The sequence below is a fragment of the Diadema setosum genome, chromosome 13, assembly GCF_964275005.1.
Source record: "Diadema setosum chromosome 13, eeDiaSeto1, whole genome shotgun sequence".
NCBI lineage: Eukaryota > Metazoa > Echinodermata > Echinoidea > Diadematoida > Diadematidae > Diadema > Diadema setosum.
In genome coordinates this window covers 25,405,586-25,477,674 of record NC_092697.1, presented here as the reverse complement: position 1 = coordinate 25,477,674, position 72,089 = coordinate 25,405,586, and the positions used below count along the sequence as shown (strand labels likewise).

At 39.9% G+C, this 72,089-nt stretch overlaps 4 protein-coding genes and 1 pseudogene across 4 annotated transcripts; all 5 read right to left on the bottom strand.

Annotated features, from left to right (window-relative positions):
• Positions 1-106: 106 nt before the first annotated feature.
• Positions 107-4,318, bottom strand: LOC140236809 (uncharacterized; annotated as a pseudogene).
• Positions 3,707-19,819, bottom strand: LOC140236516 (uncharacterized). Its single transcript, XM_072316439.1, has 2 exons — positions 19,206-19,819; positions 3,707-3,842 (listed from the first exon to the last, which is right to left on the bottom strand). Exons 1-2 carry the CDS (start codon positions 19,817-19,819, stop codon positions 3,707-3,709), a joined length of 750 nt encoding a protein of 249 aa, XP_072172540.1.
• Positions 19,820-43,116: 23,297 nt separating this feature from the next.
• Positions 43,117-46,464, bottom strand: LOC140236515 (uncharacterized). Its single transcript, XM_072316438.1, has 2 exons — positions 45,720-46,464; positions 43,117-43,202 (listed from the first exon to the last, which is right to left on the bottom strand). Exons 1-2 carry the CDS (start codon positions 46,462-46,464, stop codon positions 43,117-43,119), a joined length of 831 nt encoding a protein of 276 aa, XP_072172539.1.
• A 9,471-nt stretch (positions 46,465-55,935) lies between these two features.
• Positions 55,936-56,937, bottom strand: LOC140236514 (uncharacterized). The gene has a single exon (XM_072316437.1). The coding sequence runs from the start codon at positions 56,935-56,937 to the stop codon at positions 55,936-55,938; it is 1,002 nt and encodes a 333-aa protein (XP_072172538.1).
• A 3,140-nt stretch (positions 56,938-60,077) lies between these two features.
• LOC140236513 (uncharacterized) lies at positions 60,078-65,666 on the bottom strand. The gene is made up of 3 exons (XM_072316436.1): positions 65,096-65,666; positions 63,311-64,336; positions 60,078-60,886 (listed from the first exon to the last, which is right to left on the bottom strand). The coding sequence occupies exons 1-3, from the start codon at positions 65,664-65,666 to the stop codon at positions 60,078-60,080; spliced, it is 2,406 nt and encodes an 801-aa protein (XP_072172537.1).
• Between the last annotated feature and the right edge of the window lie 6,423 nt (positions 65,667-72,089).

Here is a 72,089-nt window from a genome sequence, read left to right as displayed (position 1 = left end):
AAATGAATTTACAGTAAAATTTGAGTGACAATTTGTATTTCCACTTTTGTGGAGTGACCTCAGAGATAACTCCGATTTGACTCTAATTTCACTCAGAATTCACTCTTTTCTCATATTCATTCCTTCAAAAGTGAACATTTTCACTTGTTATTTTTAGAAACTATGTTCTATTATGGTGCTATGGATTATTTTTTTTTTCAACACAGAAACATATATAAAAATCAAACAGAGGGCTTCAGTTGGGGATAGGATTGTGTGCTTGGGGTAATCACACATTTTATTTATCTTGATTGATTGATTGATGTTTATGCCTCTGCCACGAAGTAGTGCGGAAGCATTGTGTGTTTTCAAGTTGTCCGTTCGTCAGTTCACGTGTCCGTCCGTCTGTAATGAATTTTGTGGACAGCGTAACTAACAGTTTAAGGTACAAATCCTAATGAAACTTGGAATGTATAACTGAGTGCATGGGCAAAGTTTTGCCTATCAACATTCAGGTGCACATGCTCAAGGTCAAACGGTCAAGGTCAAATGTTCAAAATTTCTCTATCCCCCCCCCCCCCCATATCTATGCAATGCCTGGAGGTATTTTCTTGAAACTTAGTGTATGCATGTACTACCAAATAAAGATTCTCAACAGACAACATGGGTCATGAGATTAAAAGTCAAAGGTCAAGTTGAAATGTAGAAATTTCTAGTTTTTCTCTATTTCTTGCAAATGCTTCAATTAAGGTATCTTCATTGAAGTTAGTATATGTGAATGTATACTGACTGGCAGTGATTATAGCAACTTTGGGGGTCAGTGGTCAAAAGTCAGCAGTCAAAGGTCAAGGTCAAAATCTGTAAATGTCAGTCTCTTTATGGGTTTTACAGCTGGAATCCCTTGTACTCCTTAGATGGAAATGTTTTGCTGATCATGTTAACCGCAGATGAAGGCAGTGGTAACCGCACAGATCTTCCAAGGAATTCTCCAACGCCATCTCGCTAGCTGTCGGTAGGCAACATGGCGGTTTCTCCTGTACAGAAAGGAAAGAAAGAGTACATGTACTTAATTTGAAATTTAGAATGGAGAGAATTTAAAAATCAAAGAAGTTAAATTTTCTTTGATAAATGGCTTCCTTTTCTTTCCCAATGTTTCCTTAATGTGCATCAGATATTGATTAGCAATAGTGTGAAATATGCCTTTATGTGATTCTTGATGACTGTAGAGATATATAGTGCATGAACATATTACATGTACATCACGCTTTCATATTGCCACTGTGGTGAATTTTCAACTGGGGTGGAGGGTGGGGGGGGGGGGGGTTGGTGGCCAAGGCGACCGAGTGGGAGAGGGTGTGAGAGGGGATACACCCCCTACGGTAGGGAGAGTTTTGAATATCAGTTCATGAAATGGCACGCACTGAAAGTCCATATTAGAGTTTTTTTGTTTTTTTTCTCCCCGATCAAGGGGGGAGGGGGGCACGGTCCTGTGACCCCACCTATGCCAGTGCAAATTACTCATATGTGTACTCGTGCATACATTTAATCCACACATGTATACTCAGTAGTGAACGTACGCTAGATAATGGCCTAACAACTTCCCCTTAATTCAATAATTTTTTAATTGTTCACATGTTAAGCAAGACACCAATCCTAGATCTGTGTACAGTGTATCCATGAAAATATCAGTCAAAGGCTGCATATGTAACATAGGGCCTATACACTATTTCTTGTGAATGGGTTTTCACTTTTTTGGCCTAAAAGTTTGGCACAAAAAAAAACACACACACACAAACAAACTTGGGTATATTCAAGCATATTTCAAATCTAAACTACAGTATAACTAAAATTCTTATAAAACACTCAAAAAATAATAACAAAAACATAAAAACACTTACTTGTTGTCTGTGGCATCACCTCTGGCATCTTCATCATATTGTTGTTTGTATTCTGATAGTATGCAGTCTCTAAGTGTAATACATATTCATCCAGGCAAAAATGGTCTTGAACCCTAGGTGCATGGTGATGCAATCCAAGTCGTCGCCAGCAAAAGAGTCCATTTTTGCCACCACTCGTGCGATTTCTTTGCAGCACTCAGACTCCTTGACCATCGGCATGGCAACACATCCTCCACTGCATGAGCACCTGAGCAAAAGACAGAAATGGGGGATCAAGGAAATGAGGATTATTGCTTGCTTTCTGAAATAAAAAATGTGTGACAAAAATAACTTTTTTGATTCAAAATAAGTATTTTTAGGAACACTTCCAGTATCATATTACATATGACCTCTTTCCCAAGTTCCCATCTGCTATTATGCAAGGTTGAAAAAAAGTGTGTATAGCTACTAAGTATCCCTCTTGTGTGAAATGTACACGAGGTATTATGTCATTGAGGCATGGTTTGCAATATATTACAAGTTTGCCAAAATTCATTATCATGCACCACGGGCCAATATTTGCAATCCTTCCCCCCTCCCCCATGTATAAATACACTAGTATCAAATACTCGTAGAAGAAAAAGATGTATGTAAATCAATGAATTTAAATGAAGTAAAAACAAAATCATAATACTAGATGAAACAAAAAATTAACACTTTGCTCTGAAATTGGAATGATCAGAGTTTGTCTCTTTAGTTGACGTAAACATACCGATTAAAAATATTACAATTGTTGAAGAAAAAGAAAAGAATTTCCACATAGGGGGGCCTAGCCCTATGTGAGGTCTAAACTCTAATAACGTTATAGATAGATCTAACAATGTTAGAACCTAGGTAGCCTACATGCAGCTACATGTAGGGCCTATTCTGCTGTAAGATTTTCAGGACAAGCAATAAAATGCAGGGTTGCCAACACTGGAAACTTATCTAGTTGAGAGTGAGACTCCCATAGGCCAATGCTATAATTCAGGAGTCAAAATGAGTGAGATCAATAGAAATGCATGCAAATGAAATAAGAGTGAGAAAGGACCAAAATGAGTGAGTCTATCAAACGGCTCAACGCTCAATGCATGAGAGTTGGCAGCCCTAAAAATGCCTGATTAAAATTCTGTTCATTGTAAGAATGCACATAAATTTCAGATTTAGGTTTTATGATCAGATAAAGAGCAGGGATAATTAATGAAATGAAACATCATCATTCATCAGCATGTCGATCCCAGTGCAGTCACTGTGCAGTCACTGCAGTCACGTCTTGCACGTTGCAAGATTAGGCGCAGCTGTTGTTTGTACATGCATCAGCATCGGGAAACCGCCGGGGCTGAGCTGGTGGGAGCCCGATAAATACATAATTCCCTATTGGCTATAGTCCACAATAAAAAATGTGTTGTTGTTGTTGTTTACTTTTTATACAGAGTCCAGCCCATTACCATAAATCAACATCATAGCTTATGCAAATGTGATTGCTGAGCGAAACAAATCTAAATTCTGCTCATTCAGTTACGAGTTCCTAGGCCAGCTCATGAAAAAAAAAAAACAACGATAAATCTACGCCAACGCTAAATACCCCGAATACATCGATAGAACGGCCATGCATGGCGCGGCCAGCTTGCCGAGCGGCCAGGCTCGGCTGACAGTGATTGTGCACGGCTATGGCAAGCGCGCACAGCTCCCCAGGCCGATTGGGTAATGCACGTCGAAGCCGCAAAAGTACGGGTAAGGGGCAAATTGGTAACTAGGGAACTACAGAAAAAACAGTAGAATTTCAATTAAATGAAAATCAACAGTTTAACTTACCAATCTCTGTTGCCCAGCCTCCTCTCAATGTCTTCTGGCTCATTCTCGTCTTCACCTCCGACTGCACCTTCATCTTCCACTTCATTTTCGAGCTCTGGCTCAAACTGTAGCCGTAACGTTAGGGCCTTATTTCTGCACGTTGAGTAGGCAGAATAACTGGAATTTGGTCATAAAATTCAGCAAGACTGTCGATGTTCGGAATCTGAACTGGAAGAGTGACTTGCGCTCTCTTCCATACTACTGTCGATTTAAAGCCTCAAGGGTTATTCATAAGAAGAATAGCTAAACAAGTTAGAGGTCTCACTAGTTGTGTTGCTATCCGCTAACAGAACTACGTGCTATAATACAGCTGAGTAGCGTCTGCTCGGCTAGCGCTCGAACTCGCATCGTTCTTGAGATGACGTATGAGGACTTACGCGCGCCGTGGGCGTGTTTTTGACATTTTTTCAGGGGGCGTTCCCAGAGCTGTATATTCTCTCAAAATAACTCTTTTATTCATCAGAATCATCAAAAAGTAGTTGTAAATGCGAAATCAGCACAAAACATTACATAAAGTTGGCCTAAACCTGAAAAATAGGTTGATTTGGGCTTCACGGCCCCTTTAAAGTCTATTGTGCTCCGATATAGAGATTGATGTCTTGACGGTAGCTTTATTGAAGTTAAGCAAATATCATGCAAAGTTTAATACAAAATATGTGGTAACTCAAGATTAAAAATAACAAAGGGGAGTGTGTGATATTAAATACATTTCCGAAACGTACAATTAAAGTAAATATCAAGTAGACTTTACTCCAGTAATTGAAGGTTTGCATTCGGCAGTAATTTAGGCGTAGTTTCCACGTGCAAAACCCTCATAGATTTACAATTGAAGTCAGTTGCACTGATTACCATCATTCTTTTCTATTTGAAGTAAGGTAAGATGTAGTACACCTCAAAAAGAATGGAGAAGAGTGAAAAAATACTGTAGTAAGCTGGAAGAGACAGGCAAACTGTGTTTTTATTGAACGATTATCTGTAGTATACCTAGGAGAATAGACTAGCATTTCTTCGGTCTCTGCGACGTGTTTTGATTGACATCCGATGCTCAGCCAATAAAACTTCGAGAGTTGACGACTGACAACTGTCTTGCCACACCCGGTTCCACGCCTCTATTCGGAGGTTTCTTACTAGACGTATTTTTAGTCAACTTGACTTCCACATCGTCGCGCCCTCTATTGACTGCCAGTCACTGATTTAGGCTAAAAATACGTCGCCCGCTAGACTAGAGCTGATAGTGCCTAAGGGGTTATCTACCGGGCTTGAAACTAGTTCGCGACTCCAGATTTTGCTAGTAGCAGAGACGTCTCCGCGACGTCTCCGAGACGTCTCCATCAGTTGCGGAGACGTCGCGGAGACTAATCATATCCGCGACTGCTGAGACGTCTCCGAGACCAGAAAAACTGGTGAGAGGTCGCGGAGACGTCTCCGCGACCAAAGAGTATAGAAGCGCACGCAATGCAGGTAAACAGCGGTATAGCATTGTTTAAGACCTCAAAATTCCATTTTGAATCATCACTTATGCCTAAAAATAAAAGAAATGAAGAAATGCCCCTTATTTTCGAATTTGTAGTCCCTGAAAGTTCGAGCTATAGACACTACTGAAGCGGCCTCCTCTCTCCATCCCTCCCTCTCAGTCTTTTTCTCTTTTTTGCTCCTGTTCTTTTCGCCTTAAATCACATCTTTTTTCTTTTTTTTTTTGGGGGGGGGGGGGGGAGGTGTTCCCCTAGAATTTTTTCTGGGATCATCCCCCTTGGTGTTCAAATTATGCATTCCTCTTTTTCTTTTCTTTTTTTTTTTACACTTTATTGATAGTGCTTGTATCTGCAATGCCAATATGTTCAAAAGTATACACATTTTTTATTGAAAATTCTCAAATATTGCACTAGAGGTGTGCATCACATCGTTGAATTTTAGTTCTGAAAAATCGTAGGCTCCCTCCCCGGCCCCTTCGGTCCACCTCTCATAAACTTACACATTGAAGACGAGCATATACAGGCCTATTATCAATTAGCCATTTTCCCTACTTTTCATCTTTTTTTTTAAACAAAAAAATTCAAATATTCCACCAAAGTGTGCACCAAATTGTGAAGTCTCAGAATACAAAAGCTCCCTTATTTGGGAGCGAGACATCGTCTAATAAGTCCTCCCCCTCCCGGCCCCATGCAGCCCCATGACTGTCGACCTCCAAAACAGAGTGCACCCTTAAGACCGACAACGTGCGGATTAAGAGGTGACAGACCACGATTCAGCCCATCACGCACTGCCCCAGACATGGGCGTAAATCCGGGGGGGGGGGGGATATATCCCCCCACCCCTGAAATGGAGGAGGGGGGATGGCCTGTACAATCATCCCCCTTGAAATTTGAGAAAAAAATGGAGGAAGCAGACATGTGATTGTATCATTTTTGTCATATTGCATGACGTTCGTACGCCCGCCTTCAGACAGGTAACAGAGCTGAACAGTATTCTATCTTGTGGAATAATGTATACATAATTTCTCAAGCGCTTGCTCGCTTCGCTCGCTCGCGAAGAAAGTAATATCGACAGAAGGTATGGTCCAGACGTTGACAGCGTCAAATAGCATAGGCTTACATGTAAACATGCTATGAAGCGAGCAACTCGGGACCATCTGCAAATTATGTACGAAACCAACCAACAATAACAAAAACTATACCGCCACAATATTATTGAACACCCCCCTCCATTTCCTGCATCATTCCTGATGAAACGATGATGACTCTGATATACATCTATATGGGCATACCCAGGGATGATCAGGGGCGTCGAATCTATCTCGGGGGGGGGGGGGGGGGGGGCACAAGATCATTTGTCCTCCAAGCAATTCCCGAGATGAGGACAAATCTCGAACTTTCTTTATGGAAAATTGGACAAGTATCCCGCCAGAATTATGCACCGGATCGCTGAATTGCAATCATGAATATGCAAAAGATCCGCTACTGGGTCCCTTTCGATAGACTTTGTACACTTTTGAGATTGACGTTTCATTTCCTTATATTTATCAATGAGTGTGCAGCGGATCTTTCACTTACAAAAGCTCCCTCATGTGGAAATGTTCTTACTTTTTTGATAGAAAACTGTCTAAATTTCACCCAAAGATGGCTGAATTTCAATTCTGAAAATACAAAATCTCCCTCGCGTAAGAGGGGGATAGGCCTAACCACTCCCATACCCTCCCCGTTCAGTCATTTCTACTTAATACACTTTAGATCGACAGATTTCAAAATGTTTCATCTAAAGTGTGCGCCAGGTCTGTTACTTCAGTTTAAAGAAATGCAAATGTTCCTTGGGTGGGAGGAGATATCTAGATACTTTCAATTAACGGAGGGTTCCACCCCCCCCCCCTAAAAAATAGTATACATTTCTGGGATTGAAAATTCCCCAGATTACATCATAAATGTGTTTACGAGATATTTGTTACTGCCAGCAATTGCCAGCAGTTGCGCCCGGTGCGCCCCCACCCCCTTAATTTCCTAAGCGAAAAAAGTACAGCTACAAACGGCAGTTTTGGGAATGTAAAATATCAAAATTTGCAAGCTCGCTCGCGTTGCTGTCAGCAATTGCCAGCAGTTGCGCCCGGTGCGCCCCCACCCCCCCCCCCCCCCTTAATTTCCTAAGCGGAAAAAAAGTACAGCTAAAAACGGTAGTTTTTGGACCGTACAATGTCAAAATTTTCAAGCTCGCTTGCTTCGCTCGCTCGCATCTAATCGTCATGCCATTCTCCTGATGTTGCTGCCGGGTAATTGCCAGCAGTTGCGCCCAGTGCGCCCCCCTTAATTTTCAAAGCGAAAAAATATAGCTACAAGCGGCCTTTTTTGGTCTGTATTATCAAAATTTTCAAGCTCGCTTGGAATTGCTTCGCTCGCTCACATTTAATCGCTATGCCATTCTCCTGAGTTGCTGCCAGTAATTGCCAGCAGTTGCGCCCGGTGTATTACTTGCATCTCATGCACACTAGCATGAGTCACCCGCTCAGGAATGTACTCCCCACTCTGATTATGTAGCATACCGCACTTCCTCTCCTTTTTTGCTCAGCTCGGTTGCAGTTTCGTATAGCTCATACGATGGTAACCAGTCCTTCCAATTCGTTGCAACATTTCCTTGGAAACTAAGGGGACCTGGAGGCTTTAATCCTGCCATTTTTCTTTAATAGCAGAACTTAACTTTTGACTCCTGACACCAAAAGCCCAACGTGGCAAGCTTAATAAATGCTCACTCCTATCCCAGGCATAGCTCGAGTCACCCGTCTTCCTTACTTGCTCTCCACGTGAATGTGTCTGCGCCTGATTGAATGTATGAGTACATCACATGGTGTCAGGAGTGGGATAATGTTCCCTTCTAATGGCGGCATTCAGACCGCGGGGGTCAAGACATATGCGGACTCGGCCGTCAGGTTTGTGAACTACTGTCATTGCGCTAATCCAATCTGTTGGGCAATTCACTCGCTCAATTACCCCTAATCCTTCCATGCGCTCGAGTTCGGCTCTAACTTGATCACGCAATTTGTGCGGGGTCGTTCGCGGCGGGCATTTCACTGGGGCAATTTAAATCAGGGTATTAAAGTACCATTCAGTGACCGGTCGAAAACTGGTGTCGAAAAATCGAATATTGCGTGGAAATCCCGTCGCCCGTCGCCTATTCCAACGGGAAAATGAATAAAATATCAATATCCTATTTTCAACTGAAAATGGAACACAGGATAATGGATTTGCTCTTAAATTCTGTTTTTCGCGTTTCATTATACTGAAATGTCAACAAATGACTCAAAATCCTATTTTCTGAACATCTCAAAAAATAGGAAATGGAAAACAGGATATCGGTTCGATATTCGTTTTTCCATTTTCCATTTGCAACGAGCGACGGGATATTGAAGACCGCCCCCAACGGTCACTTTATTTCGACACATAAATCAGTGGTAGCGGTTCGGTATTATTCAGCGTCTAGAAGAAGAAGACTAGGTCCTTGGCTACGATATGCTACGCACCTCATCAAACTATCCAGCAGGCACATGGCGTGTAGCTCCTTAAAGCGACGTGCTCTGCTGCGAAACGACAAGTTTGTAGAGACTTCCGACGTAATTATGCGATATTTCCATCTACTGAAAACCTTTTTTCTTCTCCGACTGAAACTGAAATGAACTAAGAAAATAGTTTTAGATGAAATCCTCGAATTTCAACAACTTCACCAATCATGATGTCGGTGAAAACCGTGAGAAAGGAGTTCCGTTTCCTTTGTCACTGTACCAGGACAACAGGGAGAATAGTACCAATCATAGCTTTTCTTGGGGGGGGGGGGTGGATGGAACTGGTAAATTATTCAATGTAGGCCCTTCTCATTTCCAAACCTATTCAGCAATTCTATATAATTATAGAGACTCTGTTTTCAATTTGTTTATTACTTATGACCAGACCATTGCGCTACATACTTCCTTCTAAGTTTTTTTTTCTTATTATGCAAACATCTAAGATTAGTCTGACAACTTTATAATCATATTCTACACAAAGGATACACCAAGTGAAATCCTCTGTTGGTTATGATTCACCTCTTTTCTCACCGCATGTTTCTTTAGCTGCCCCTACTTTTCATGCTTCTCTTTGAAAATCAGCCCTAACTTTAGCTGAAAGGGCAATTTCTTCCCATGAGTGGAAAACGAATGAATAAAATAAGAGATAAAAAAGAGGAAAACTGTCTTTCTTTGATTATGTATCCGAGCTTGTGAGTTGTCTCGAATTCATTGTTGGACATGTATCTTTCATTTAATCACTTAATATTGTTCTACAAAAGGTGCCTTATTAACGGTATGTTACATTGAATTTTCTGTCATGACCAGTCAGTCAGGTGGACAGTCCATAAAACAAAATAGAGTGTAGTCTTATGGTCCACCTGGTGGTTACTTCTGGACATGCACCGTCACATGAAATTGAAATGAAATGATCACATGAAAAAGCAAGAAAAGAAGGGGCACCTAAAGAACTTAATGGTGAGAAAAGGGATGAATCACAACCAACAGAGGGTTTCATTTGGTGTATGTTTTGTGTATAAATTTGTGAATCTAATCTTAGATGTTTGCACATAATAAGATAAAATACAGGTGAACATAAAACGAAGTTATTATTGTTATCATTATTACCATTATTTATTCGACATTTGCAATACAATACAAGTGATAACAGATAAACAAACAAAGCAAACAAATTACTTCAAGGATACAAGATGTCAGGTTTTCCCTGATGGTGAGCTTCCCTATGTTGCCGGGTTGGAAAAAAGCAATCAAACTCAACTGAAGGAAGCACGTCAGTAAGTATTTGAAGACACAAACATAAAAAATAATAATAGTAGATAATAATACAAATAATTTCAAATTGAGCATGTACACCAGGTGAATTATTTTACATAAAAACTAGAAATATCATTGTGGGGAATGGTATCCGTCCCTCCCCCCCCCCCCCTCAAAATGAGTCACTCCAGTATACCCAAAAAAAAGTGTTATCAGAGTACATCTCTGAAAAAACCCCACAAAAACAAATATAACTGCACTGCTAATTAATAATATATTCTTAGCACCGAAATCCTATCCGATGACCCAAAACCTCTGCCCCCACCCCTACCCCCCCCCCCCCCCAAAAAAAAAAAAATCACCGTCAGACAACAAATTCACGATACCAGGTATCATCAACATACCCAAACCATCTTAGGTACACAATAAAAATAAAAATTAAAAATGATTTAAAAACCTTAGCTTCGTGTATCGTTAACCTGAGGCTCCATGACCCAACGTTTTCTCTATGAAAATCCTTATGTGGTAATACATACACCACTGTGCAAGTAACAATGTACATGTATATGCACCGAAATTCATAAATACTATTGGGTTTTGTGAAGAATGACTAAAAAACAACAACCAAAAACAAAAACAAAACCAGTGAAATACTGGATCAATTATATGTATGTCCTACACATAAAGTCTGAAACCCAGGGACAATAAGGTTGGATCGGAAACAAAACTAAATATAAATAAATCAATCATAAATCAAAATGTATAAAAAATAATCTTAAATTCAATTCAATTGTACTTACGAACTTAAATATATCACTGTGGAGAATGGTGTTCGCCCCCCCCCAAGAAAAGTATATATATATATATATATATATATATATATATATATATATATATATATATATTCTGTGTGTCATAGCAACCAATAGCAGTCACCTAAAGAGTAACACTACTAACAGCAAAAACAAAATCACAATCCTGGTTCTAGCACATTGAAAAGGGAAACGCAGCTCCTTTCTCCGTTTTCACCGACATTGTGATTGGTGAAGTTGTTGAAATTCGAGGATTTCATCAGAAATTATTTTCTTAGTTCATCTCAGTTTCAGTCGGAGAAGAAACAGGTTTTCCGTAGATGGAAATATCGCATAATTACGGTCGGAAGTCTCTAAAAACTTGTCGTTTCGCAGCAGAGCACGTCGCTACAAAGAACTACGCCAAGGGAGGTGGGAAGAGACCCCAGTGCCGGCTGGATAGTTTGATGAGGTGCGTCGCATAAAAAGTATCGTAGCCAAGGTATAGTCTTCTTCTTCTAGACGCTGAATAATACCGAACCGCTACCACTGATTTATGTGTCGAAATAAAGTGGCCGTTGGGGGCGGTCTTCAATATCCCGTCGCTCGTTGCAAATGGAAAATGGAAAAACGAATATCGAACCGATATCCTGTTTTCTATTTCCTATTTTATGAACTATTGAGAAAATAGGATTTTGAGTCATTTTCCGCCATTTCATCATGACGAAACACGGAAAACAGGAATTCAGAGCAAATCCATTATGTCGTCTTCCACTGTCAGTTGAAAATAGGATATTGATATTTTATTCATTTTCCCGTTGAAATAGCAGACGGGCGACGGGATTTCCACGCAGTATTCGATTTTCCGTCACCAGTTGTCGACCGATCACTGAATGGTACTCTAATACCCTGATTGCAATATCCTGGTCTAGCGAGATGTTGTATTCGTGATTGTGCAACCTACCCAAACCAGAGAACAAATCAGAATAGCGTTCTAGCGGGTCGCTTACTCCTTGGCTGCGGCTGGAGTCGGGGTTGGCTGTTCTGTCTGCGCTTGCGCGAGAAGCTGCTGCTTGGGGCTTCGGCGGGAGGGGTGGGGCAAGAGGGGACTTTGCGTGCGCCTTCTTGGAATCGCTCGTGCGAGCATCTTGTGGATGTGCTCTGCTTGCCACGTCATCAACACAACATCTCTTTATCAGCTTCATGCTCTCACAAGCTCTCATGCCTAATATTGGTTTCACACCACCTCCAACCACTTGAAAAGTGAGGGAATATACAGACTTACCAACCATCACGTCGCGAAAAAATATAGCTACAAACGGCCGTTTTTGGACTGTACAATGTCAAAATTCATGATCGCGTTCATGATCTTCAGTGTAAGAATTAATACAAGTATACATTACATACAAGTATAAATTATACCATTTTATAAGCAAAATTGTTCAATAATAATCTACATAGAATGTACTGTTACCTTAAACAAGTTGGACTGGTTCAAGTCGATAAAGCACGCAAAAAAATGCATCAAATTGCACCATTTACAACATCAATATGCAAAAAGATCTCACTGTGGGAGGGGGAAACCCTCCCTCCCACACCCTCCCCCCTCGATCGCATCGCTCCCTCGCATCTAACCGCTCCCCCAAGATCAAATTCTGGCTACGCCGGTGATAGGCCCCACTATTTAGTTGGCCTTCACAGTGATGTCGCACAGGCGGAGCAAGAGCTGAATACCACGATGTAGTCGTTCAATTTTCTATGAATATTTTTTTCTTACTTTCTTTATAGGAAAAAAATCCCAAATTTCACCAAAAGTGTGCACCAGATCGCTGAATTTCAGGTCTGATAATGCCAAATTTTCCTTATGTGGGAGGCACCCTCCCCCCGCTAGGCCGCTCCGCTCTCTCGCACGGATATTCAAACTCCAAGTCCCTCCCCTACACGTACCCCATCATTAAAACGGAACGATGCCCCTGGGATGATTGCTTTTCTGACTTGAATCAAGAAAATTGAAGAATACAATTAATAGCTACAGGAAAATACCTACTACGTTATTACATACAAAAAAAAAATGGATATCCATATTAGCATTTTATTAAATTTATTTGGGCATTATTCAGGGCTGCGCTACGTTTTTGAAAGGGGGGGGGGTGTCTAAATTGCCTTTCAGTCAAGAAGAATGAACATCAAAAAGACAAGAGAAACAACAACAAAAAAGTCTTCATACTTTTAAGGTCTGATTTTCCGCCGAAAGTCGGCTGACAAGCAAAGAACAAACAAACAAACAAACAAACAAACAAGTAAAAACAAGAACAAAAAGTCTTCATATTTTTGCTGCCACTTCCCTCCCACTTTTCCTGGAAAAGAATGGGACGTTTGATCCCTTTAAAGTGTGTGTGTGTGTGTGGGGGGGGGGGGGGCAAGCTTCTTCCCCCCCCCCCCCCCCCCCCAAGGGCTGCGCCGGTCCGGTTATGGGCTTGTAATCGTGGTGATGGTGGCTATGGCCGATCATCCCCCCCCCCCCACTCTTCAGTACGGATTTACGCCGTTGGCCCCAGAATATTTTCTGTTTCATTATAGACATTTTAAATATCATCTAATACCACCTACAAAGTGGGCGCTGAGATTGTTGAATTCCTACATGAAAAATCCACTGAAGAGATCCGACGGGATGGAGAGGGCTGTGGGTAGACAAGTCCTCAGATCAAACTTGGTAGGTATAAATTTGCGGCCAAGAGAGACGATCTGACATGTGCATTGCGGCCAAGAAAGGAGATTAATGCGCGTTCACATCCCCCCATCTACACACACACACACACACACACACACACACACACACACACACACACACACACACACACATACACACACATACACACACACACACTATATGGACACTTTACTCAGGAATATTAGGGCAAGAATAAATAATCAACATTAGCGATAATCAACAAGAAACGTTTTTTTTTTTAAAGGCGGGAATCAGTAATGTGAAAATGTAAGGTGACGGCGACAAAATCACAATTGAATAGATAATGATGATACTAAGGAGAAGAATGTTGATAATTATACACTTTTATTTTATTTACTTCAGGACGGCATAAATGACTCAACCAAAAGAGCTGTTCTGCCTAAATTCGCACATCATGTATACCCTTCATCCGTTTGGTCCATGTTCAAATTCAAATTCAAATTTTACTTTCATTGTTTCAACAGAATGTACAAAAAAGATATTATGTGAAATTTGACTTGCGTGTCGTTGAAAATATAGGGCCTATAGACACAGCGACCCAAGAATAAAAACATGTTTATGATTTTAATATATGATCAGTACAAAAAAGAGACACATAATTCGTAAATTCTAAAAGTGCCAACCCAGTGAAAAACTCACAAAGCGTATTTAGAGGTCTGCATTACCCGTTCCACGGTGCCCCCACCAAAAAAAGAATAATAAAAAATGATAATAAGAAATGAATAAAAAATAAAGATAACCTCAAAAGGAGAAATAAGTGTTCGGCAGCTTTTCTGTAAATGACTGCGTAAATGATAATTTCATTGACCGCCTACAATGATTTCTATTACTTGTTCTGGGGAAAATCATTGCATATTAGTCTACATTGTTAACCAGGAGAAGGGTTGAGAGAGAGAGAGAGAAAGAAAGAAAGAAAGAGAAGGGGGGCCTTTGAAGCTGTGTGCAGTCTCACGCAAATCTAACACCATATTTACAAACTCCCTGTATCATTAAGTCATTAGTTTAGTACATGTAGCTCGAATTTTGAGGGACTACAAATTGGATATAAAGGGAATTTCTTCATTATATTTCGTTTTTGAAGGGAATTATTCTTCTAAATGTCATAATGAGGTCCGAAGTACTTCTTTTACCCTGTATATGTAAAAAAAAAAAAGAGGAGAAAATGAAAGGAAAGCAGATACCTCTCCGTAGAGGGTCATGTAAAAATACGCCCGCTATCGCTCGCTTTGCTTCCTGAAATGGCGCCGGAACTGCCCATATCATCTCGCTATTCAGGATATTGACACCCTCAATGTCGAAAACTAGTATCGCGGGGCGGCGACTTCGTCGCCGTGGAGTCCAGTTAGCAAAGGGTTTGGAAATCAGACACCCCATGAGCGTACTACGCAAAATCGCGAGAGTATGTAGACCCCCTTGGCGCACTGCGTGCGCCTCTATACTCTTTGTCCGCGACTACTTTAGAAACCACGTGACCCATCTGCGTGCTGATATCCGGCCTAGATCAAGTCAGGTGATCTACAACGGCTCCCTCAAATTTGAAATGTTTGACACCTGCCATAACTCGTCTCAGAGACGTCTCCTTGGTGAGACCGCAAGACATTTTTATGTCGGAGACATCTCCGCGACTGCTGCGACTGATAAGTTGGAGACGTCTCCGTTGGTGAGATACTAGCTTAAATGCGCAACCTCATTGTGACCCGAGACAAAAGGATGCCAACACACTTTTCGATTGCAAATAGGCCTAATTATATTCTACTTTAACTCTTGAGCATATTCCATATAAATCTCCAGTTATTTGATTTTATCAGATTTGCAGATTGTTAACAATGAACACAATCGAACCAGATATTGTATTACATGTATGTTGATAATTCCATGGGAATTTCAATGTGATACACCTGTATTTCAAAACATGGCAGAGACATGGAAAATGCATTGAAAATGCATTAGATGCAAATGGATGCCATGGTGAAATGTATGTTCATTCATTTATTCTTCCATCCCTCACAGAATCATACAAATACGTGTTTCAAATATTACATTGAATTAAAAAAGTGCATATTATAACATTAGATTGAACAATAAGCGGAATATTGATTGGACTTAGAGAATTTTTCGATAATGACAAATTAGGTGACCCAGTATTGGTGATTGGGGGCGATTGGCCATGCAATTTTCGAGATGTTCATTAAAGGGCGGTAATTTGGCTCAGTCGCTATAGTGCGTCTTCTCCACATCAAAAGGACCCAGGTTCGATTTCTATCTGAGCAATCTAACTGACCGATGTTGTGTGTAATCACACCGGTTCCACTATATTTAAGTGCATATTTTTTGCACATTTTTCTGTACATCGCCATTGACTCACGGGCGGAATTTCTACTCTTGTGGGCTTGTATGACGTCATGTTATATTAGATAGACTTGAAAACTGTTGAATATATTCTCCATGAGTTTAGAAACCGATTCCATGTAAAAATTAATATTTTTACTTGACGTACGCACAAATGGTGCAATTGACGTGCGCAAAGACGCGCGCGCGAACATTTTAAAACGCTATAATGTATGAAACATGTGCAATATTGAAACTAATTTTGAAATTTTGACTCGCGCGTCAGCGCACATTGTAATATAGATTTATCAATATTGGGCACATATATCATTTCATGAAATATGTTTCCGCCAAGTTTCATAGCAAAATTATGCTTTATAATGAAGCTAGAGACGAAAAGGTGATTTTGGATAATGACATTCTCTTGACATCCCCTGCTGAGTGATCACCAGTCAGTGATCACTCCCTGAGATCACATCCTGAGATAATGAGAAATAATTGGCGTATAAGGTTCAAGTACAGTACTCTCCGCGTAATCGGGTATCGCTTAAACGGGTACTCCGTTTGATTGGGTAGTAATGTCAAAATCAGTTCCAATGCACATTAAAATTACCTGATAATCGGGTTGCCTCTCCGCATAAATGGGTAAATAATTTTCTTCTTATCTAACTTCTACCCACATTTTATTGCAGATAAAAACTTTAAGAAATCATGAATGTCAAATTTTCCACGGCTAATCGCATTCTCTGCTTGATTTGCAAAGATGACCGATCATTTGGGGAGTGATTAAACATGAAAACACGTGTACCAGACTGAGTACCGACTTGCCACACGTAAACGAACATTACACATGTAGCTAGCACTCACAACTGCATAGACAGACAGGAGTTTAACCCACTTGCGCTCCTCCCTTGCTCTGCAACAACATTAACAATACGAGAAGTTTGCAACGAAAATCAGGCTATTCACCAGCTCCATAATTTTGCTTTTCCCTAGTCACTTCTCGAAAAGTAACCCGAGGTTCTGCCTGACTAGTGCACGCAAAGAGACGTGTTCATTTCGGAAAACGCCTGCGTGTTAGCGAGGAGTCTATAGTCAAACGACAAAGTTTTCTGAAGACATATTTGTCCATAATATTGCTCGTGACTGAGCAAGTGTAAGGTATGTAAATGTGCATTGCAAGCACGCGTGTTAAAGGCATAATTTACCATTTGCAAATGAAACAAAAACCCAGCATCAGTGCTTTAAAATAGTTCGAAAATGTGAGATAGGGATAGAAATAACCACTGTAAGAATTTAAATCAGTAAAGTCGATGTTAAGTATTCTTGAATATAAAAAATGTGAACAATAGTTATAATAAAAATGTTTACAGATTAAACCGTCTACAGTTACGGTTTATTAAGAAAAATACTTATATCTCCTTATATTTTAGGCTTTATTGAGAAAATTTTATATGGCAGGGTGTTTTGTGGTACAACAGACCTACTCATATGCATCAAATGTGATATCTTGAACATTAGATCACTGCTCCCAAAGGTAAACTGGACCTTTAAGCATGCAATGCATGTACGTACATACACATTGTGTGTGTCAATTGTGAATGAGACGTGTTCTTCTGTTAATCGGGTACTCCGCTTAATCGGGTAAGAAACGCTCTGCCCGAGCCTACCCGATTGTGCGGAGAGTACTGTACTTAGAAATTGGACATTTCGAGGTGATTGATCCACGAGATTTGTAGAGAATAAAATAAATACTAAAATGATGACAAACAATTTATACAGAAACAGGTGGTGAATGCAATTAAAAGGGAAGGTAAAAAAAAAGAATTATTATGTTAAAATGGCGGAAATTGGGAGGAATGCTAAAAAAAGAGTGTGTTTGCGTGTATATGCCTTGCTATACGGGATGAATATTGTAGAAAGAGCGCTAATTTATATGGATTCTACCTTTGCTTTATTGAACAAATTGCAATTCATCGACGTCAAAAACAAATTTATATCAATGATCATTAAATGTTTTACTGTAATAACCAAGCTTTAAATCGTGTTTGTTTTCAAAATCACATCATTTCTTATCTGACAATGACATTGATGTACATGTACAACACTGTAAAAAAGTTTCTGCAGTAGAGCCTATACAATGCAACAACAGTTATTATATATTACCCATATCAGACATTTAAGCTGTGGTTGTAAGAAATTGCATTCTCCTCGTCTTAAGCCAGTAGGGAAAATAGGATAGGTAAAATTCCTTTATTCCCCTCTTTCACAAGTGCCTATGGGATTTACGTTAAAATAAAAAAGAGGGGAATATATATCCGGGCACTTGAGCACTCGATGATGGAAATTTACATTGTAATAATTTCTGCTACTGCTCAAGACGCCTGAAATGGGCAATAATGATGACATGGACGGGCTACTTTCGGGGGATAAAATATCAAATGCCCTCAGAAGAATCGTATTGCCCTCGTCTTCCACTCACGTCATACAATTTTAGTTCCGGCAATAAATGTGATATAAGGCCAGTCCATTTTATATTGATATTGTATCAATTCCTGCTGAAAACGACCGCTCTAACTGATCAGGTTCACACCTAGAATACTTTCCAATAGAGGGGCGTGTGAACTATTGTTCCTTTTTTCTGTGATTTGAGCTGGTCTCCAAGAGTGACGACACGTAAATTTGATATGTGCAGTGTGATACGGGAATCAAAAACAAAGATTTGTTTCTGAAATGAAATGAAATGAAATGATATTCTGAATTGCTAAATCCATACTAAAAAGAAGAAAGTATGTATACTGAAAGATCTCTGAAGGCGGACCAATCCATAAGATTTATATAATACCTGCCGAATCAGTCCTTCCGATGAGTCTTCTCTTCCTACTGTCCTAAGAATCAAAAGTCTGAAATCGCACCAGTGAAATGGTTCCCCGAGCGTTTCGGCGGCGGACCAAATCGGCTATGACAGACTGATCCCACCTATACCGAATAAAAACAGAGTCGAGGAAGAAATGTTCTTTTCCAAAGATTTCTGTCTGGTTATGCCCTCTATGAGTGTAACCAAGTCCTTTGTCACTGCCGAAACTTGTTCTCCTTGTCGAGACCTGTCTGGATGCAGCGAAAGAATAGATATCGGAAGTTCTCCTCTCCAAATTGTATTTCGAAGCAAGTGATCCCTTACGAATTGCGAAGACACCTTATCCAAAACACGAAGAGAATTCGAGTACATGACGAAATGTTCTTGTCTGACAAATATTGCCACTTGAATTTTTTCATGAATGCTAAAATACGGCTTTTCGAGCGATTTGATGACCTGGATGTGCGCAAGACAAACCTTAAGCTTCAGGAGCCTTGCTTCGACCTCTAGCGACGTCAAATCGAAATCACGATCAGGAAACGAGAGAAACCCGACCCAGAGATATTTCAAGATGTACCTGGAGAGTTCCCCGTCGCCTGGTATAAAGTACTGGCCGTTCACTGACATGCCCTGGTCATCGAGAATCTGTCGAAAAAGTGAGTCAGGCTCCTGCGAAAAAACTTCCCTTTTTGTCGTGTAGTTCGTTCCACAAACGTTTAGAGAAACGACGCCACCTTGCACTGCCACTCTCAAGGCTTGGATGTCAGCTTTGAGCGATTCGAGTTGGTAGAAATCTGCTTCACGTTCGAGTAAGGCGAGTTCGTTGAAACCTTCTGGTAGAATGAGCTCATTGTCCCGGAGGTAATTGAGAACGTATCTGAATATTTTGCCATCACGATCAATTCTGTAGTTTCCTCGGTCATCTCTCGCACTGGGAATGTAGCCACTCAGCAGAGAGGTAAAGAAACTTCCAGGTTGACTGGTGAGAGTCGTTTCAGATGTCTCGTAAATTTTGCCACCAACATTCAAGCCTATGTAAGACGCCATTGCTTGTGTTTTCTTATAGTTACATTAGATAAGCATAATTAAAACATGGCGACTGCATGGATGATATCCGCGGAAGTGATTTGCTCTGTATAACAGCCTGTCAGGTACTTCATCCCATCAAGCATTATCATATAGCAACCACAATGTTCGATCAGACCCATATAATTATGTTCCTCTGCATAAAAGTGGACTTTGCTCTCTTGGCAAATACAAGCATGTTGGTTGACTCAGAATTATCAAACACAGGTGTGATATTTGAACCTGCAAGGACTGGAAAGATAGATGGATAGATAAATAGATAGATACATACATGCATAGATAAATGGTATTCTAATGTGATATTCATACCTCCCTGTCAAAAGACTGCATTGCACCAAGAAATACATCTCAAAAGAAGACAATGATTACGAAACAAGTATTGATGTCAAAGAAAGAGTAGAGCACACACACTTAAATAAGATATGAGCTAGTCTTAATTATAACAGAGGATACTGACGGGACAAGCTGTAAACTGTTCCCCCACAGGTTACATAGCAAAGACAGTGCAGGTGATAAAGGTTCGGTAGTCACTCTCACCCTTCCACCATCTCACACTCACACACACCCTTCAGCTATTCGTCACTTTCACCTCTCTGCTTTCATTCACTCTTTAGCACAGGCCCATGCATACACACATACGGTCACACAAAATAGGCGCTATCAGCTCCTGCTTATACACACTATCGCTACGCGCCAGTGATCATAATACGAATACGAAAGGAGTCTATATTTAGAATACAATAATTATACAAATCATTTAGCACCAACAAGCCCACTTTTCAAAAGAAATAACTTATTAAAGATTTTTTTATATTATAAACTCTTACTCTCTTGGGATATTCATGAATCAGTTAACCAAAGATGAATAAGCCTACATCATGCTTTCACTTCTATCCCTGATAGCAGAGACACGTCAGAATGACGTCAACTTCACGTCAGCGCTGTCGTCAGAAAAACGTCGTCAACTGTCGACAATGAGACGTATTTTTGCTCAAATGGAAGACGCAAAAGACGTCATGTTTAGACGTCAGAAATGTACGTCACGCATAGTAATATATCTTTTTGACGTAAATAAAGATAATGGACGTCATTAAAAAGTACGTCTTAGGACTGACTTCATAATATTTGTTACGTCTGTCTGACGTCTAAGTGATCGTACTTAGATATCATTTCTGTAAAGACAAAATGTCACGCAGAACAACGTCATAAACATGTCATTTACATTTCAATTTACACTTTTTTACGTATATTGGTACAGAAAAAAAAAGACGCATACTATTGACCAAAAAAAAAAAACCAAAGAAAATGGATGTCATTTTGACGTCGTTTGCAAGTCGAGACAGATTAATCAGCATTTCATTACAAGATCTTATGAAGCTGCATCTTCAGCTACCACCTTATAACTCTAACCTAACCTACTCCCAAAGTCGTAAATCCTATACCTACTATGTCTATGCCTAGGCCTAGTAGCAGGTAGTAGGCCTAGGCCTAGGTCTCCTACCTATTCTACAGTTATTCGACTGTTGTATTACGGTTAGAACTGTACATACGGGCAAAAAAAAAAAAAATTAATTCTTCATGTCATGGTTACTAAACTAGGTCACAATTTTGTAATTAGCCCAAGTTTCGAAATGACGTCATCAAATTCAAATTCTTTCGAGTGTGTCTCACTTCTCACTGACCGATTTTCACTCAAATTTCAGTGCGTTGTAGCCAAATTGATTATCTATCAATAATGTAATACATTTTTTAATATTATGACGTCATTAGTGAGAAAACTGGTTAAAATAAACTTTGCAAAATTTATCGTGTTATCTCTATGGCGCTTCATTTTTTTTACTGAAATGCCAATTGACATGACGTCATTCACTAAGCAGTATAGCTCACTTATCCTTTAACGGTTTTCTACCAGATTTTAATATGTTCTAGTTGACACTGGATATGGGCTATCAAAATGTGCCTTTTTTCGTTTAAAAATGTGGTTGAAATTGATACTACACACTAAGAAAAAAAGGTTCAATAAGGGAGCTAGAAGGGTTCGAAGTCGCGGAAATGGGTGCAAATTACACGATTTGTGAAAATGGTGGAACTTTGCTTCTTATATGGTTCATTTGGGGTTCGATCTTGCCACGGTCATTGACGGTGCAATATTGCGCCCCAAATTAGTCTCAAAACAAAGACCTCCTATGGTGTTGCTCGACACTAAAATGCAATATTACATATCCTTGTGCTGATATTATTGAACGTATATTTTTTGATATCAGGAAACTTAATTTTCTTTCATATTCTGTAATCATTCATCGAGAGTATATTTTCAAATTAAGTTGAGTCCATGATGAAAGGGGTCTACTACAAAAAAACTAACGTAGAATACCTGATTGCTTGTCTGGTATTGACCAATCACATTGTACACATAACCTAGGAGGTTTAACAGATGAAGTTCCAACTGGCTGTAATTATTCAAATAGTCGTCAGATTTCTATTGCTGTACAAAACAATTCCACAGGTGCATTTGTGCCTTCGCTGATCGGGATTCGATGCCGCCGTCTCGCTGAGCAATCTGAAGATTCATTTTGGACGTTAACATAATTTTGACTATATTTTGCTTGTTTATCTATTAAATGAAATGAAATCCTATACTTTAAGATAAAAACAAATCAAGCAAAAGTCAATTCTGAACAGAAATATTATTGTGCAAAAGTGTTAATCTTAATCAGAGCTGTTTCTTGTGAAAGTGCTTAAACTGTACCCTGGATAGCCGGCTTATTTTATCACTTTTCCTCATGATTCTGACAAAGCAAACTGATATGATTCTTCAAATAGAATTCTTTATCAATAGATACATCAGATTACTGCCCAGGCATGCCTATTAGAATAATGTTCGTTTTATTTCATTTTTTTTTTTTTTGGCGCAATTTCTATTCGTGTATCCCCGTGTCTTTAACATTCACCTAACCTATCTCTTATTGGTTGGGATGTCGAAACGTAATTACCATTACAAAGACATATCTTCCTGTTTGTGGTTCATTCTTGCTAAGGTGCAATATTGAGCCCATAACTAGTCTCAAAGAAAGACCTATGTGGTGTTGATCGACACTTGAATACAATATTGCATACCGTCGTGGTGCTACTATGTACATGTTTTTTAAGACATCATAAAACTTGCTGCTCTCCCATAATTTCATAATCATTCATCGGAGCATTTTTAAATGAAGTTGAGATGAAAGGGTCTGCGAACAAACTAACGAAGAATACCTGACTGCTCGTCTGGTATTGACCAATCAAAATGGAATATGTCACAGCATTCCCTGCATGCTTACTGTGCGATGATGGAGTCAAACCCTACTACACGCTAAAGATTTTCGTTGCGACTCGATCTCGGGACAGCAAAAAAAAAAAAAAAAAAAAAAAAAGTCAATATTTTTTCAAAGCCCTCAAATCTGGAATTCCATCCACTCTGATGTGAAATGTAAGAAAACGGTACAAAGTTCTAAGAAAGCTTTCAAGCGTATTTTACTTGAAAGGTTTTCTGGAAGTTACCAATATCATTTTACGAATTTATAAGAGACTAGCAAGATAGGGTGTGTTTGTGAAAATGACATCTTGCGTATTGTTAATGTGCGCTGGTCCATGTTTTTGTCTGTGTATGCATGTGTGTGTATGTGTGAGTGTGTGTGCCAATGTTTTTCTCTGTATATACAATATATTTACTTTTCCGGGATTAGTTTTGAATAAGGCCAATTGCCTTCTCACTCACCCCTTCACTTGATATCTTTTGCTGTTTGTTTGCTTTGTTTGTTTGTTTGTCACATTGTCATTTTATACTTGTCATACCATTGTCACATTTTATGTATGCATATTTTATTAAGTGAAAATAAATGAAATGATTAAAAAAGAATCATTTAGAGAGCAAAATCGCGGATATATAAGGATGCAAACTACACGATTTATTTTTAAGGGTTGATTTTTTTCCTTTTTTTCATGGATTCATGCACGGTAAAGCCTAAGGGTAAAATGCATGCACATGAAAAATGTAAGCACATGTTTCCATGTGCTTGCAAACACCACATTTTAGAATGAATAAAGACTAGCTGTGATAGTGGAATTTCTCATGAATAAATAATAAAGCATTCAAACCCTGGCCATTGTTCAACACATTGTCAGGGTGTTAACCACATACTCCCATACACACCCATTGACCCCTGTGCAAAGTGAAAGTTTTGTACAGAGGGTTGGAAATAGAGCAAAATCTGTAACCTAACTGTGAAATTGATCATGGATTTCATGAAACTGATTTATGTTTTAAACCACCTCCAACAAAATTGTACACTATACAACTATCACCCATATCAATGACAGTGTTATCTGATATATAATTACTGAATTATTAAGAATCAAAAGTGGAAAATGTTTTTTTTTTTTTAAACGCCTATTAATCCATAGAATACATTCGATGCAAAATAATGACATGGATGTTTCCTTAAGTGTAAATTCACGGACCCAGTCGTTTGGTCACCTGGCGTGGGCATGTTCATTCTTTTCTTAAACATGATTTAGGATTCAATGAATTGTTGAGTCGTGCGAACTTATGTGCACATAAGTTGACTCCCAGATGGCTCATTGTACAGCTCGTGCATGGGTGTTTGAGCTGAGCATCCAGCGCAAATTCCATTTCCACAGCAGATCAGCTCTTCTGAGGCTTTTCGTAGCGGCTTACTGCAACTCTGACTTCAACATTATTTTGTCCACTTCAAAATATCAAGACCCCGCAGATTCTTACTACGTGGAAAATGGTGAGTTAAAATATCATCGTAAAGCATGATTTGAAATATCCACAATGTTCTCGACCAAGGCCTTACTCTCGATATTACCCTTCATCAAATTTCTTGTATGTATTATGTTTTTGGTTGTATAGCCTTGTCTTATAATGTAGGCTTGTAGGCAGTAATATTGAAACGTTCATTTTAGAGTTCTGTTAAAATTGGCTAGTTTTATGCGTGCTTTTTCTGTTTTATTTTGCTTTGTTTCGTAACCATTCTGTGGAATTAGATCAGCTTTAACGATAAAAAGTCTTGCTAAAGACGTCATGGCATTCCAATTTCCGATTTCCGATTTCCGATTCATTTATTGTTCATTTAGGAAATTCTTTTTGTTGGTATATGGGCGTGCACATAGGAATATCTACATACATGCATAAACTTACATATTATATTCATGTACATGTACACATTATAAATGATACAATTTTCACTACATACACAATTATATACAAGCATAATTTATACTCACAATATAGTGAACACATACATCATCACAAATTTCAAATAATTCTTTATATTTACCGATCAACAACAAAACAAAATAGTTCAGAAAACGTGGAATCGGATGTTCCTATAAGAAGTGTATCCTTTGTCATAACCTTTACGCCCCCTCCCCCCCCCCACACACACACACACACACACATCCCCAAGGATAATACATCGCATCGTGCCATACCACACTTGATTAATAACGAATAAAAGGAACGAAAGTTGATGAATAATTGTTGATAAACTTATGGATAAAAAGAAGACCAGTGTACTAACTAAACTTATAATGGCAAACATTGCACGCTCATTTTTATGCTGGGATAATTCTCTGTAGTCAGGTAGTGTTAGTGGTGGACTTAAGTACACCCTGTATGCAGCAAGGCAGTGCATAAGAATTGAAGTATACATTAAGCTGCCATGGAGAGAGTTATGTAGTCACATTTACATAAGTCATTTCTTCTGCAAAATTACTACACACGCATGAGCAGTGGCCTTGAACTCATGACACTTGATTTTCCTTTTCAGGTATTCAAGCAAGATACAATATGATGAAGTTGCGCGCATTCTCCTGATCACGTAAACTTATATGCAATTCTGAAGGACAGAGTGATTCCTCAACAGAATATGTAAGTTTCATTAATGGATTAATCCGTAATATTCTATGTATTTTCAGGTTATTGATTCATCTAGATTTTCAGCATGTGATATCCGTGAAGTACATGTATATTATATTAAAGCTTATCATTACACATGAACGCAGTTTTATCAGTTACTATAACGTAGCCACCGTTTAGTGGGTTGCGGAAAATTTGATAAGACTATATAGTGAAATTTTTGATACGACTATATAGTGTAATTTTTGATACCATCTATAATCGAGAGATATGTTACTCAAGTGGACCATTGCGATCATTCATTCTTGCCTTTTGCGTTCTAAATCTTCTCAGTTTTTTATTTTTGTTATTTTTTTCTTGAAAACTCCATGATGGATTGTCTCTCATATACAGGCAGCATCTCTACCCCGCAAGAATCTTCAAATGCCTGAATAGCCATTTTTTTTTTTACTGTAACCAGTATTATTAAAGTAAATCAAATCAATGTTGTGAATAAGTAGAGGGGGCTATATTTTCACTTTTTTTGTGTGTGGTAACAGGATTAGAGGTGTCAACCATAATGGGCATCATTACACCCATTGCCATGGCCATCAGCACCCGGACCATCATATGTGGCAAGCTCAGCAACGGGTGAATGGCTGAGGTCTATAAGTCTTACTCCTTTCCTAACTGTGGAAAATATACAGCAAACTGATGTTAAATTGGCATGTAATATGATGTTGTCTTACTTTGTTATTTTATGTTATGAAGACTTTGAGTTGGTTCGGAAAATGTGAGAATATTTGAATATGCCCTATATCATAAATGTATGCAGGTGTGTAAAAGGTGTGTATTTTCATCTCAGTCCAAATTCGCCCACATTTTTTTTTCAACATGACTTTACTCAGGCTATTCCACATCTATTCTTTTTTTTTCCAGCTCTAACCTAGTGATGTCTGCATGCTGTCTCCTAATTTCCCGCCTGCTTGGAGAGGACATGCTGTATGTCTGTGACAAAGTAAGTGCTGCATTTTTTTTTTATGGGAGACGGGAATTCCATCTGCTTTGTGACTAGAAATATAAGAGGAATATTTCTTTGCAACATTATTATGTTTTACTTATATGACAAAGAGCTGAAATAAATCTATCCGACCGGATTTGTTTAGAAACCAATATCAAAGCTTAAAGGGATGGTATAGTATTGGTGGAGGTGAGGATTTGGGCTTTTAACTTTTTGTGATATACCAAGAACCTACTTATGAAATAATAGAGAGTATGCCATTTTAAGAGGAATTCTAAAGATTATTTGATGAAAATTGGTTTTGAAATGGATGAGGCATCCAAAAACAAAGTAAAACGCAGCGATCGTGATAAAATGTGGGTCCTACATTATATTATTATTGCTCTGTTTTGGATATCGTACCTATTTCAAAACCATTTCTCATTATCTCAGCAAAAGATGTTAGAAACCTGAAGTAGATCTCAACAAAAACTATACAATCAATTTCATTTTCCATTTTCTGGTCAATGGTCATATTTGCAATCTGTTAGTTTATGTAAGCAACAAAATAGTGTAAACGACCTATTCCCTTCGAAATTTTATTCAGTCATTATTTATTCATGCCAAAATCTCTTTCAGAACCTGGCAGGACTAAATCCCACAATCTTCACTGTGAATGCTGCGCACTAGTGACATCACTATTTGGCTGGATGGTTGTGAAATCTGCCCGAATTCCTGTATACAATCGTGTCTTCCTTCGCTACAATGTTTGCGGCCTTCTGTGCCCTGTGGCTTTGAGTATCCCAAACAAGGCAGAAACACTCGATGCATTCTTCAGCAGTACATTGCAATGCTTGATCTGAACAGGCAACTGTCACGAAAAAAACCTACGGCATTTCATTAACAATATTGTTCAATAAAGGGCTTTTTACACTTGTGTTTCTTAACCCCGGACTTTCTCTGACCCAGGACTATCGTTAGTCCCGTACCAATTTTTTCAGCTTTTTACACTCGCCAATTAGTCCCGTACTATCTCTTGTCCGGGGCTAAGGAGAAAACTGACCTTTTTACACTCGTCTTTCTTAGCCCCGGACTTTCCAAACCACATGAATATTCATAATTACGCTGTGTACTGTACACGTACACGCACGCACCGGTAGCACTTGATTACCTCGTTTCTGATTGGTCAGTGAGGGTCGCACTTCGTCTCCGTCGCTTAGCCCAGGATTATTTTTTCGTTCTGTTTACACTCACTTGCTTGGCACCGCAATTGCGGTGCTAGCACCGCAATTGCGGTGCTAACCCCTGCTATTTTGCAGGGCCAGATAGTACCGTACTATCGGTGGGGCTAGCCCACTTTGGCAAAAACGAGTGTAAACAGAAAGTGGGCTAAGGATAGTCCCGTACTATCAGTGGGGCTAAGGCCCCCCCTTAGCCCCACCGATAGTCCGGGGCTAAGCAAAAATTTACAAGTGTAAAAAGCCCTTTAATTGTCTTGATATAGTTTATCAGCCTAAAGTTTTCATGGTGTATACTTTTACAAGGAATTGTCACCAGAGAAATGATGTTGTTCAGGTTGTCCCTCCGTTCGTACATCTGTCTGTAATCGATTATGGCAACGTTGAATCACGAAGGGAAATGAAACGAAAAGTACAAGTAGAAAAGTTAATGCAGGGAGATTACTTTAGCAGTTGAACACATCGTGACAAATTGAGGAATATCGGAAAATCCGTTGAAGAGCTATATATACATATATATTTAGAGTTTCAGTGCCGCCATTACGAGATGAGAAAGCTACATCTTTGACGTCAACCATGGAAAATGATATAAAGAAATGTAAAGAAAATAGGCATAGTTTCACCTTTCCAGCATTACAAAAGGAGCACTTGATTTACTTCTTCCAGAAGGGGGGGGGGGGGGCCTAATATTACCCTTAACATTATGGCAACGACAAATAAGTGGAGGCAATTTGTACTTTTCATTTAGAATCAGATTTTATGGAATTCCCTTTATATTTTCTTCATATACGTTTCCATACATGAAAGTGACGCTGAAACGTTAAAAAATGCATAACTTCCACTGGATCATACGATTTCCCACGTTCACTTATGTGTTCTTATGATATTGCTCCAATCCACGGGTACATTTGGGTTTCATTCCCCTTTTATACTGTTTGAGGTATCCAAATGAAACTTTGCATATGTATGTACGATATGTGGGCAAGACATCACTTCGCTTTTACCTTGTTAGATGGTGAATATTTGTGAAGCTTTAGTTTCTAATTCATACAGCATCAGCATACCTCATGTCTGAGAATAGTGGTAAAGAAGATTAGAGACTTTGGCAACAGCGTGTAAAATTCGCAAAATTTTATTTTGTGCCTTATAATTTGCTGAACAAACGTCGTAGGAGTACTACAACCTGTTAGGCAATATAGCGGAACAATAACTCTATTATTAGCGTTATAGAATAAATGACAATGATGTAGTTCTGAAGCATACTTTTCATTAGATACTTTTGCAATGACCCCATGTGTACCTTTAATCGAACTATGACTTGTACGTGAATAACGACAGAATGATTCGGTGAGGAAAGTTTTCTGTCGCGTCATTAGGAAGAAGGGAACGTGTCAATATTATGCTATTTGTTCCATATTTATTTCTGAAGTGGTTAAATGTATTTTCCTAAAACGTTTTTCATTTTATATATACCCACGTTGCATCCAGATGCCTATTCGTTGAAAAATGTGGGCAATGTATTCAAAGGTCAAAGATCATACGTTAATGGACCTAGGGTATACAACATTTCAGTAGTTGTTGTTGTTGTTGTTGTTGTTGTTTTGTTTTGTTTTGTTTTTGTTTTTGTTTTTGTTTTTGTGTTTTGTTTTTTTTTTGGGGGGGGGGACACGGTTGAAAGTGTCCTGAAACCTTGTTTAATACATGTATTTAGTTATGTATGATGCCAAACTGTTCCCGCTCATACAAATGCAGCCGTTTCAAGGAAATAATATCATAAGATTATTTTTATACTCCATGATTTGGTAATGCTTAAGTGGTTCATAAGAGTCCAGTGAAACTGTGTATAGAACAAAAAGTGGATTTGACAATGGTATACGATATCCGCAATTTAATCTTTGACGGGGTCTATTCATTTTGCACGCGACCATGGCGTTATAGCCAAAGGTGATCTGCAAATCACTGTGTGCCTACACAGGATTGGAAAACGTAACAACTTTCTCTGTATAGAACAACGAAACAGAAACTGGTGCATGTACATGTATTATTCTCAGTCACTTTGTTAGTCATTATGATGATTTGCTCATTGCAGTTCCGGAATCTCAGCTCGAGGGACTCGAATTGATCCCAAATCAGTCGGAATGCGTGTATCACCCAAAACAAAATCTGAATACATAACTGCGATTCTGCCTATTCTCCATTGGTAGCCCATAAGGGCTGGTATCAAGTTCGATTTTCATATTATAATCATACCTTGTATTTAGATGTTTTCATCGAAATGCCCGTATACCTGTATACGGTATGCGTATGTCAATTAAGTATCTAAACCATAATAAATTGTAGTCGTAATCTAAGTGCCAAGAATCTCATGATTTAAATAAGTGTGAACTCCAAGACATGTCGTGATAAGGACTTTAAGACAATTGGCATCGTCATTATAAAACAAACTCCCAATTGTAAGACATGTTTTAGATTTTAGATAAATTCATGTCTATGCTGGAAACATATCTTTTTGATGATTCATGATGACGTCATTGTAATACATAAATATTGTACGCATGGAAATATGTAGGCCTATTCGTTTAAATGCATACAAACAACTTGTTAAATCCTCTTACATTTTTTTTTAAAGAAATGTACGTAGCATGCTCTTGTTTTTGAGGCTTTGTGTACTGGTAAGAAGCATATCTTATTCTTATAGATTATGTGAATAAGTACGTATTCAAGTACGTTTTGAATAAAACGTATCCAGACAAATGTATATCATATTTTTACCTCTTCCTTCATGCAGATGTATACTCTTACCTAGAGGGTTTGATGATAGATAGTGATAGTGCTCACCTTATTGGAAAGGTAATTGGGTAAACATTTGGTTTTAGTGTGTCATTCAAACACAACTATAAGTTAACTTTCAAAACTCACAAATTCCACACACACACATTTCATGATTCACAGGATCCAAATTACACTAATCCTATTTACTTTGCAGAGTGCAACCACAGCATAAGTTTGATATACTGAGCAAACAGGCTTGCATTAGTTCGCACTATTCAAGGTTTAAAGTAGTTAAGTAACCAAATTGTACCCGGTTATGTGTGATGCTAAGTATATACCTTATAGGTATAATGTTGCAAATATGTGGTGCTTATTCTATCCATAACTGCTGCAAAATTGCTTCTTTAAAGGAACCAACCAGTGTCACTGCTTGTTCCTCTAGAGACGCAATATTGCCCAGTAATCTCAAGGTGCACTTGAGGTTACTGGGCAACATTGCGCCTCTAAAGGCGTAGATAGTGACACTGACTGGCTCCTTTAAAGAAGCAATTTTGCAGCAGTCATGGATTAAATAAGCACCACATACTTTTAGGTGCAACATTATACCTATATAATATAGGGCACAAAATCGCACCCTTAAGAGAGGCTACAATCTTGGAACTTTGGGTGCTTCTTTGCACCCTCACGAAAGGGTGTAAAGTTGCACCAAAAGTAGAGGCAAGAAAGGGTGCAAAGTTGCGCCGAAGATTAAAGGGAGAAAGATCACACCCTCAAGAAAGGTGCAACTCAGCACCAATTAGTATGGGTGGAAAGATGCACCCTCAAGAAAAGGGTGAAACTTAGCACCACTTAGTGTGGGTGGAAATATGCACCCAAGGGAAGAACTTCGCACCCTCAATAAAGGGTGCAATGTTGCATCCTCTATGGAGGTGCAAAGGTGCGCCCACAGGGGGCAAAATTATGCCATTGCACCATGGTGCAACTTTTGCACCAATTTCTTGAGGGTGCAAGATAACACCCATAGGGAGCCACCAGTGTGACATCACTTTGCACCCTTAAAAGGTGCAAGAGTGAACCATTTTTTCTTAGTGTGTAGGGCCACGTTTGCAGAAGCTATTGTGCAATACGTATCATGTTGCTCATATCTTGAGAACAATTAGGCCCTTTATATCACCCCATATTTTCCACACTAACGTCTTATAGACCATGATGTCACTTGCATCATTTTATAAAATCAAACCTTCTTGATGAGACACCATCTCATCAGGGTCAAAGGCAAAAGAAGATTAGTCTTAGTCGTAAAAAACAATGTCCTTCGTACCCCACATTTTGCACACATTACTAGCATCATTTTTATAAAAATAATTATGTCGTGATCAGCTAGACAGTTTTCTTGGCTACATCAAGTATTGGGGTCAAGTAAAACACTATTTGTTTCTGTGTCTTAGCATATTTTACCGCGTGTTTTCTGAAACCCTTGCCCAATGTCTTTCATATCCACAGCACTTGTAGACCATGTCACGTGCATTGTGTTATAAGATATTAGCTTCTTAATCAGACGCCATGTTGGATATGTAAATAAGGGTCAAAGTTAGAACCAATTTAGTCTGTACCTTGGAAAATATATGCCCTTTCTTACTTGCAAATAATGTCTGCCAACTTGCACGTAAAGTCAATGTCACGGGGATTTCATCCAAACAACCACCCAAACATATCCCTACACAAAATCGTAAAATCTTGTATTTCTCTGCACAATGTATCATACGGTATAGTGATGTAGTTAATGTATAAGACGAGACGAGTAATGTTTCTTTTATGTTTTATGTTTTATTTTTTTTTTTGGGGGGGGGGGGGGGGGCAGGTACCACCCAAGTCACAAACTCCGCTTTGGTGGCGGTCTCTTCACTTGTTTTTCCCTCTGTATCATTTTTCTAATATACTTGTTGTTATATAGTGAAAATGGCTATATTTTCTTTTATAAAAGAGATGTACAGTGATGACATTGGCCACTTAGTATTACGGAGATGGCACTTCCTGCCTTGATTTATATCTTCTATACTTTTCTTGATAATTTATCTTAATGTGTTTTTGCACCGTCTATTAAAAGGGAAGAAAACAAAGAGATTACTGGGAGGTCACATTGGCATTTGGTATAAGACACTTTTGATCAGAAGTCCCAAGTTCGAACCCCGTCAATTAAGTGCCTACCTCAGTGCAAATGTACCTTTTTTTTTGGCCCGTCATTATATGTCCCATGTGCAGGCGCACACTGAGTAAATGGGTACTTCGCTATGCTATAAAGGGCTGTTCCAGGGCCCTCTGGTAGAACAGTACAGCAACACTGAGTAGGCTAACCTAATTGGATAAAGAAGACCATGAATATATTGTGATCATTATGGTTATTACATAGAACCAAAAAAAAAAAAAAAAAAAAACCTAACCAAAGTGATTACTACACGAACATGGATCAGTAGAAAGGACAACCAATAAGCTAATCATGGATGCAGGTCTGCAAAGTATATGATATGCGATTACAGGATCGATCAACTCGCACTGTAGTATTACGTGGGGGTAAAGCTTATGCAGTTCAACGTCCAATTATGCATGTGCGTCAAACAATCGCAAAATCCGTTTTTCTTCCCTTGTGTGTGTGTGTGTGTATGTACACAATATAATTTTGATAATGAAGGTGTATTAAAGCTGCCTTACACAGCTTTTTTAGAAGGTTTTGAGGAGGTTTATGAGATGGGGTCACGATAGTTTCATTCCCTTTTGATCTCATGTTTGATGCCACGATTCAAAATATATAACGCGCTATTAGAATTGTAAACGCTCTATTAGAATTGTAAACCACGCTGGATATTTATCGCATACGAATGAACTTTTTATGAGCAATAAAATTTTGAAAATTCCTGAGTTATTTTCTTACAACGTTTGCCTGTTTATGTTTCAATTCTCAACTGGCCAATTACCAGATGCATTTTCCAAAATGTTCACAAGAAACTATACAGTTCATGATTCTATTACGTAATACTCGTATAAGTCTTCAGAGGTTAGCATTTCCCAGGTGTTTAAGGCAGTGAAGTCACATAATGAAATTCAAAGTAGGTAAAAATTCCAGGCAGTCCCAGTTGGCTATAAATACCCGTGTCAGTGAGCAGTAAGCATCTTTTTCAAGTGTGACGGCAGTGAATTATACCAGGGAGGTGAGACACCTCCGTGATTATACATCTCAAACTCCCATGTCTAGTGATCAGGAAGACGACGCTACCTCTCAGCCCCCATCCCCGCGGGGAGATCAGGGCATGGAAGGCCGCCTTGAAGCTCAGCTAGAGAGACCGAGATACTCTCCCGCTTCATGGATAGGGCGGCGGCACACCGTGGTAATGACAAACGGCATGCGAGCCATGCCAGCTGGTGCAGGAGAGCTTCTCCTCCCGGCGATTAGTCCGGACATGCGAGCCATGTCCGCGAGGACAGGGGCGCTGCCCCGCCCATCGAAGACTTCAGCGAGCTAGCCATCCCCATCGGCAGCTCAACAGACGACGATATTCTCATGTCAGCCTCCTTCCTGGCAAAACTGATTGCGTTGCCCTGTATGGGTGGCCTTGACTCTGCCCTTGTGGTTATGGTCATTTTGACAACCGAATTGATCCGGATGCCATGTCCTTACAGCCAAACTCTTTCAAAGCCTGGTACCAAATTTGATTTTAACTTAAATTCTGATCTCATTTGGGCCAAATTTAAGAATTAGCTGATTTGCTAATGAAGGCAGTCACACTGCCCATATCAGAAGGTAAGTGCTCTATAAAATCGCGAAGCAAATGCTCAATTGCCATCGAATGCCCAAGCAGTTCTCACACCAAAAATCGAGAGCAAAATTTGGGCGATCCTCCTTCACGAGGCCTTGGGTCTTGTGAGCTCCCAACTTCTACAACAAAATGTGGTGAAGGGACTTCTACCACATAGATAAATCCTTTCTGAAATTCACATATCATGCACGGATAATCATCCATGCAATTGACACAACGAGAATTGTAACAACTCATGTCACCATCGATGGCCTGACACTCCCGGGCTTTGCTTATCGTATGATCCGAGCATGCATCATCGAGGTATCTTAAAACCCCTTCTCAACCCTTCTCAGCAACACTTGCGCAGCAAGTCGATTCCACTTGGTAGAAAGTTGTTCAGAAAGACATCTGAGAGAAATTGACAAGTGTCACATAAGCATACATCGTGTGTCATGAATGTCTCTACGCAAGCCAGTAAAAAAAAAAAAAAAAGAGAAAAAAAAAAGGATGAGTACTGTCCAAGACCGCTCAGTGCTAGAAATCTCAAGCTTTCCAAAGATGACTGGTCAAAATAATTCCCGAGCCTTGGATATTGGCCACAATATTTGGCTATGAAGCCAATAACTTCATTTCAACCCCATACCAATAAATTTTTCCTCTACAAAGTGTACATTCTACCGAGGAGGAAAAGGCAACCCATGAAGAATTGTCTCCGAACATTCTCGCAAAGCAAGCTATTAGAGAGATTCCTCACATGGAGTATCAACTCTATTCTAGCGCTACCAAAGACCGGCGGTCTAAGTCCAATCATAAATTTGAAAAACTTGAACAAATTTGTAAGATACGAACACTTCAGAGTGGAACAGTTTCGCTTGATTACGGCCTTAATTTTGCCCCTCCAAAGGGTGCATATTTATCCGTATCCGTTCACCTTGTTCATCAAGCATAGTCTTTCGAATGGAAATACTAAGTAGTATTTTCACTGCATTCCTTCAGTGCCTTCCATCTGGCCTTAATTTGACCCCACAGAATTCCCTTAAAGTTATGAAACCTGTCTTTGCCTCGGTGAGTAGTGGCATTACAACAATCACCTATTTCGATGATATCCATATTCTTTCTCACACCAGAGAAGAGTGTCTTGACAAAGCCAATGATCAACTTGTCACCCTTAAAGAGTTTCAGTAAGGATTTCGACAAATCCAGTTTCAACCCAAAGCACGTCGAGACCTTCCTTGGTTCTCATATTAATTCCCAGCAAATGATTTTCAGTTTTTTCCTCAGAACAAGCTTGACAAGGTTACTGCCCTTGGAAATTCAATCTTGTGTGGCAACGAAACCAAATTTCGGGATTCTAATGCCTTCCACAAAGAAATTTACATTCTCGTCAATTAGGACTAGAAAAAATAAATCAACTAATGCTCTGCGTAAAGCAGAAGATGACATCGACACGAAGTTTGGTGTCGTTATCTAGTCATGCGATACAAAACATTCTTTGGTGGTGGCTGTCTCGCAAGACAAAGAATTACTTTCCACCTTCATTAGCATGATAATTTCAAGCGATGCTTGCATCCCAGTATGGAGAGTAGTTAATTCTGAACAATGACAATTCCTTTGCTCAGAGAGTCTGGAGTGCCAAACAGAATTCCCCGCATAGCAATGTGTGTGAACCTCTTGCAATTCAGAACGATCTTGAAGCCCTGTGTGGCTCGTGTACAAAAAATGTGCTTATTCATAATTCGGTCAGACATTTCTACAGCTAGTAGCATATCTGACCCGAACGAATTCACGGCCAGCATTGGAATTGGTGTCTAGCAATTGGATATCAGCTTCACATTCAACAGATGTAGATAATTCTTAAGTTTTCTGCTTGTCTCGCAGAGACATGAACAACTAATTACTATTTTACATGTTTTTCACCACACAATCCACAAACTCTACATATGGATTAGCAACTTTCCTCATGTCAAATGGAAGCTAAGTTTTATTGCCCTGAATTTTGATGCCTTTTTCCTTACCCTAGAACCTTTTCAGTCCTCCACAAGCTTCAACTGAACAAGGTGATCTGAGCAATCCTCACTGCCCCAATGGCGGCGGCAGCCATGGGCCTCATTATCGCTCAAAATGCGCATAGCCCACCTCTATTACTCCTAGAGAAAATTCTTGCCCCACACCCTCACCCACCGACGAGCCTCCAGCTCACACTAGCCGCCTGCATGGGTGCTCTCTGCTAGCGATGACAAGTGGCAGACACATCGCAGCACATTGCAAAGCTCCTCTCATCGTCATGGCGAGACAATACCAATAAACAAAACAAATGAGGGTGCTTGAAGACAGTAGCAATGTCTGTATTCTGAACAATCTTGTGATCCTTTTTAACCCGTCTACAGAACACGTTGTCAACATCTAAGCCTATAGCATAGCTTTTCAACAAAGCCCACCCCACGATTAACTCATAGACCTGCTCGGTCTTCCATACTACCTGAAACCGAGAGCTATGACATAGGCAAACAGCCCCTATAGTCAGAACTTATGAAGGGTGTATCTAACTCCGACCCTCGCAAGCCTAAATACAACAACATTGGGGATGTTTCAATTGTTTTGAATCACTTTTTATCGTTTCAAGATACCTATGAACTATAGACTCCTTCAGTGCCTTGAGCCAAAAACAATTTTCCTAGCTCGTTTCGGCAAAACGTACACAAATGCTGAGACATCTAGTTCTTATGACATTACCGGAAGATGATGCCACGTTTGCACATTAGAGATATGGAAGGTATATCTCTAACCAGGTAATTAAAGTGCCTTCTTTTACCTCCAACCCTAAACTCTGTGTTCCGATCAACTCTTCATGAGTATATTAAATGCACAGAACATCTCCAACGAGCAAGTTCAGAAAGCAAACTCATAATTCCTCCGAAACATCCCAACAAATCGGTGACGACAAGCATCTTGGAGCGGAGGCTGAAAGCCAGTCCCTCGCAGCTGCTTGTATAAACACTTAAAGTATAACTAATATACTGTCAATAGCTGTACGTGTACATCCCTGTACACTGTACTGACTGTTGCATACAATTAGGTATGAATGTATTGTTGCTATGGGAACATGTACCGAGTTTGATCTGTCTTCGAGATCAGTATGAAAGGGTACCACAGGACGTATATACCTCGTGCTCATATACATAAGGATTTGGGAGCACAGTCATCCCGCGTTCATCCCAGACTCTGGTCTGGTAAGACATCCACGGATGCTAATGTGAAAGTGGTATCACATTCTCAGCTCACAGCTACAGAAGCGCCGCAACTTCTAAACTTTCGCGCATGAAGTATAAAGGTCATAATGAAATCTTGTCCACAACTGACTGGACGAACGCTGGTACATTTTGAACCTTCTACCTTCTAACAATTGATTCCACATTAGTTCAACAATTCTCAGTTCTACTGAGTTAGAAAGATACATGTAAATTGTGATAGTATGTGTATATACCTGTATATTAGTATCTCAGTTAAGAACAATGTCATAATACGAGTCAGATAAGACACAAGACCATAAATCACGTTACGTTGTGCATTGGAAAATGGCGACACATTATTCGGCCACTCGTTTAGGAGATTCGGTCCACCAAACTGATGAATTTAAACTCTAATATCAACCCAAAATGCAATGGACTTGCCTCTAATTATTGCTGCAATATTACTATGCCGAGTATGAACTGGTTAATGTCTTATTCTTCCTTCAAATGTACATGAATATTAAGGAACATGATTAGGATTATGTCTTGATTGGAAAATCGGTACAAGAGGTCCATTGTATTTGATTAACTTGTCTGTGCGCTATCATGCTTAATCCTGCTCCAGTTAAAGCACGCAAGGTATCAAAATGATATCATACTCAAAACCTATGCCTTGCACCTTATACTAGTAGGTTCTCAAGCAAACTTTGCTCGAGTTCTTCTCTTGTTTGCGACAATGTGTGTCACCATCGATAGATATTCTCTATGCATGAGGAGTCATGACCAAAGTTTCAACCTTGTTGTGAAAACTGTCCATCATCCTTCTTGTCCTCTTGCCCTCACTCATGCCACTAGACTGACTTCTGTACGGAACTTTGAACATGCTAACCTCTGAAGACTTATACGAGTATTACGTAATAGAATTCCTAAATTATACAAGTAATAAGAAGTATAATTAGAATTCTATTAGTAATAATGAAGTATAAGTCGAAGAGGTTCCCACCCAGCATCTCATTTGATCGATACTCTTCAGTTCTGAACCCTCCCTTTACAACACTGAACAGAAGTCAAAACTGGTGGGCCCTTATACTGTATACTGATGTTTTGCTTAATTGCTTGACTTGAGATGTCCATACGTATAAGAATGCTCCGTGCCTTTGGAACAGCAATGATTGTGCTTTTGCTTGTCTGTATGATGAGAAGGACCAGTGAGCTAATTGTCTGCATTGCACCCAATACTGCATGGTGTTGCTGGTCTGTCTATTTAAAGCCGTATTCTCTTTGAAAAGATGCTTACTGCTCACTGACACGGGTATTTATAGCCAACTGGGACTGCCTGGAATTTTTACCTACTTTGAATTTCATTATGTGACTTCACTGCCTTAAACACCTGGGAAATGCTAACCTCTTCGACTTATACTTCATTATTACTAATAGAATTCTAATTATACTTCTTATTACTTGTATAATTTAGGAATTATCCAACCCGCCAACGTTATGCGTATCACCTTCCACTTACCCGAACAATTTTTGCGAAAAAAACTATCATGTTCACTGGACCGAATGAACTCCCTACGGAACTTACAAGCTGCACCACTTTAACCTCATTCAAACGAAAATTAAAACAATATCTTATGAGCAGCTACGGCATGCATATTGTATAGTACTTGTTGCTCAGTATTTCCTCCCTTGTCTATCTTATTTATCTTCTAGTAGTAGTTCGACGGGATCCTAACCATGTCCATTATTATTCTTCGATCAGTCTGCCTGTTGCGCTCTCTAAGTTTTTATTGTTACACTCGATTGTTGGAATTCTTGCGCGTGGCAGCTGTCTGTTACCATGGTCACACGGCCTGCATGGTTTAGGACCCCGCTGGAATTTGACACCTGAGCTCCATTGTCCTTGTGTGTATATTTTATATTCACGACAAAATTCTATTAGCCCACCTTCCATTTATGTATTTATGCCAGCTGTTACGTCATCATCTATACCTCCACACCCACTTAAATCCTTACATAGGCCATGGGGTGAGCTGGTTTTTTCGCTTGTTTCGTTCCGACAACTGCGGCACTAAAATTTCTCCACAGCTACGTGTAAACAAATAACCAAAAAGGCTACAGGAAAAAGTTCGACACAAACCCTCCTGTAGTATTTTAGTAATTTAGGGGGAAACAGTGAACTTTTTTGTCACTGAGGAGCTGAATATGTACACTTTGCCGTGTACGATATTCATTCGCGAACGATCATGTGATGTATATTATCCAATCCGAATCGAGAATTATCGTTTACGAGTCAAAATGGCCGCCCCCTGTGAGCCTGTCGACGCGTCTACGTCGTCTGCTCTGCCGAAACTTTTAAGATGCGTTATTATGCATGTAACATCGATGAAGTTTGAAAATTTCACGGCCATGACAAACCTAAGATAGACGAAACCTATTTTGTGTGCCAAAGAGTGGATCAAATTGAGTGGGGGAGACCGTGAAATCGCAGACCAGAACGAAATGATTCAGCTGCTCGGGGGACGTGACTGACTGCAACCTACGTAGGATAATTTACAGGTTAGTTTACGTGCGTACAGTCGTAGCAGTCGACACTGCAGTGCAGTCTCTCTCATGTTATATGCGTATTTAATGTCATTGTTAATGACCATGATGACTACAAGTACAACGTTAGCTATGTTATGAACGTTGCTTGTGTATGTTATAATGGGCGCTAATGCAGTAGCTTAGCCATTAGCGTGTCTGTTACATTTTAGATAAATTATCTTGAATTTCACCTTGGCATGGCATAGCGCCGTTATAATGTAGCCTAGATGTAATTTTACATGTTGTTCTATGTACAGCCCAGGTTAGGTTGATGTGGCTGATCGGTGATATTGTTTTGTAAAAATCTTGACACACAGGACTGGATTGAAAAAGGTCTAAACTGCATGTAAATTTATATTTTCATAATCATGGCCATGGAGTATTAATATTAAGAATCCATCCTGTTTCTCTCACCCCGAAATTGGTGAATCCCCCCTCAAAACACACATTTAGCATCTCATTAAATTAACTTATTAATATTTGATATAAATAGGTCTAAAAAACCAACAATGACAAGAACATAATTTCAACAATTAAACTCCCTAAAACATATGATTACCATTATGTTGTGCCAAACTATAAAGCAGTGGGTGGTGGCGATAGTGAAAGGCCAAGGATTACTAGTATTAATGATGATAAGGCAGTTGTCTTCATAATTATGATAATTGATATTGCATGTGATCAGGTGCTGAAAGCTGTAGATGTAATTTAAAATCAGTAATTGGACTGCAAGTACAAGTTGAAGTACCACGTAGTTGATGATGACAATGATCATGAGGTGTTAATGATTACCTGGCATAGTACTAGGGCCTATTGGTAATTACAAGATTCAAATATTGGCAGTCAATAGTCTTCCGTACATTTAATGATATATTGAGTGTAATGTTCAACCCCTCCCTCTAGCGTTTAGCCTTTTTTCCCCCTAACAAAATCCAACGGCTAATCATTGCTGTTCATTTCTCCATTGTATTGAATAGGATTCCATGAAACGTGCTACAAGAGGTTTATAGATAGCAAACGCCTGAATCTCGCTAGGAAACGAAAGCTGAAGGAGGAGCCTGGTCCGTCAGCAGGAGCATCTGTTTCCTCCCCTAAGATGCTCACATCAAGATCAAGATTTTCTTCTGGAAGCTCTTCAGGTTCTGCTGTGTTGCCTGTAAAATGCATCATTTGCAACAGAGTCAACCTGCTCATTACTTGCCAAGGGAAATAGGTTAATATGATTGATATTGAAGCATGAAAACATTGTCATGTTACTATACTGTCCTTGATAAAATGGAGCAATATATATACACCACTGATTCATTCACACACATACACAAAGAACTTCAGTGCAAAGTTCAGAAACAACAGAATGTACTGTATATGCACCAGTGCTTTGGTCAATGTGATTGATATTCAAGAATTGACATCTTACCAAAGTTGTGCATGATAAAATGTCTTTGTAATACAGATTGCTTCCTGTATTTTGAATGCCAATGTTTATGCAACATGTTTTGACTACTTGCCTCAGTATGTGATTGTTCGCCCTTTAGCAAACATTTCTGCCCACTACTATGATTTGATTAGGGTTGAATTATTCTAAGAACAAAGATGTTTTCCTAAGTGTGGTTTTTTTTTCATAAAACTGAATGACTACAATTAAAATTTGTTTCTCCCACTCTGGGAAAAAGAATATGTAAATATTATTAATACTGAAACAGAATGTTCATGTAGAAAGGTCAGTACAATGTAGGTGTGAGTACAAAATCAGTTTGCTAAAACTAATACACACCAGCCAAATGAAAATTGTGCATAAGTTTAGTCAGGTTTGCACAGATCCTCTGATATTGGAAGTTAATTGCAATGTTATCATAATTTTTAATGCCAAACCTGTTTTATTCTCTCCAAGATTTTCAGGTACACATTGCCTCCAATACAGAATCCAACTGTTTTCACTCATGAATGGGTAAACTATAATTTTGCTTTTATTTTATATATTGACATTTTTCAAAACTTTTACACCCTTTCAAGGATATTTGGACCATGGAATGTTCCAGGAAATTTATTAAAACTAGAAAATTTGACTGATTATCATTTTGAGCTATCTTACATGAAAGGAGGTAGTGTCCCACCATGCTGTAACCTAATGATAGCAATGAAAACTTCAAGAAATTTTATGAAGATTAAATTTTCTAAAGTACTGTATGATATTTCATGAACAACGTGATTGCTATGTGATCTAAGTATATTAAAGCTTCTTAAGAAGAAGAAGAAGAAGAAAAGAAAAACATGTTTACTGATAAACAATATGATCTGTTTAATAGTAATGTATCATGTGTGTAAATGAGTTTGTATGTGTGCGTGTGAGTGTATATAATATGTCAGCGTTTTTATGCGCCTGTGTATGTGTAATGCACTGATCAATACATGTATTATATCATTGTGTGTGTTCGTGTTTATGATCATCTTTTTTATGATGCTGATGTGATAAATGGCCAAGGCATGTAGAATAATATTTTAATACACTTGGGTATATTGAATCTTCATAACTATGTGTGTTCGTACAGTATGTGTGTGTGCATGTGAGGGTGTGTGTGTGTGTGTGTACAATAAGATTCTCCCACATGCACGAGGACACACACACAAACAAACGCACTGAATTTTTTCTTCTTTTTTTTGCCTTGAATGATTAGTCATTTGATTAATAACATGTCTTTGAACAGAATATAAGGCATTTGCCTTGACCTCTGACGGTCAGTCAGTGCTCTCTCTCTTATGGTGCGTCTCGAACCACTTTGCTCGGATCTTGTCTTCCTTTGCATAGCCAGCATCAGGAAAAGCTGAAACATGAGATATAATGCAACTATTAAACCAAAACTTCACTTTTTTTTCTAGGTATATGGCTAAAAGCAGTGCTTTACAAAAGTGTATATGTATTTCAGCTTAGAAACACCATGGGAACTATACTGCGGCTAGCAGCCCCATACGCATAACTGCGGCCAGCAGCCCCATACGCATAGCGTCATGGGGCTGTGAACTGTAGCATACAGGATCATGACGGAAGTTTTATCGCGGACAAATATCAACTTAAAATCGGAAAAAAATCTTCAATTTGAAGACTTATTAATAAATTTGAAGTATTGATAACAGAGTTCGTGCAAGGGTTGCTTCTGCAAATAGTTCCTTTCTGTTCAAATTGATGACTAAATGTGACTCGGTCGAGAGGAAACTGGGAGAACTACACTGAATTGACGGCCAGCGCATGCACACACAGACAGCTTAATATCCAGTCAATGGATTCGAAATTTGTGCGCAGTGATGTGTGCGCCTGCGCTGACCGTCAATTCAGCGTAGTTCTCCCAGTTTCCTCTCGACCGAGTCACATTTAGTCATCAATTTGAACAGAAAGGAACTATTTGCAGAAGCAAACCTTGCACGAACTCTGTTATCAATACTTCAAATTTATCAATAAGTCTTCAAATTGAAGATTTTTTTCCCGATTTTAAGTTGATATTTGTCCGTGATAAAACTTCCGTCATGATCCTGTATGCTACAGTTCACAGCCCCATTACGATATGTGTATTGGGCTGCTGGTCGCAGTTTATAAAATATGGATTTTCGCAAAAACTACAGGATATTTCGAGGAGAACTTTTTACATTATATTTAGGATGTACAAAACATCACATTTCCGCATTCAGAAAGTAGTGCCAGTGTTGCTGGAACGAAACCCATTTTCTAAGCCTCTTTTTCAGCTTCACCCCATGGCCTAACAATCTCAGTCGTTGTTCTCTCAATGTCCTTACTTGTAGTAGGTTATAGTTGCAACATGTGACCTTTCAGTCATTTTATTCTGTTTTTTATATAGCAACATTTGATTTGATCTTGTTCGTTTTAATCGGATCCCCCAATTATAGTATGGTCTAAAAATATCTGTACTTATGCTTCCCCTAATCTGACTTTACCACGGGACCTGCGGCTCTATACAAGCTTGCTTTTACGCAGGCCCCATCATATTTTTTTCGCATTATGATCTCAGTTTAACTCGCATGTATACAGACCTTGTGTATACCAAGACAAACTTTTGAACATTCCGGTGAAGTTCTATTTTGAATTATGTTCTGTATAGATTTCGTATCAATTTATTCTATATTGTGATATATGTGAGAAATATGAAAATAAATTGAAATGAAAAATGAAATGAAATATATGAAGTATTGCCAAACTGGAGCTGCCTCACACAATAAGTACGGAGACAGTCGATTCAGGCGTTAAAGACCAGGCATCACTGTCTAGCAGGAATTCTGGAGTCTGCTATTAGGTCTATATCATATGCGTCAGGTAGAGCGCTGTATTGATATGTACGAAAAGAATATGTTTATGCTCAATTTGCGAAGTCACTATCATAATAATGACACATTGTGCATGGTTGATACCGCTTGCTTAATAGATTGCTGTAGTCACTTGGGGGTGAACCACAAGGGGTTGCCATCTGTCGCCCATGTGTGGGTATACAGGTACTTCGACCCCTTCACCGTATTATAACTCCCTGCTCTTTGCCATAATATAATCGAAAGAAGTGGGATTTTTGATATGCGTGAGTCGTGGCTAACTCATAAGGACACGGAACCTCCATTTTATCTTCCATTGTGTTTTTTTTTTCCTCTTCAAAGGGAACGGAGGTGAGTTTGAATATGGACGTATTATAGACGCGTTACCGACTGAGCCAAATCAGCTTTATATGGTGGTAATAATAATTCTTTTGGCCGTCCCTTTTAGAGAACAACGGTACATAATATATACTGGTAGAGACAAGGGGACGCGCGCATTAAAGTTGCGCGCGCAAAAAAAAATAATGAAACAGAAATCAAAATTACACGACATTACAATATCTTTAGACTAATCTGATATATTAATTAAAACAGAACCATACTTGAAGATTATAACAACTCATCTTCATCTGATGTCAGCTGTTCGAAGCGAAAAGAAAGTCAGTTAGTCAGTGGAATTCCATGAAGCCTCTGGACGTAACAAGACGTTTGTGCACTGCATGCAACCATTATCATTGATCACTCATTATCCTTGATTTGAGAAGATATTCCCTGCTACATTAACTCTCTCAAAAACTTCCTAACTCTTTCATCGTAGCTCCAGCCAAACACGGCAAAGCATGTTGCAGCATATTCTTTACGAAAGACGGGATTACCCATCTTTCTTGTTAACAGGGCGACCATTTCATCCCCACAGGTAGGACGTGGAACATTCTGCCTTAATATCTGAATGTGTACCTGTCTGTTAACCTTTATAGAATCCGAATGAAGTGCAAACATGTACACATCTCTTGACGCCGATTTCACACTTTCTTCGGCCACGGCATGTTGGCCGAAGTGAGACAGTTCCGCCAAAACTTGGCTGTTGTTAGAGTAGAAGATGATCTGGTTGTCTGCCGCAAACATTGCTACACCTTTGCCCATACCGGGGTGTTTACGTATGAATCGAAATATCAATATGTGGGCCAAAAGAATACCCATCTCCATAGATTTCGCTTCAGCTTCCAACAGGTTCAATTCCATCTCGGTGAAATGAGAGGACAGTTGAAGATATCCGAATCGAAGATATCGCAAGATGTGGACAAAAAGAGATTGGTCTCCGTCTATGAAGTATTGACCATGATGAGTGGGAGGATGACCATCAATAATCGTGCTGAAGACAGACCCTGGTTCCCGAGACAGGACGTTTCTTGTCGTCTGATAAATCTTGCCGCCAACGTTCAGAGTGACACTTTCTGCCAGCGAGGCCTCTCTCAGAGTGTGGATGTCAGCTTTCAGAGAACCGAGTTGGAAGAAATCTGCCTCCTGCTCAAGCAGAGCGAGTTCGGCGAATCTTTCGGGCAGGACTAGTTTGCCATTTCTAAGGTAGTTTAGCACATGGCGGAAAATCTGCCCGTCACGATCGATCAGAAAATTTCCAGACTCATCCTTGGCGCTTTCAAATTGACCACTCAATAGAGGAGTGAAGAAATTTTCTGACTGACTAGTTAGAGTGGTCCTTGAGGTTTGAAATACTATTCCTCCAACGTTTAACCCAACGTAGGACGATGCCATCTCGTTAACTGCGCAGTACTTAGCAAACGATAATGATAAAATCGTGGAACTTTTGTCTGCGTTAAAATGGGGCATCGTTTTTATGTGAATGAAGTACACATTACTTCTTGTTTATACGTTGTATTACAATGTATAAAGCAGAATGAAAGACTTCTATTGAGTACAAGGAGCATGCCTAATGTATGAACCATTATGCGTCTGTTGGACTTTGACTCCCATTATGACAAAGGTCATAGACAGAAAAGGTCATAGACAGACATTTCAGTTTAAGTTTTTTTTTTTTTTTTATTCGACTTGTACAGATGAAATAGTCATGACATAATATAAAAAAGGGAGAAGGGCAGACTTACAAATACAGTGTAAAGAAGTTCATGAATAATGTTTTTATACAGTGGGAAAGACGGCCATCGATTAGAAGTCTGCTTGTCTATGTTAACGGCGTCTGGGCGATATGTTTGTTGGTCTGTTTGTTTGTTGATGTTGTTGGTGATTGTGTGTATTGGGGTCGTTTGTTTGTTTTACATTTCTTTCTTATAAGTAACCATTAGTAATTGATTGAAAAAAAACACAGACACAAATTAAAAACTTGAACCTCCTAATATTTTCAATATCATTCGACCAATTAGGAGGACAACAAAATGTGAAAATAAAACGACAGAAAACAAATATACAGGAACTGAGAAGAAGCAATAACTTATGACTAGGGAAGCAATACTATACATTGTTTAGGAGGTAGTAGCTATATATGCTAATATATTAAATCCTAATTTTACTTACGAGCTGGTATTTAGAAAAAAATAGAAAAATGAATCATCTCCACTCGGCAAAAAAAAAAAACCCAAAAAGGAAAGGAAACTATGACATTGAAACGTCTTCATTCTTCTCTTTAATTGTTAACAGTGATTGGCACAAATGGAACATCTTCGTTAACTGGGAAATCATGCCCCTATTTACCGTGATTGTAATCAGTTCACAATTCAAAAAACAGTCATCCAGGGAACATAATGATTATGAACATAACCATAAAGATATAGACAGACTGAACTGATAGAGACTGGAAAATATACATCCACACAAACACACGCACAAACACACACATAAATTATGGAATATCAGTTATGACTATGTGTACGTGTATGTGTGACTCACGCATAATGGTGTTTATGTTGTATTGTATGACAGTCGTGAACTTCGGGATAATTATGGCAGTCCTTGTTTTCTAATTTCCTGTCCTGATTTTTTTCTTTTTCTTTTTTTTTGAGGGGGGGGGGGGAGGGGTCTGTCACATTGTATTTCCAGAGAAGGGAGTATCAATATTAACAAAAGCGCAATTGTATACGAGGGCGAAATTTTCGTCAGAAAACACATATTTTTCATTTATTTTTCATTTCATTTATTTCCATATACAAGCAAATTTATTGCTACGTGGGATTAACAATTTGTACAAGAAGGTGGGAGTGTCATAAAGCAATTACAAACAATAATTTAACAAAAGTATAATACATGTATAATTCAATACTATAATATAATTGCGATTTTACATTGTAACAATGTTACGGAGATGGCAATTCCTGTCTTGATCTGTATCTTTTTTACTTTCCTTGATAATTCATGTTAATGTGTTTGTGCATTGTCTAATTTATAGGAGAGAAGAAAACAAAGAGATTACAAGGAGGTCACTGTGGTATTTGGGACAAGACACTTGACTTTTGATTTTAAAGTCCCGGGTTCGATTTACCTCGTCAGTCCTACCCCAATGCAATGGACTTTTATTATTATTTGTTTTAACCCATCATCATGTTATCCTCAGGTGTAAAGTGAGTAAAAACAAGGAAAAGTAGAAATTACGCGGTGCGTAAAATATGTCCGCGCCGGAAGTAGCATTTAGTAGCAAAATGTACAATATCGGTAAAAAATCAAGGTCAAAGGTCAAAGCAGTCAAAGGTCAAAATTCTGTGTAGAAGTTTTGAAGCCCTCACCTAGTGCCATCACAAAAAGCAAACGGAATCGAAATCGGGTTTTGATAGAAATGGCGAAGGAGTAGCATTTTGTAGCCAATTTACAATATAGGTAAAAAAATCAAGGTCAAAGGTCAAAGAAGTCAAAGGCCAAAATTCTGTGTAGAAGTTTTGAAGCCCTCACCTAGTGCCATCACATTAAGAAAACGGAATCAAAATCGGGTTAGAAATGGCAAAGGAGGAGCATTTTGTAGCCAATGTACAATATAGGTCAAAAATCGAGGTCAAAGGTCAAAGAAGTCCAGGGTCAAAATTCTGTGTAGAAGTTTTGAAGCCCTCACCTAGTAACATCACATAAAGCACACGGAATCGAAATCGGGTTAGAAATGGCGAAGGAGTAGCATTTTGTAGCAAAATGTACAATATAGGTCAAAAATCAAGGTCAAAGGTCAAAGAAGTCAAAGGTCAAAATTCTGTGTAGAAGTTTTGAAGCCCTCACCTAGTGCCATCACATAAAGCAAACGGAATCGAAATCGGGTTAGAAATGGCGAAGGAGTAGCATTTTGTAGCCAATGTACAATATAGGTCAAAAATCAAGGTCAAAGGTCAAAGAAGTCAAAGGTCAAAATTCTGTGTAGAAGTTTTGAAGCCCTCACCTAGTGCCATCACATAAAGCAAACGGAATCGAAATCGGGTTAGAAATGGCGAAGAAGTAGCATTTTGAAGCAAAATGTACAATATAGGTCAAAGGTCAAGGTCAAAGGTCACGACTGAAATTCTGTGTAGAAGTTTCAAAGCTCCCATGTAGTGCTATCATATAAAGAAAACAGAATCAAAATTGGCTCATAAATGACAGAGAAGTAGCAAATTTAACATTTTGATCACACACGGACGCACAGACAGACAGACAGACGGACGGACGGACAGACGGACACACACACGTACGGAGCCCGTTTCATAGACCCCGTTTACAGTGCGGGGCCGGGCTCGGCCGCGGCTCGGCCGCGGCCGAGTCCGGCCTCAATTGCGCGGCCGAGCCTCGCAATTTTGTCCGTTTACACTGCTGGGCTCGGCCGCGCTTTTGATTCAAACCTTTCAATATTTTGTCGTAGTGGCGCTCTGCTTGTAAACAAACGCAATTTGGTATTGTCTGGTTTTCAGACCCTTTGCCAAATGAATTCCGTGGCGACCAAGTCGCCGTTCGGGCAAAGGCCTTTACCGAAGGAAAAAATCCTTTGCAGGACAAAACCACCTTAAACTATACTAGTTCCCCACGTTGAGGGGGTTAATATCCTGAATAGCGAAAGATACAGGCAGAGGGTTTGGAAGCCAGACTAAAATTGGCCGCGCAATTGGCCGCGCATTTGGCCCAGTTTGCGTTTACACCAAGAAGAGGCCGGGCTCGGCCGCGGCTCGGCCGCGGCCGAGACCACCTCCAGAGCGAGGCCAAATGCGAGGCCAATTTTGGCCTCGCATTTGGCCTTTTGCGCGTTTACACTGAAGCGGGGCTGGGCTCGGCCGCGGCTCAGCCGCGGCCGAGCCTCGCACTGTAAACGGGGTCATAGTCCCCTGCTCGAACTCGTTCGGCGGGGACAATAATGAGTGCCTGGCTATGCTAAAGGGCTATTACAGGGCCTTCTGGCGGATACAGCAATATAAGCTCAAAGATAAAGAAGACCGTAAAATTAATGATAATCATTTTATGACTGATACATAAAACCTTAATAAACCAAACCAATTTGAATACTGAAGGAATATGGATCATTAGAAAGTACAAGCAATGATCTAATCATGGATGCAGGTCTACAAAGTATAGTACTATGCAATTACAGAATTTATAATAAACTCGCTCTGTAGTATACTGCGTTGGGTAAAGCTTATGCGGTTCAACGTCCAATGTTATTATGCATGTGCGTCCAAACAATCGTAAAATCCGCTTTTGTATGAGTGCAAGTACACAAAATAATTTTGATAACAAAGGTGTATTAAAGCTGCTGTACACAGTTTCTTTTTGGGAAGATTTTGAGGAGGTTTAATAGACTGAGTCACGACAGTCTCATTCCCTTTTATCTCATGTTTGATGCCACGATTCAAAATATTTGAAGCATTGCCACGCTGGAGCTGCCTCTTACATACTAAGAAGACAGTCGATTCATGTGTTATCGGGGAAAGACTGGAATTAGCTAGACTAGAATCACAATCAATCAAAGTTGGGGGGGGGGGGGTTACGTGCGTGAGTCATGGCTAAACGGGACTTCCACTTAAAGGGATCGTACAGTTTTGGTTGAGATCTAATTTCAGGTTTCTAACATTCGTTTTTTTTTTTTTTTTTTGGTGAGATAATGAGAAACCTTTTATGAAATATGAAAGAGAATGTAATTCTATGAGGAATTCAACGTTTATTTGATAATTGTTTTTAAAATTGATGAGATATAAAAAAAAAAAGTAATTCTAATAGAGTCTGGGACCCACACTTTATTACGATCACCTTGTTTTACTTTGTTTTTGGACGTTTCAGTCATTCCAAACCCAATTTTCATCAAATACACCCTGAATTCCTTTTATAATAGTTCTGTACTATATAATAAGTGTTTTTTGGTATCTCGCAAAAAAAGTTAAAAGCCCAATTCTCATCTCCACCAATACTGTACCATCCCTTTAATCTCCTCTCCTGAGACAGAGTGTTTTGCCTCAACGGAGGGGACAGAAAAAGCTAGGTGAGACCTCGGAGTCGAGCCCAGGTAGTTCGATTCTAGAGGTATAGACACGCTACCGTCTGAGCCAAATCACCCGTCCTTCCTTCTCTAATGAAGATGTGTCTTAAATGGTGGTAACGATTCTTTTCGCCATCTCTTATTCTAAATGATGAGCGGTGCATATAGGCCTACTGCATGGTATACAGACATGGGCGCGCGCATAAAAGTTACGCAAAAATTGATGAAACAAAAATAAAAATTATTATATCTTTATACAAAGCCCTTCCCCTCATCACTAAATATGAATTAAAACAGAATCATACTTGAAGAATCAGTTTCATTTGTCAGCTTTCTAAGCTTTTCTTAACCAGTGAGTCAATGGAACTCCATGGAGCCTTTTGGACGTAACAAGACGTTTGTGCACTGTGTGCAATCATCGTGATTGATCACTGTCTTTGATTTGACAAGATATTCCCTGCTATACCATCTCTCTCAAACACTTCCTGTTACTGTCATCGCGACTTCAACCAAACACGACAAAGCATGTTGCAGCATATTCTGTACGAATGACGGGTTCACCCATCTTTCTGGTTAACAGGGCGACCATTTCATCCCCCCTGGTAGGACATGGTACATTCTGCCCGAATCTCTGTACCTGTCTTTTAACCTTTACAGAATCCGAATGAAGTCCAAACATGTACACGTCTCCCCATGACACCAATTTCACACTTACTTCGGACACGGCCTGTTGGCCGAAATGAGACAGGTACGTCCGCCAAAACTCTGTTCTTATTAGAGTAGAAGAGAAACTGGTCGTCTGTCGCAAACATAGCCACGCCTTCGCCAATATCTCGTCCACGTTTACGTATGAATTGAAATATCAAAATGTGGGCCAAAAGAACATCCATCTCCATAGATTTCACTTCAGCTTCCAGCAGATTTAACTCCATCTCCGTGAAGTATGAGGACAGCTGAAGATGTCCAAATCGAAGATACCGCAAGATGTGGACGAAAAGAGACTGGTCTCCGTCTATGAAGTATCGACCATGATGAGGAGGAGGATGGCCGTCAATAATCTTGCCGAAGGCAGACCTTGTTTCCCGAGACAGGACGCTTCTTGTCGTCTGATAAATCTTGCCGTCAACGTTCAGACTGACACTTTCTGCCAGCGAGGCCTCTCTCAGAGTGTGGATGTCAGCTTTTAGAGAACCGAGTTGGAAGAAATCTGCCTCTTGCTCAAGCAGCGCGAGTTCGTCGAATCTTTCGGGCAGGACGAGTTTGCCTCTTCTCATGTAGTTCAGAATATGACGGAAAATCTGCCCGTCACAATCGATCAGGAAATTTCCATCTTCATCCTTGGCGCTTTCAAATTGACCACTCCAATAGAGGAGTGAAAAAATTTTTCGGCCTGACTACTTAGAGTGGTCCTAGACTTCCGAAAGACTACTCCCCCAACGTTTAACCCCACATACGACATTGCCATCTCGTAACCATGAAATATTTGGCAATCGTCAATGCTGAAATCATGAGCTGTTAATGCCGTGTTCAAAATATCAATGAGGCACCGTTTTATATGAATGAGGTACGCTATACTACTCACTTATCAATCGTAAAGACTATTTAGGGAATGATAAGCAGCATGCCGGTGGTGTATCATTATGTCTGTTGACTCTCGACTTTGTGACATAAGGCCACAGACAGACATTCATATCAGTTTCAGTTTGTTTTATTTTTCCACCTGTACAGATAAAATCATCATGGCAGAATCAACCATTTTCTAATCAAAATATAAACAGGAGTACTCAGTAGAAATAGGCATAAGACGTAAAACAATGTCATGTAGAAGAAGACCGTTATCGATAGGCAGTTTGTCTATAGGACAGCGGCATCGATCTGGTGAGTTTTTATTGGTTTGTGTGTTTGTTTGTTTTACAATATTCTCCCTTATTAGAAATTGAAGGAACAATGAATACAGATACAAATAAACAACTGGAACTTCGGAATATTCTCAACATCATTTGGCCTAGGAAGACAACAGAAGACAGAAAACAAATAAAGTGACAAAAAAGAGATAGCTGATTGAATAGAGTAAGTTGACTGAAGAGAAGCGATGCTCTTCTTGTCACCAGTGTTCAGGAGCTTGGGCAGAAAAAAAACCCACACCGTATAACGTACTGTCTTTATCTACAAATTTGGATCTCTGGTGCAAATGGAACTTCTTCAATTGAGGAATACATGCCCTATTTTTACCTTGACTGTAATCAGTACAGTTCAAAAATCGCCAGGAAATATGAACATAACAACATAAGGACATAGAAAGGCGTAAAGATGATTGAAAAGAAAAAAAAATCGAAAAATTACATACATACAAACACAAACTCAGGCACAAATATAAGTCATCTAGAATTATTGGTGCGTGTACATTGTATTTGTGACATAGGCCTAGTTCTTCTCTACATTAATATTATTATGCAATATTACTGGAGACAGTGTTATTAAACATTGATCACTGAATATGATTTCACGGACGGGTTATTGACAGTTCTTGCATGTCTTGATTTAATTCTGTGTCTTCTACTCTGCATATTCTTCGTAGACCCCTGTCAATATCATTTATGTTACTGTAGGCCTATACTGTGTAAAAGGAAAGGAAACACAGATATAGAACCAAACCACCGGTTATTAAACGAGTGTGTATCGAAATTAAAGGCAAATAATGAGCTGATCACGAGGCGGCCTATAATAAAGTCCTATACGCTATACAAGCAGTGGCGTATCTAGGGGGGGGGGGGGGCAAGGGGGGCACGTGCCCCGGGCGCCACTCCTTGGGGGCGCAAAAAAAAAAACGAAAAAAAAAAAACGAAGAAGAAGAAGAAAAAAAAAGAAAAGAAGAAGAAGAAGAAGAAGAAAACAAAAACTCGCCCGGAAGGGGGAGGGAGAATGGTGGGGGGGGGGGGGCAGCAAAACCAAATCAAACAAGATAAAAACAAAACATGATGATGACGCGGACAAAATGACAATGTTTATTGTGTTCACACAAAAATTCCATGTTCTGTGAGCTGAAATACAACAATTTTCGGCTCGCTCGCTGCGCTCGCTCGCCAAAATATATATGAAAAAGAAGGTAAGAACAGAACGTGATGATGACAAAATGACAGTGTCTATTGTGTTCACACATGTCATTTTATATTTAGCAGGCAAAATGTTTCACGGAGCAGCGGCTGCAATTTCATTCGTTCTGAAGCGATCGCCAATTGGATCAAAAGAGGGCGTCAACGGTTTCGAACATACGGGGGGGGGGGCGCAAAAAACAACAACAAATCAAACAAGATAAGAACGAAATGCAATGATGACGCGGAAATATACAAATTTCGGCTCACTTGCTCGTACTAATTTAGAGTATTTTTTCAAGTCCTCAGTTTGTTGGTATAAATCGTTATCTATAAGGCCGTCACTATATCTTGATTAGAATTGTAAGATTTAATAAGTAAAAAATGACAAGAGTTTCATGATTTGTAAGCTGAAATACAAAAATTTTCGGCTCGCTCGCTGCGCTCGCTCGCCAAAATTTGTATAAAAAAGAGAAGAAGATAAGAACAAAACGTGACGATGACGCGGACAAAATGATAATGTCGATTGTGTTCACTCATGTCATTTTATATTTACCAGGAAAAATGTTACAAGGAGCAGCGACTGCAATTTCATTCGTTCTGAAGCGATCACCGATTGGATCAAAAGAGGACGCCAACGGTTTCGAACATACGGGGGAGGGGGGGGGGGCGCAAAAAAAAATCAAAAAAGATAAGAAAAAAACGTAATGATGACGCAGAAATATACAAATTTCGGCTCACTCGCTCGTACTAATTTAGAGTATATTTTCAAGTCCTCAGTTTGTTTTTATAAATCGTTATCTATAAGGTCGTCACTATAATTGTGAGATTTAATAAGCAAAAAATGACAAGAATTCCATGTTTTGTAAGCTGAAATACAAAATTTTTCGACTCGCTCGCTGCGCTCGCTCGCCAAAATTTATATAAAAAAAGATATGAACAATACGTGATGATGACGAGGACATTTACAAATTTCAGCTCACTCGCGCGCACTAATTTAAAGTATTTTTTAAAGTCCTCAGTTTTTTGGTATAAATCGATATCTATAAGGCTGTCACTATATCTTGATTAGAATTGTAAGATTTGTTAAGTAAAAAATGACAAGAATTCCATGTTTTGTAAGCTGAAATACAAAAATTTTCGGCTCGTTCGCTGCGCTCGCTCGCCAAAATCTATCACAATTCATTACATTTAAATCACCCTCAAAAGATCCCTTTTAAGTGCTTGAGAAAGCATCATGTGGACTTTGTTTAAAGTCCCTACCGGGATGGGGTTGGGGTTGAACACCTTTTCAGAAATTAGGGGCGCAATTTTCGTGCTTGCCCCGGGCGCCGTTTTCCCTAGATACGCCACTGTATACAAGGTACTTAATATGCGGCAACGACGATTTAAACTTGCTCCGTTACATCCTTCGTGGGATAAAGGTTATGGGTTCGAAGTCCAATCGCATCAGAACAACCCCTGCCGGAAAGAACACAATGCCCAACACAATATCAGTAGCGATTTCAAACTGAAAAAAAAACCCCAACAAACATATATATATATATATATATGTATGCACAATTCAATGTTTATAATGCATGCGGGTTATATACGCCGCCTCGGACAATACTTCTTTGAGGATGTAACAACTAGGCGTGTGTGAACGGAATGCAGTCATCATTAATCACTGTCAGTGACTGTCGTTAATTGATCAGATGTTCCCTGCTACATAATCTCTCTCAGGAACTTCCCAACTATGTCACCACTCCAGCCAAACACGGCAAAGCAGGTTGTGGCATATGCTTTACGAATAAATGGTCTACCCATTAGTGAAGATAACACGTCAACCATTTCATCTCCATTGGCAGGGCATAGAACACTCTGACGGAATTCCTGCATGTATACCTGTCTTTCTATTTTTGTCGAATCCAAATGAAGTGCAACCACGTACACGCTTTCCCAGGCACATTTAATACTTTCTACTGCCATTGCACGTCTGCCAAAATGAGACAGGGCCGCCAAAATCACGTTGTCATTGGAGTAGAAAACGAACTGATCGTCTGTACTAAACATAGCCACGCCTCTGCCTAAACTGCTATGTCTTATATGTAGCATTCGAAATATAAATACGTGTGCCAGAAGACCATCCATCTCCATCGACTTCGCTTCAGCTTCCAGCAGATTTAAATCCATTTCCGTGAAAGGGGGAGATAGTAATTGGAGGTATCCGAATCGAAGATACCGCAAGATGTGGACAAAAAGAGATTGGTCTCCGTCTATAAAGTATTGACCATGATGAGAGGGAGGATGACCATCAATAATCTTGCGGAAGACAGACCCTGGTTCCCGAGACAGGACGCTTCTCGTCGTCTGATAAATCCTGCCGCCAACGTTCAGAGTGACACTTTCTGCGAGCGTGGCCTCTCTCAGAGCTTTGATGTCAGCTTTCAGAGAACCGAGTTGGAAGAAATCTGCCTCTTGATCAAGCAGAGCGAGTTCGTCGAATCTTTCGGGCAGGACGAGTTTGCCATTTCTCATGTAATTTAGAACATGACGGAAAATCTGCCCGTCACGATCGATCAGGAAATTTCCAGCTTCGTCTTTAGCGCTTTCAAATTGTCCACTTAGTAGAGAAGTGAAGAAGTTTTCAGGTTGACTATTTAAAGTAGTACTAGACGTCTGAAATACTATTCCTCCGACGTTCAACCCAACATAGGACAATGCCATCTCCTAACCGACTAAAAGTACATTACATTATATTTTTCACAATCGCCGATCCTGGAATTCTACATGAATTCTGTTGGCCGCTGTCTATGTGTTCAAAATTAACGAGGCACCATTATAAACGAGGTTACGAGGCACCATTATATGAATAGAACGAGTAATATACTATGCAACTTACCAAGCTAAATATGCCGATGATGTATCATAGTATTTCCATCCGTCTGTTTGGACATTGATCCTTTTTGTGACAAAGGTCATTAGACAAGCAGACTAAAGGATCTTTTCGAACGCTAGTCGTGCGTGGGTACGTAGGCCCTATTGAATGCAGCCTACGCAGGAGAAAGTTCTCGCATACTAGTATTACAGATTTCGATAGTGTATTAATCGAGACCATGGGGGCATTTCATGAAGCTTTTTGTCAGACATTTCGTCCGACAAACTGTTAAAAACTACTTGAATCCTTGCATCTGATTGGCTTAGAGCAAATTTGTCCGACAAGTTGTCGGGCAAAAATGCTTCATGAAATGCCCCCCATGTCTGTCTGACTGAAGTCGTATATCACGTAACATTCGGCTTGTCTCGAACTTCATTTCTGATTAATGAATCCGTGCATAATCTTGGAAATGAACGCTAAAATTCATCTGAAATAAGAAAGGCATGTACTATCACGTACAGTCATTATCATCTTTATCCATAGATGTATACATACATATCCATACATATATATACTGTATATCCAAATATATATATGTATAAATATATATAGGCCTATGTATATGGTATTATAATGATAATGATAATAATAATGCCACTACTACTACTACTAATAATGATAATGTTAATTGTTATTATTATTATTATTATTATTATTATTATTATTATTATTATTATTATATCATTATTATTGTTAACCCCATTAAAGCCACGGAATATTATTTTAGAGACGCATGTGTATATGTGTGAACATAATGTATGTAACTTGTCTAGATGTTTGTCAGATACTTAGTAGGTCCTTGATAATATATCGCAGCAGGAGTGTAAAGTGTAATGATGCACGATATACATGTGTACGTCTGGTTTGTGTGTGTGTGTGTGTGTACGTGTGTGTGTGTGTGTGTGTGTGTGTAAGGATGTTTTATATCGTGAGGTTTAGTTCAAGTTGATTAAATATTTGCACTTTCAAGGAAAATCATACATAAACTAAGAATACATTCAATAATTTTGTTTTCAAATAATGATAATATGTGTATAGACAACTAATAACTTTCAGCACATGCATGTAAAATGATCTTGATAACTTTTATTTCTAACGTATACATTGAAATAAAAGAATACTCCCTTGTCAACATTTCCGGTTTAAGAGGAAGAACTTTAGGAGTCTGCCATCTGAAGCAAGTGCATGCTTGATACATTGTTGATGGCAGCTGTGGCTGCCTCCGCATCAACTAGATAACGGAGGAGTTTCAGTTCGCACACACGGCTTGATCGTCGTTATTCACAAATCACTCGGTGCACAAACAACTAAAGTCCAACAAACATATGTTTTATTCAGTTGCAAAAATATCCACGAGGCGAATATGAGGTGCATTTGAGATGAGGCGAATTTGAGGCGAATTTGAGGCGAATTTGAGATAACGATCTGTAAAGATAACATAAAGAAATACAGAAAATAAGTCATCTTGTACATGTATAACGAAATATTTACATTTACAAATCACAACCTGTGAACTAACCGACACTATGCACACTACATACACTATCGATATATAATTGACACTGCTACTACTACTAACTTCCCATTCAAACGATACTTAAAATCATGTTAAAACAACAAATACCATAAACCCAGACGAACAACCACAACTTATACACGTCAGCAAAACTAACCTTAACAATCCACTGGATATATCTAATCTTGTAAAAGGAGAATAATATTCTCACATTAAGAGAAGCAACCGTCCTATTAAATTGTTTCTCCACTGACACAAGTAAGAACTAAATTTGTGATGACGAAAACCACTAGCAATAAAATATATTCCTGTCTGTTTTATGTCCTTAAACAGCAAATATATAACCTCACATCACTAACAAAAATGTGAAATGATTTATCAATAAGACATTTTGTGTGAGAATGCCAGTCGGTCCTAATAAGACCTTAACTCAGCATTTAGGTTTATAACTAATGTGAATATATACGATAGTGTTGTTAAAACATAACAAAGCTACACTAAAACATTCACAATCAATGTCTAATTACATTCTCTAACTCTTTAACTGAAAAACTATGTACTTCAAATCATTCGTAATAACTTAACTGAATAATCAAAGGTCTTTAATGACAGTATAGAAGTACATGTATCAACCATGCATACGATGTAATAATTCAAGTATGTTTAGCTTTCTAAACATAAACGAAGTTTCAAATATAAATTAACTGTATCATTTCGTGTTACAATCCCTACTAAAAGGTTATATCGAAATACACATGTTTTACTATAATCTAAAAGTATTAAATAACATATCAAATGTTATTCTTACCGAATTGGGCCTCTGCGATCCAACGAAAGCCACTGCTAACACACACGAAACATGTCCTGACTTCACTGTTAACACAACAACTAATGCCCAGCTAACTTGGCTTTCTTGGTATATAGCTATATACTGTTACATATACATTGTATGTTTACACTTCATGGCAACACTCTTGGCCATGCACACAAAAGAGGGGGCAAGGGAACAAAGAAGCATGAAGGAGGGGGTCTATTCATGGTCGTGGTCAGTGATTCCTAACAAGGGTCAAGTCCAAGACGCTGGTTTTGCAAACTATGCTAGACTACTTTTACAGGAGTTTAATTGAATTTACTAGTCTATTTACCAGGAGTTTCGTTAAATGCATCAAGCAATAAGGTTGAATTTGCATGTACAATATCACTGCAGGTGGCTGCAGTGACATGGCTCCTTTAAATGGAATGATCCATTTACCAATAATATATTACCTTACGGGATACGATTACGAATACGTTACCATTCAAAGAAAATTAAAGGCAAACTTTCTACGATGCGATAATAAAATCTACTTTCAAGTCGCAAGTATCAAAGGCTCCTTGAGGGGGAATCCAACCGGTCTTCTGCGTTAGCTTCGATTATTCGGCCTCTTCGGAGGGGAGAAGAAGAACGAGTTTGTTGACAGGTCTGTCGTACTCTGACGGTGGGCGTTGTCTCTTCCCTTCGCTGTCGAGCAGCTTGTCCGCCATCAGAATGCGCACCTTCCTGACGAAGCCATCCTTGCTGGGGTATACAGCTGTCACACGAGCTAGGGGCCACCTACATCGAACTTCGTCCTCAGTCTCCTTTGAGATGACCACATCTCCCACTGCTAGGTTACGGCCAGGATGGATCCACTTCTGACGAGACTGCAGACTCTGCAAGTACTCCTTCTTCCATCTCGTCCAGAATTCATTAGCAGCATACTGAACCCGCCGCCACCATTTTCGTGAGTACACATCTTCTCTCTGGAAGATGCCTGGTGGAGGAAGAGCTACCTTGCTCTTCATCAGCAGGATGTGGTTGGGAGTGAGAGGTTCAGGCGCACCAGGGTCATTGAGATTTGTAGTCGTAAGTGGTCTGGAGTTGATGATGGCTTCAGCCTCAGTAAGGAACGTTCTGAAGGCTTCATCGTCGAGCTGACAGCCGACTGACTTGAGCAGTGGTTCCAAGACCCGACGGACAGTCTGTATCTGCCGCTCCCAGACACCACCCATATGAGAGGCATGAGGCACATTCAACTCGAATGGTATCCAGTCACTTCCATTAGACAAAAGGTATTCCTGTACCTTTGTCTGGTCCATCTCAGACAGGGCCTCTCGCAACTCGCTTCGGGCTCCGATGAATGTCGTCCCCTGGTCGGATCTCAGCTGGCGTACATCACCTCGCCGATTCAGGAACCGTCTGAGTGCATTGATGAACGAACTTCCGCTCAAGCTATTGGCCATCTCGATATGTACGCTCCTGCTAGACATACAGGTGAATATCACCCCATATCGCTTCACCTGACTGCGTTTCTCCTTGATGAGAAATGGGCCGAAGTAGTCTACAGCAGAATACGAGAACGGTGGCGCTGGTTCCAGTCGATCTGCCGGGAGCTCTGCCATCTTTGGCTGCTGGGGAGTTCCTCTTCTTCGTCTACATTCCACACATGATGAAATGCACTGGGACACAGCTGACGATCCACCTAGTATCCAGTAGCCACTCTGTCGGATTTCATTGTGAGTTATGCCCCTACCCATGTGCTGCAGCCTTTCATGATAGTGCTGAATTACCAGCCTGGTAACATGGCATGAAGATGGCAGGATGATTGGGTGCTTAACTTCCTGTGGCATATTGGCACGATCGATGCGTCCACCAACTCGAATCAGCCCATCAGAACCTAGGAAGGGGTCCAAACGATGGATGCTGCTAGTCTGCTTCATCCGTGTCTTCCTCGATCGGGCTGTGTTTCTGTCACATTGTTCTTGTGTGGCACCCAGTTGTTCCAGAATTTTCAGTTCTTCTGCAAAGTACTCTTGCTGGACGCTTCTGAGTATGATTTTTTCAGCTTCGACTAGTGCAGACACTGACAGCGGTTGAAGTGCGCAATTTTCTCCTTTCTCCGCACTTCTCTTTACCTTTCTCTGTTTTAGCTTGTCCTTCAGTTGCAGACATCGTGCAACAGCCTTCTTGGCATGGTACCATCTTGAGAAGCTCATCAGCCTGCTACTGTCAAAGTGGTTAGGGTGTGCTCGAGATGATCCATCTACATGCGTTGCCATTGTTGACGCTCTTCTCACTTCAGGATCACTCTCGTCCAGTTGGTCCGTTTCTGTAGTCTCGGCTTCGAAGATGCCATCTCTCCACAGAAACTCTGGCCCCCTCAACCAACGGCTGTTCTGGACGAGCTCCTTTGCCGAAAGACCACGCGATGCATCATCTGCAGGATTTGAACCGGTACCGACATAAAACCAGCCCTCAGGGTTGGTCAGATCTCGAATGAGCTGCACTCTGTTGGCCACGAAGACATGAAAACGTTTCGCTTCATTCCGTACATAGCCAAGTACTACTTTGCTGTCAGTCCAGAAGTACTCCTTACAGTCAGAGTATCCAAGCTCTTCTCGAAGAAAGGCGCTGACTCGAGCCGACACAGTAGCTGCCGCTAGTTCCAGTCTTGGAATGGTGACCTGACGTAGAGGGGTCACTCTAGACTTGCCGATTACGAAAGCACAGTGAGCCTTGTTGTCCTCATTGACGAGCCTGACATAGGTACACTGACCATAACCATCTTGGCTTGCATCAGAAAAATGATGCAGCTCCACTTGTTGTACATTTCCAAAGTCCATTGGTTTGAAGCATCGTGGGATCTGAAAGTGCTCCAACTCGTGGATGTCTTCAAGCCACTCCTCCCATCGAACACGTAGGTCAACTGGCATCTGTGTGTCCCAGTCCAGTTTCCTCCTGCATAACTCCTGCAGAACTTGCTTTCCCCTCAGCATGACTGGACCAAGGAATCCGCAAGGGTCGTAGAATGCACCTACAGTTGAGAGGGCACCCCTTCGGGTGAAAGGTCTTTCTTTCAGCTCCACGACGAAGTTGAACACATCACTCTCTGCTCGCCACACGACTCCGAGGACTCGCTCGATAGACAAGGGGTCTTTATCCAGGTCAAGTCCTTGTACCTCCTTGGCCCTGTCCTCCTCAGGAAAGCTCTTCAGAACCTCACGATCGTTAGACATGACTTTGTGGAGCTTCAGTCCAGCTTTCGCACAGATTTCCTGGCTGTTCTTCAGCAAACGTACTGCAGACTCGGTAGTTGGCTCCGATCTGAGCCCATCGTCGACGTAGAAGTCCCTCCTTATGAAATCTGCAGCTGCTGTACCATGTTCAGCCTCACCGTCGTCTGCAGCTCGTTTCAGTCCAAAGTTCGCGACACCTGGAGAACTGACAGCACCGAACAAGTGAACCTTCATGCGATACTCCACGACCGGCTTGTTTGGATTTCCATCTTCCCACCACAGGAACCTCAGCAAATCCCTGTCACCTGGTGCTACAAAGAATTGATGGAACATACTTTTTACATCCACCGCAACTGCCACTGGCTCCTTCCGAAACCTGCAAAGTACACCCAGCAAATTGTTCATCAAGTTGGGACCTTGCAGCAGGTGGTCGTTCAGGGACACCCCTTGGTACACAGCTGAACAGTCAAACACGACCCTGATTTTGTCCGGCTTCCTTGGGTGGTATACCCCAGTGTGAGGTATGTAGTTGACTCGTTCACGAAGTTGCAGATCATTCACCGGGACTCTCTCTGCATAGTTGTCGATGACGTCATCCATGAAGTTTTGATAGTCCGCGAGGAACTTGGGGTTTTTCTTGAATCTCGCATTGAGCTGATTCCACCTTTTCTGTGCGAGTGGCTTATTGTAAGGAGGGGATGCGTGCTGTGACTTCAGAGGTAGTGGCATCTCATAGTGACCATCATCGAGCTTCATGATCCCCTGCTCAAGCGTGTCGACGAACTTCCTCTCATTCACAGAAAATGGAGCCTGTCCCTTTTCTGTGTCGTTAAAGTCTCTTTCGAGTGCGTTGAGGATGGTCTGTGGGCTGAAAACTTCCTTAGCCTTGCTGGGACGGACAAAGTGCGAGTATGCATCGTGGACCTGGATTCTGTGACATACAGCTTCCTCTTCATCTCGCAAGGTTTTGCAGATCCTTCCAACGATACCCCAGCCCAACGCTGTTCTCATACCATAGGGGTCATCCTCTCCTCCTGCTACAACTTCACGCGGTCTGATTGCACGCGGACAGTTGTTTCCAATCAGTAAGGAAACCTCCAAACTCCTGTTGTACGGCATCAGTTTGTGGGCTACCGACTCCAAGTGTGGCCACTCCTTTGCTACATCGGTCTTGGGAATTTGTGACCTACTGGCAGGAACCACATCCCTTGTGTACATGGGAGGTAGGTCGATTATTTGCTCCCTGTTAAAGTCCAAGACCTGCAGATCAGACACCTTCACACTTTTGATGACAGACGTATTGTGCATCGTTGTCAGGTGCAGGTCCGTCTCCGGCCCCTTCACATCCAGCTGGTTGCACAGTCCTTCTGCGACGAATCCAACATTAGACTGGTCGTCTAATATTGCGTACTGGAGGACCTCGCTTTCAGGATTATCTTTGTGACGCACCCACACAGGCACGATCATACAGTGTTCTTGTCCATTTTGGTCTGGAAGTGTACAAACACTTGTACACTTTGACGATGCCTCGGATGTCGCTGCTGGTCGATGGAGGCATGAAGGGTGGGAAGCAGCACACTCCTTGCATGTTCGCTTCTCGGGGCAGTCCTTCGATTGATGTTCGTCCGATGCTCCGCAGCCCATGCACAACCTCTTCTGAAAGAAGAATCGCCTGCGTGCGAAGTAGGGTTTCTTCAGGAAGGCAGAGCAATCGTCGAGATGGTGATCCTTCTTACAGAAGGGGCATGACGAATAATCACCCTTCTGATTGTGCTCCGATGCTGCTGTCGAAAATGTTTTGCTTGAGATCCGTTTGCCTCCCGCAGCTGTCGGTTGGTATGGTTTCGGGTCACTTTTCCGGAGGCATTCAAGTTCAGGGATGTTGGCTTTGAAAGCTGCGTCTTTAACGAACTCAGCAAACCTGCTGAATGTTGGGTAGCTACCATACCCATGCCGCTGCCATCGGGTGATCTCCTCCCTCCATTGGCGCTCCATGTACCACGGCAGCTTTTCCAACATTTTCACATTCTCCTGGGGAAAGTCCAAGATACCCAGCGCCGGGATGCTCAGTTTTGCTGCACCAACTTGGTCCAAGAAATCACCAAATTTCCGCAAGCCGGATGAATCGCGGTCGCTGATCCTAGGCCAGGAGTTCAGTTTCTTCAGGAATGCAGCAGCCACCACGCTTGGGCTGCCATAACGATCTGCGAGCACCATACAGGCTTTGTTGTACGCGTCTTCAGTACCAAGGAGGAGATAATGCTGCACAACTTCTTTAGGGGGTCCAGACACAGACTTGTTTAGGTAATGCAGCTTGGTGGAGTGTGAAATTTGCTTGCTGTCGACCAGGCTGAAGAAGGCGTTTTTCCATAGCGGATAGAGAAGTGGATCTCCGCTAAAAATGGGCAGGTCGATTGGAGGCAACTGGCTCAACACAGCAACTTGTTGGGCATTTGTGTTTTGTGATGCGATAGCCCTTGCTACTTCCGAGAGTGACTCTGCGAATTTCCCCAAGCCATTGAGTGTATTTTGAGGAATAACGTCACCCTTCGGTTGCGGAGGTGTGTTGTTTTGATATGATGAAGCCTCCTGTGAATCAAGAAATCGCTTGATTGAGTCCTCCTTTTCTTCTTTTGGAAGATCCAGCTCCACAGATTGCGACTCGGAATCCTCGGCTAACTCAGCTAGTTTTGCTTTATGTTCTTTCTGTAGGGCAAGACGCTTCAAATTCATTTCCGCTTTTTTTAACTGCAGCTCGTGCTCGGCTTTTAACAGCTGCAATTTGTCCTCCTGGTCCATTAGTTCTAATTCAGCTTGGAATACCTCAGCTAACCGCTCACTTTTTACCAACCTCGATCTCCTCGAACTGGCAACACTGCCGGCCTTACGGCTCTTTCGGGAGCACTCCGACGACGCTGGAGCGTGATCCTTGGCGGGTGTGACGGGCGAATTCCCAGCTTCTGCCATGTTGACACCTAGCTGACTTGGGTCTCCGTGATACGATGAAATCACGCAATGATGTTCTCAGGCATAGTACGATCCAGTCGTTGTTAGCAATAAACTATTCGATCGTTATTGTGGCTGCCTCCGCATCAACTAGATAACGGAGGAGTTTCAGTTCGCACACACGGCTTGATCGTCGTTATTCACAAATCACTCGGTGCACAAACAACTAAAGTCCAACAAACATATGTTTTATTCAGTTGCAAAAATATCCACGAGGCGAATATGAGGTGCATTTGAGATGAGGCGAATTTGAGGCGAATTTGAGGCGAATTTGAGATAACGATCTGTAAAGATAACATAAAGAAATACAGAAAATAAGTCATCTTGTACATGTATAACGAAATATTTACATTTACAAATCACAACCTGTGAACTAACCGACACTATGCACACTACATACACTATCGATATATAATTGACACTGCTACTACTACTAACTTCCCATTCAAACGATACTTAAAATCATGTTAAAACAACAAATACCATAAACCCAGACGAACAACCACAACTTATACACGTCAGCAAAACTAACCTTAACAATCCACTGGATATATCTAATCTTGTAAAAGGAGAATAATATTCTCACATTAAGAGAAGCAACCGTCCTATTAAATTGTTTCTCCACTGACACAAGTAAGAACTAAATTTGTGATGACGAAAACCACTAGCAATAAAATATATTCCTGTCTGTTTTATGTCCTTAAACAGCAAATATATAACCTCACATCACTAACAAAAATGTGAAATGATTTATCAATAAGACATTTTGTGTGAGAATGCCAGTCGGTCCTAATAAGACCTTAACTCAGCATTTAGGTTTATAACTAATGTGAATATATACGATAGTGTTGTTAAAACATAACAAAGCTACACTAAAACATTCACAATCAATGTCTAATTACATTCTCTAACTCTTTAACTGAAAAACTATGTACTTCAAATCATTCGTAATAACTTAACTGAATAATCAAAGGTCTTTAATGACAGTATAGAAGTACATGTATCAACCATGCATACGATGTAATAATTCAAGTATGTTTAGCTTTCTAAACATAAACGAAGTTTCAAATATAAATTAACTGTATCATTTCGTGTTACAATCCCTACTAAAAGGTTATATCGAAATACACATGTTTTACTATAATCTAAAAGTATTAAATAACATATCAAATGTTATTCTTACCGAATTGGGCCTCTGCGATCCAACGAAAGCCACTGCTAACACACACGAAACATGTCCTGACTTCACTGTTAACACAACAACTAATGCCCAGCTAACTTGGCTTTCTTGGTATATAGCTATATACTGTTACATATACATTGTATGTTTACACTTCATGGCAACACTCTTGGCCATGCACACAAAAGAGGGGGCAAGGGAACAAAGAAGCATGAAGGAGGGGGTCTATTCATGGTCGTGGTCAGTGATTCCTAACAAGGGTCAAGTCCAAGACGCTGGTTTTGCAAACTATGCTAGACTACTTTTACAGGAGTTTAATTGAATTTACTAGTCTATTTACCAGGAGTTTCGTTAAATGCATCAAGCAATAAGGTTGAATTTGCATGTACAATATCACTGCAGGTGGCTGCAGTGACAGCAGCTAAAAGAAAGACATGGGGGAAAAAAGAGAAATTTGCCACTGAAACTTAATTATGTTCTGCTCACTTAACTGGAAACAATAAAGGAATAAGTGTGGGGAAGGGCGGAAAAGATTTAAAGATTAAAAGTCAGTGAAAGAATGGTTACTTTGAAAGGGAATTCCCGTCAGTTATAAGGTATAATAGACTGATAAAGAGTAGTCTTTCAAGCACAACATAAAAGAATGAACAAAATCGGAAAAATAGGTAAGTTATGACATATTGAAGTTTCGCTAATTTCTGCGAAACAGTTCCCATACAGTTGTAAATAATCGTATGCAAAATAATGAGTTAGCTGATGATGCTCTTACCTCATAATCTTCCATTGATCGTTTACTCCCCCCCCCCAAAAAAAAAGCAATAATAATAATAATAACAAATGAATAAAAAAAATGTGGGGGAAAACTCAAATTTTCTGTTCGCAAACTGTTAAAACTTAATAATGTTATTCCCAGCGGACTATCCACAAAATAATCATAAGTTATATTCATGTAAGGATTTTACTGCTATGAGCCACAATGGCGTTTGACAAACAAACAGTGAAGAAACAAATGAGTATATGAATATAAGAACGACCCAAGTCCAATTTTTGGCCAAATTTAGTTTGACATGGGGAATTGTAGCTTATGCATGGACTCATCTTGTGTGTAAATGATAAATCCTAATTACCCCCGGAAGTGCCTGAAATGAATGAGTTAAATCTTATATTAATGCAAGAATGAAGGACTTGGGTCATTCTTACACTCATATAATAGCGCCCTCTCTCATTCTTCTCCCATCTCTATAGCAGAATATCATGTATATGAATCAAAGAACGACCCAAGTCCATATGAATCAAAGAACGACCCAAGTCCACGACACAAAATGGCCTCTCCACAATTAATGTAAATGTTAATTGTCATAATAATATATGTTCTAATTTGTATATACAATGTTGCCATCCCATCACAGTTGAATAGAATATTATTGGACAAATAAAAAAGATATGAAGCTTTTTTTAGTTTACTCGAAATGATCTTCCATGGACTTGGGTCGTTCTTATATTCATATACTCAAATAAAAAACTAGGGAATATCATGATTTTATTTAAAAACTGTCATGCAAATGGCAAATACGATTATTGTGAGGGGATGACAGAGCGATCGTTTATTCACTATTTACATATTCATATTGACTGTTAAAGGACTTTTTTTTTCTTGAAAATTGACGAACCTTCACAATTTCATAAATTCTTTAATTTTGTCCGATTTTGCTCAAATTAAATTTCACTCTTGTGCTTGTAAGATTTTATTCTCTCTTTTGATTAACTTTTGTATCGGATTTCCCCTTTAAATACGTAACATGACCATAATTTTTGAGAACCTCTTGCATCACTTTGGGTGTAAATGACATTTGGAAATGACAAAGATATTTTTTTTTTTTTAGGATACACTCTAACAGAGAGGTAGTAAAGAAAAAAAGCTCTACATATCATATTCATGCGGGTACCCTGATTGATCGTTAGCTGAAAATAAGCTTTAGGATTACTTAGGTGACAATCATCTGTTAAATGACGATTCGTATATTATGTATCGATATCAAATTGCAGGGACTCCAACTCTCCCGTTTTCGACGGGAGATCTCCCGCCGAAAACCCATTTCTGCAAAATCTCCCGTTCTCCCGTTTGAGATTTAATTTCTCCCGCCCTGGCTCAATGCCCCCCGTTGGAAAGGATTTCTTACTTATTGCTATCGTATGTTGCAAAAATAAGCCTTAGATAGCACCAGAGAGCATCTATAATCCTAGGAACTTCGTGCTTCGCACACATAAACTTGGGTCTCCCGTTTGCTAGGAGTTTCAGGCGGGAGAATCTCCAGATCAGAAGGTGCTTGGGGTTGGAGTCTCTGAAATTGATACCATGTAACAAGAAAATCTTTTTTTCTTCTTCGTTTTTTTTTTTTTTTTTTTTTTTGGGGGGGGGGGGGGGAGGGGATGAAGGGGCCGAAGTTACCATCAGCTATACGTCTACAATAGGAAGCCGTCATGGTTGTTTTACTGACTGTGCGGGTATCGTCGTCACGCGTTCGCCTCTTGTCCAGAGCCCGTCATTAGCGGTTTAGCCGAAAGGAGGCGTTGGGCTGTTGGGAGCGTCTCAGCCTGTCCACACCCACTCTTTCATAGCAATTTATGCTGTGACCATCAGATCAGTTATAATGTAATTGCCTTCTTCTATCAGGGAAGTGAGCACCTCCCTGCTTCAATATACAGTAGGAAGGGAACTTGTATAGGCCCAGGCCCAGTGATCGGTTTGATATATCAGTCTCTCCTTCTTCTTACATAAATTCATTTTTATTATTATTATGGATAGTTGTTATTGACAAGGGGCTATTGGCGAATGGCGGGTTTGTTTCTAGTTAACAAAATTACATCATAACTGATCACATGGTCACATCATGAATTGCTGTGAAAGAGTTGGTGTGGACAGGCTATTCTTCTTGAGGACGAAAGACCACATACTCTTCTTGGGATTGAATTCATGTTGACATTATTGGCGTGACGCGTATCCGGGCAATACCTCCCCCCCCCCCCCCCCCCCCCCCCGGCTGAATAATGGTGAGTGGTAAGGTAAGAGTTAAGATTGGGGTTAGGGTTAGGTTTAGTGTTAGGAGTTTGGGTTAGGGTTAGGATTAGGATTAGGGTTAGGTTAGGTTAGGTTAGGATTAGGATTAGGGCCTGGGGAATTAGGGCCCAGTGTAATTGCCCAGGGGGTAACTGCCCTAGACCCGTGCATGAATAGAATCTGATATATAGAAAAGAAGACTGATGTAAAAGAGTAAACACTATATAGTTGATCATGTCCTCGATTTGTGTTTAGTTTCCTGTGGATTCAATCGATTGCTAGTGATAACGAAAAGTTGACTCATCTTTTGCACAGAGGGGAAGACCCTCGGAGTGTTGCTAGACTTTTTTCCCAGGATCTAGTTGGCGTACTGTATCAATTACTGATAGTATTGTGTTTCCCAACCGTACACTCAATGGGCTCAATGACGGGAATTTTTGTTCGACTTCCTGTATAGAGTTCGCCTCTAAAACTAAACAGACCTATTTTATTCATCTTATTTCACCAAAGTCAAATACTTTGCGATACAGGGGATTATATGCAAAAATTAAGTTTTGTGCCTCTTATTCATGGCACTGAGTGAAAGTGGGATATGGGGTCTTATACTGTGAAAACTGTTTGAATGCAATAATAGTCCTATTAATGTTACTCTACAACTATATGTGACCGTGCACCTCAAAACGAACATAAAGTCGCACACACTGATTTTGCGTGAGGACTGAAAATAAGTGAAATGGGTCAACCTAGCCAAACTTGACTTCTTCATATTTTCTGAAAGAGCGTGTCTTCTTTTACATTATGCTAAAATTTGGTATCATAAAACGGGCAGGAAAGTGTGTTTCTTTAGCAGTTTATCTCGAACATTTTTGGTAGAATAGTGTGATTAGGTGTGTCTTTAGAATCCCTTTTTCATTTCTGAAAAACCTTGTCCACACTCTTCACTTTCAACTCCAATAACTTTTGAAAGGATAGTGCTACTGCTTTGAAAGTTGGCATTAATTATGGACAGAATGTGTTAATGAGGCATGTTTAATTTCAGTTTAATCTGATAATCCCTTCATTGTTGTTACTCTGGTGGTTTACTTCCTGTCTTTTGTCCCATTCATTGCACAGCCAGTACGGCTTGGTAAAGATTAAGCGCTTAAATAGACACTGTACTTCAGAGCCTCTTTTCTCACTATACACTTTTCCTGAGTTTGTGCTTTCTTTCCAATATTTAGGTATGTTAGGAGAGTCCATTTGATTTGAGTTATACATCATTTTAAAGCTTAAAGTCTGCTCTTTCAGAATATGGTCTTAACTAAAAATTCATGTCTGGCGACTTTTTGTTTGTTTTGAGGTGCAGTGTCACATATTCTCTACATTAGCAATGGAATAATTAGGCTTACTTGGTCACGGCCCTTTTAACTGAAATTGGCCAGTTGGCGAAAGGTCTATAGAGGAGCCTATTGAGATTTTTTTTTCTCCTCCTGTCAGTGTGAGATACCGAGGTGGTGAACTTACTGTGGGACCCCTAGCCGCGATCTATACGATATCCCTTGTGACAAGCGGGGAGTTATCAGAATACTACCAATTTTGAATTCTTTTTGATTCATTTTCGCACCTACACTGCAAAAAGTCCGGTGTTAAATAGTGAACACCGAGCTGGTGTTAAATTTTCGGTGCTCATTTCTGGTGTTAAATTAACACCTCCGGGTGTCATTTCCAAATTTTAAACTTTTTTTGAAGAGTTTCTTAGTAACTGCACTTCTTGTTGATTTTTAATTTAAACAAGACGATCAAGAATTTTACATTAAAATACTAGATTTTTGAAAAAATTTGAAAATAAATTTACATCACAGTAACACCAGCTGGTGTGGTCTCTTATTGAAGCTGGACGGGTGTATAAACCATTGATATTAACACCAATATCAAATCAACACCATGTGGTGTCATTTTTTAATTAACGCCAGTACAGTGTCAAAATAACACCAGGTACAGTGTCAAATTAACACCACGAAGTGTCAGGTGAACACTTTTCAACACCATCACAGTGCATTTTCAACACCCGTGGGTGTGGTCCTTTATTGAAGTTTGATCGGTGTTAGATTTAACACCCGTGGTGTTAAATCTAACACCGATGTTTTTACAGTGTAGTATTCAATAT

Excerpts from the sequence above, each read along its gene's own strand:
- LOC140236513 (XM_072316436.1), bottom strand. The coding sequence starts at position 65,666 with ATGGCAGAAGCTGGGAATTCGCCCGTCACACCCGCCAAGGATCACGCT. Across the intron at positions 64,337-65,095 it reads AATCGACCTGCCCATTTTTA|GCGGAGCATCGGACGAACAT; the intron begins GCGGAGATCCAC and ends TGTGCATGGGCT. Across the intron at positions 60,887-63,310 it reads CCCCAAGTTCCTCGCGGACT|TCAGACGGTTCCTGAATCGG; the intron begins ATCAAAACTTCA and ends TCATCAATGCAC.
- LOC140236515 (XM_072316438.1), bottom strand. The coding sequence starts at position 46,464 with ATGGCATCGTCCTACGTTGGGTTAAACGTTGGAGGAATAGTATTTCAA. Across the intron at positions 43,203-45,719 it reads ACATGCCGTGGCCGAAGAAA|CTTTTCCTGATGCTGGCTAT; the intron begins GTGTGAAATCGG and ends CTCATGTTTCAG.
- LOC140236514 (XM_072316437.1), bottom strand. The coding sequence starts at position 56,937 with ATGGCATTGTCCTATGTTGGGTTGAACGTCGGAGGAATAGTATTTCAG.
- LOC140236516 (XM_072316439.1), bottom strand. The coding sequence starts at position 19,819 with ATGGCGTCTTACATAGGCTTGAATGTTGGTGGCAAAATTTACGAGACA. Across the intron at positions 3,843-19,205 it reads ATCAAATCGCTCGAAAAGCC|AAATAAGGCCCTAACGTTAC; the intron begins GTATTTTAGCAT and ends CTCAACGTGCAG.